We start from the raw sequence: 71,399 nt of genomic DNA on the forward strand, positions 1-71,399 counted from the left end.
TTGCTTCTTGTTACAGTCCTGGAGAAGTCCCACTAAAGACCACCATCCACGTATGCAAATCAGCATGTGCGTGTGGGGTTGCTCACCTGTAAAAAATGGTGACTAACCTGAGAGGGATGTGAAGGCTTCTTTTAGGCACAGCTACAGGGAGTTCCTAGGGCAGTTAGGTAATTTTATCTATGATTGGCTGGCAATTATGTTAGTATACTCCTAATTGGCTAGGGCTAGCAAGGGCTGGCTAAGGCTGTAGTTTTTCCATTTGGGGGCAGGCCTGGACAAGTTCTAGGCTGTATTCTTCCTTGGCTGCCGTAGAGCTGTCGGGGGCGGCTGGCTCAGGCCTAGAATACCTTGAGCTGCTGTTGGGGTCTTAAAGATTGATTGTCCTTTGTTCATGGCTTCCTCAGAAACAGCCTGCTCAGTTGCAAGAAGCAGGAACTGGGGCCTATATTTTAACTAACTTATTTGGAGCCTGTCATGATATTTTCCTGGCTTTCTCACTTCTCTCCAGGTCTCCGGGCGACCCCTCTCTTCTTCCTCCCAGTGTTGTTCCAGGCTGGTTCTCCCGTTTAACCTCTTCATGCCTACCTATTGATCATTTAGCTCTTTATTGAAGCAATGAGAACAACATGTCTTCACAGTGTACAAAAAGATTATTCCACAGCACAGGAGAGGGTGAAGGAGAAAGGGGATGAAGGGAGGGGAGCAGAGAAAAATAGTTGATTTTCTTTAACAGTTTAATTTGTTAACATTGCGTATGTGTGTCTTTCCAATTTTGATCTTCAAGGAGGTAAAGAAGCACCGAAGAGCCCTGCTGAGGATCCTAGTGCGCCACATTGTCAGGATCTCAGAGCGAGAGGACACAGCGGATGCTGAAACACAGAAGAGCAGATGCTGATGTGGCTGACTTGTCTGTGCTCACAGAGACAGCACAAAGCAATTCCAGCATATACAGGTTAGGAGGAGAGAACTGCTCACCCATCTCCATTTCCCAGCTCTACTCTTGGTACTGTCCTTTCTCTTACGGACACTGAAAGTATCTGTAATCGAGGCCAGCAGAGAATTGTCAATCATGAGCTCTGAATGTAGCAACGAGAACCAGACAGTGCGGGAACAGACAACCCTGGGCAGTCACATTTCACCCTGTGAGCTCTCGCCACTCTTGAGGTGGCCACTCACTGGTCTGGTGGGAACTGAAGTAGTAACTCTGTTTTCTAATTGTAAAAGGCCGTGTGAAGACAATCATTGGATTGCATTTTGAATTGAAATGTCAGTCTTTTTGTTGTTGGTGGTTTTCTCATCAACTGAGGTGCTATGCTCTTAATAATTTCCAAATTCTAGTCATCGAGAAGAAGAGCAATGTACATTGTGCCTTATATGTTAGCAAGTTCCCTAGAGAACAAAGCATCCTAAATCTACCATTCTAAAGCATTCATAGCAGGGAAGTTTGCTCATCTATTCTCCCCTTTATTTGATCTTTTAAGCAAAAACTTATTCCTGAGTAGTTCTCACACTTGAGGTCTTGCAGTTGATGCTGGCGTTGGAGATAGAAATGTGACATCCAAGAATTCACCTGACAATTGAATTACCATTTACTGTCACAAGTCATCATGAGGGTGGCAGACAGCCGAGTGGGAGCGTGGACTTTTCCTAACACTTTGACTGAAAGTCACATGTATGTCACCACACCCAGGAACATCTTACGTACACACACACAAGTATGCATGCACACACACACACATATGCACACACACACTTACCCCATTCACACAAATACTGACCAGTTTTCCTCTCGCAACAATTTGAATGCTTTGTTGACTTTTTCAAAAGGCAGCTTATGGGTTATAAGAGCATCTATGTTGATTTTCTTTTGTACGCAGTCCGTTACTAGTTTAGGGATGTTGTCTCTGGTTTTATACCCTGTAGAAGGAAAAGACAAAAGTAATAGGATGTGAAAAATATCAGAGCTCCCATGAGACTTTCCATTTCTAAAATTATCAAAGCCGTTCATTCATTGGTCCTTTTCCTAAATGTCAAAGCCAACAGTTTGTTGCTAGCAGAATCCAGTCACTGAGAGAACAGTAATTTCCAGAGCTATAGAAGAGCCCTGCCATCTTTGTTCTCAAGGTTATTACCATAACCCATGTGCCTAAAGCTCTCCGTTGTCTTCAGGATGCGAATAGTTTCCTACAGCACCTGCTGGCTGATTGACCTGGGTTGACAGACTCCTTTCCTCTGAGGCTCTAACATCGGCTGGAAGGTGAAGGTGGCAGGAAGTGGCTAGTGTCATGGACACAAAGGCCAGTCATGGGGTGAGGGACTCCGAGTATGACTGTGCTGAGTCTCTTATTTCTGTCTTCCCTTTCACAGAGGAAGAGGAAAATTCTAGCACAGTCTCATTGAAGTCCACACACCCAAGGACATAAGGACTCCCTAGAAGGCCTCACCTCCTAAAGGGCCACAGAACCTCTCAGTAGCACCATTCTGGGGACCTCTAACTTACAGACTTGGTGGACATTCAGCATCTGTACCACAGAAACAATACGATATCTGACTATTGCATTATTAATTCACGTGCAGGGTTTTCACTAACCTGGAACCTGTCAGAATAACAATGAACAAAGGGCAGCCTCTGCAGCAGATTCTTTAATCCATATTAAAATAATTCCTCTTTTTAAGGAATTAGTTTTATGAATTAGTGAGATAACTGGCTATTAGTACCCGGCATGCCTCTCCAGCATGCCCTTATGCCTTTGCACATGCACACACTCTTGGTGTCATAAATAGATTAGGATAAATAGACAGCACAGTAAGAAGGTACACATGGTGTCTGGGAATAAGACACTTTCAAATTTCAACTTTGGGATTGGAGTCGCTGGTAAAAATCAAGGCCAAAAATTGAGGTCTGGAGATCTGTGAGCCAGGCACAAGACTGGTCAATCAGATACCTGGAGCCAAACACGTTCAGGTTTCCAGCAGTTGTGTGGAATCCTAGGGTCCTTCTAAAAGCCTGGAAGAGCCTCTAAGGCAGCATAGTGCCTGACAGGAAACAGACCACAAAACTTCAGGATGTCAGGCTCATGACAGGAAGGTGGCAAAGCCTCTTGTCTGGGGACAGAAGAGAGACTGGAACTAGTGACCCAGTGTTCGCTCAGCAGGCAATTCTTCCTCCGCTGTTTACTTCCCAGCTTCTGTCTTACTGAGTGGGTACTATTCTTGCTGCAGACCGTATAGTCCTTTGTGCTGAGCCAGAAGGCTGTATCTGATAGCCCTTAGCAGTCACACAGATGAGGTCATCTTGGCTATCCAAAGCTCATTGCTTCCTATTTGATGCGAATTTCAGTTTCTTATTCCTCCTGCTCTGATAAAACTATCCTGATACGAGCTAGAGAGATGACTCATTGACCGAGCACTTGCTTCTCTTCTAGATGACCTGGGTTCAATTCCCAGCACCTACATGGCCATTTACATCTACCTTTAACTCCAGCCCCAAGGGAGCTGATACCCTCTTCTAACCTTCAAGGGCACCAAGCACACAAGAGATACATAAACATACATGCAGGTTACATGCAGGTAAAATACACATAAAAAATATATTGACAAAAGCAAAACAAACCTCTTTTTTTGTGAAAGGTAACCACACACACACACACACACACACACACACACACACACACACACACAGACAACAACAGAAAATGGAGAAAGATAGATGGTTAGCTATAAAGCAAAAGCCGAATCGATTCTATTTAGTAATCCCCAGCATTCAGTTACTTCTTAAATAGTGCAGAGAGTGCAGCCCACACTTCCATTTTCTGATACATTGTCTTCTACTTCTTCCCATTTTCCTCCACTATCCCCTCCGAGGAGCATGCAGAGGATTCTGGGAAGAGAAAGGAAACGGAAAGGCCTACCTCCCATAATAGAAGATTTCAAGGTTCTCCCTGGCAGAAGTACCATTGGGTCAAAGGAAAGCTGTGAACCTGTTGGAGCGACTCCCATAATCACACACACTCCGTAGCTCATGTTGCAGGACTTCAACGCTGAGACCTAAATGCAGACACAGAATGGTTACTATCTCAGCAACTCTGCTGCGGTAACTTGTAACTTGTAACAGGCCTGGTAGAAATGAAGGTCTTCTAAAGAAGCCTTTGACCCTCAATTGGATCAGTAGACTACTAAAACAAACAACCTCAAAGAAATGGGCATTGTCCCATGAACCACAGGCTAGGAGAGGAAAAGGGCACCAGACAGCTTGGGCATTTGTATCCTGGGGATGAGACTGAGGTGCAGACAGGACTGACCAAGGGTGGGTAGGAACAAACCTTGGTCTGGACTGCTCAGATGCGTGTATCTGTTTCAACTTTGCTCTCACTTCACGACTTGGGGGCTTCACTGGGTCCTTCCCAATGTGGCCACATTGATTAAATAATCTTCTTCTTCTTCTTCTTCTTCTTCTTCTTCTTCTTCTTCTTCTTCTTCTTCTTCTTCTTCTTCTTCTTCTTCTTCTTCTTCTTTTTACTTTTGAGTTTTAATTTGGGTTTTGGGTCTTTAAATTGGCTTATCGAGAGTGGGTGGCTAGGCCACCTTGCGGCACAGGTTGTATTCTTCAAGTCTGATAACAATGCTAACGTGTGCTTTCAGGGATTATGTGGGAGACGTACTATGGTCAAATAGCATGCTTAATATGATGCCTAGAGTAAGTTGTTTAAATTCATTAAGATTAATATCTTCCGTCTTTAAGATGAAGATATTATTAATTAGCTGGGAAGGCTGATCTACAAATGAAATAGGGTAGAATAGGCTACTAGCTTATAACAGTGCAAGGCACGCCAGTGTGCTCAAAAAGGCTAGGTAAAAACTCACTGCCCCTCATCAGGACTGGACATACAGAGCAAAGCTTAGTATGCTGGAGGCTCTTGGTTCAATTTGCAACACCGATTTCAAATAAAATAAATGGCAGTAAACTCCTGACTTTAATAAGTTAGTGTGTTCACGAAACGTGCTCAAGACACATACCATGGTTTCAATGAGCCCGATGGCCTCAAAGGCAAAGTCAACACCCACACCTGTCATTTCCATCACCACGTCCTGGACAGGCTTCTGGAGCTTCCTAGGGTTGAGACAATCAGTGACGCCCAAGGCTCTTGCCCGGCGAAACTTCTGCTCATTGATGTCAACCCCGATGATTCTAGAAGCACCAGAAGCTTTGCAGGCCATGACAATGGCAGAGCCGATCCCTCCAAGTCCAAAAACCAGGCAGGTGGAGCCAGGGGTGACCTGCAGATTCAGAGGTGGTCTTGTGTTAGTAGGAAATGAAGAGGAGGCGGGGGAGGCCTCTTTGGTTTTGTCTATGACGGAAGGAGCCTTCCGGCCATGTGGCTCCTCATTTACCCGGTAGACAGTCACTGAAAACAGCTCAACTGCGTCCTTACCTGTGCTGTATTAAACACAGCTCCAAAGCCTGTTGGCATCTCACAGCTCAGGACACAGACTTTATCCATGGGAGCAGCATCATCGATCTTGGCCACGGCAATTTCATCCACCACAGTATACTCCGTGAAGGTGCTGGTCCCATAAAGATGATAGAGTTTCTTCCCTCTGCAGGTAAATCTGCTGGTTCCATCCAACATTAATCCCGTCGGAGAGAGAATACTACTCCCCAGACCGAGCAACAAAGAAGAGAAAAGACATTTTCAGGACTGAGTCAACCTTTCTCCCGAGGAAAGCAAATGGGGTGAGAAGACAGAATGGGAACTAACTTCTCTTTCTCACAGAGGTTTCCCTTCGGGTGCAGGCAGTAGCTGCATTCTCTACACTCTGGAAGAGGAAACATTAAAACTTTATCTCCTGAGGAAAAAGAAAAGAGAAAGTTAGACCAGCTCAGGGGAGACCTGAAATACAGTCAATACCATTGGGAACTGCTTAGAGCAGATGTCATCATTTTGTTGCAGAGGAGCGGAGGTGTGGTATTTGAAGTTAATTATCATTCCACTCTGGGGTAAAAATTCAATTTTAATATCAATAGACCTGCAAGATTAAAAAAAAGAATTCAGGTATTTGCCACTCGTGGTATTGAGGTTCAAAGACAAGAGGTAGCTACATCCAAGAGTGAAATCAGTCTTTGTGGTATACAAGGCTTGTCTGTTTGGCTCAGTGTTCCAGGAGAAAAGTAGAATCTGTGCTTACTGATATTTATTGGAAGAATGAATCATATATGAGCTAAATTAGAATCACTACTCATTACGAGGTGTTGTATTATGCTAGAGCTTGAGGGAAGGCGGCCTGTGCCCTTCATTTTATTCTGTCATTAAGCAGCTAAATTAATCAAAGGAATTGACCTTTTTCAGGGCATTGCTTCATAGGTGATTGAGATCAGTCTGTGCCCTGCCCTGAGCTACTCCATATCACACAAAACAATGGTTTTCAGAGCGATTGCCCCGAAAAATGACTTTACATGGAGCTTTTGACTCCTTTTGAGAAAGGAGGGAACTAACTGCTCCTAGGACACCATCCAGAGATCTCAGCCCTCATAAAGCCTCTGTTTATTGGCTTTTCTTTCAGTTTTCCAGCTTTCCTCTTAGGTCCCTTGCAATGCCTTGCCTCTGTAACCTACACATATAACCATTCTGTAGTTCCTACCCTCAACATAGCCACAGATGTATCTACTGTGTACTGTGTGCCATGTGGCCAGAGTTAATATTCGTAATTAGGATGGGAATGGAGCAACTCACAGGTGCCTCAGCCAGGGCTTGCTATCAAGGCGGTCATGAATGTCTGGCAAGTTCCTGCCAACCAAACTGCTGTGCCATGTGAACTTACTGTTAGTATATTCTGACATCATGGGAAGGTACAGATATGTTCACCCATATTCCTGGCATAGCATGCTCACAAAATACGTAAAAGAAAACAAAAAATAATCTTTGACAAACTTTTTGTTAGAATAATGTGATGTTATATATATTATCATGTTTGAAACATGAAGAGCTGTAGTGTGGGGAAAGGAAATACAAAGTCTAGGAGAAATTCTTACACATGATACTACTCTGTACAATTGAAAAGATTCGTGCAGACACACACGTGTGTGTGTATAGGAAAGGGCTCATGTTTTATGTTTACCAATGTTGTGATAAGTGTATCTATTGTAATTTTTAGTTTAATTTTGGGTAGACTGGTGTGAGATAATATCCATAAAGATGGATGGGTAAGAATTCTTTTGGGCTCTTGTAGTCAAAAATAAAATTGGAAGAATATGAATATTCTATTTTTCCATGAGGGAATTGAACACAGTCTTGTGCAGGATAGGTAAGTAGGTAAGTGTCACACCCCTGAACTCCATCTTCACCTGGGGCTCTGAATCCCAGGTTGCCTATATCTGTAGCTGATGTCTGGATGCAGATTAATGGTTTTGTCGACATACGGTGCATTTTGAGGTCTTTATGCTACCTCGGGGGGGGGGGAGAAGAGTCAGAGTGGGAATTCGGACAGGAATTGGTGCCTCTAGGTGGAGACAGGCCCTTGTCCCTCTAGAGCTAATACACAGAGTACAGCTGGGACCTGGCTAGGCAGTACCCACAAGAAACTGCGTTCATCTGAAGGTGTGTACCCTTCCTTTCTGGAACACCTGAAACCTAACACCATCTCTACCATACCCACCATGAGTTTGGGGTCTGCTTGCTCTTCTGAGACCAGTCTGGAAAGACATAGTTATTTCTTCGTTTTCTCTCAGATGTTGGCTGTATCCTAAGGATGCTCTCACACCCTGTAGTCAATGCTTAGGGATTCCCTACTCCTTTTTCTAAAGCTACTCTCCTCGACCTGTGGCTGTATGTGCCCAGGGGGAGGGGGCTGACCCCCATGCTGCCTCAGTTCAAGCAGAGTGACTTTCTTCCTTCTCTTCTCCACTTCCTCCCCCCTTCCAGCTTGCCTGCCCTGGGGCTCCCTTTTAAGCTCCAATAAACTGTGTTCATGCTTCTGTTGGAGTCCGTTCTCTGTCCTAAAGCTTATTTGTGATTTTTCTTAAAGTCTTTCTTAGTAAAACTAAGAACATCAAGAGAGGACCTTGATTTCCCAGTTACCATTTGATATCATATGATAGCTCTGCTGGGACTTCATGTGAATTCTGATAACACCTTTCCTGTCTCTTAATTTCTTCCTTCCTTCCTTCCTTCCTTCCTTCCTTCCTTCCTTCCTTCCTTCCTTCCTTCCTCTTTCCTTTCTTCTTCCCTCCTTCTCTCTCTCTCTTTCTGAGATTTATTTATTTATTATGTATACAGGGTTCTACCTGAGTATATGCCTGCAGGCCAAAAGAAGGCACCAGATCTCATTACAGATGGTTGCGAGCCACCATGTGGTTGCTGGGAATTGAACTCAGGATCTCTGGAAGACCAGCCAATGCGCTTAACCTCCGAGCCATCTCTCCAGTTCTGCCTCTTACTTCTTCAAGTGACATAAAAGCTAAACCTCCTCCTGCATCCCTGGATAACATCAATATCACGTCTAGTTACCTACCTGGCTTTACGGTTGTTACGCCTTGTCCAATACTCTCCACAAGCCCAGCTCCCTCATGGCCCAGGATGGCAGGAAGTGGCACTTTGTCTTTCCCTTCCAGGATGTGGTTATCGGTACCACAGACTCCAGAGGATATAATCTGAAAAGATGATTAAATACATTGAGATAAAATGCCTAGTGGCAGAAAGAGAAAGTCACCGTGTACACACGAATATGTGGATCCTGGCATCGAATCTTTAATTTGTATGTTTAACTTGGAGTACTTGTAGGGCCAGGTGTGCTGGTTTGGTTTTTGTCATCTAAACCAAACCTACTATAACTGGGGAAAGAGAAAGTTAATTGAAAAAAATTCTTCCAACAGATTGGCCTGTAGTAAAGTCTGTGGGGTATTGTCTTAATTAATAATTGAGGTGGATGGGTCCTTGCCATCCTGGGCTGGTGGCCCTGGGTTGTATAAGAAAGCAGGCTGAGCAAGCCAGGAGTGAGCAATCCAGTAAGCAGCGCTTCTCCATGGCTTCTGCTTCAAGTTCCTGCCTCCAGGTTCCTGCCTTGATCTTCCTCAGGGATGGCGTGTGATCTGAGAGGAGTAAAATGAAATAAATCCTTTCCTTCCCAAGTTGCATTTGCTCACTGTTGTCCGTTATTTTGTCTGTGTTCTGACACACAAAGCTTGCCTGGCCATCAGAGGGAGGAGCTAGCCACTTGTTAACCCTAGAGACGCCACTTGTTAACCCTAGAGGCCCGGTTGTGGTGTCACACACCTTTAATCCTGACACTTGGGGAAGAAAGCAGGAAGATCAGGACACCCTGGGCTACAGGGGATTGAGTCGAGCATTGGTGGTGCACTAGGGAGGTGGAGATGGAGCTTGCTCCCCATTTGGGCTGAGAGTTTGTAGAGGTCAGAAGTCTCTAGGGGCTGCTGCCCTGCTTCTCTGATCTTTGAGCTTTCACCCTCATATCTGACTCCGGGTTTTGATGGATAAGACTAAGGAGGATCATGCTTCAGGTCATTGTGCCTTATCACAGCAATAGAATCCTAACTAATACACCAGGAAAACTAAAAGAAGCCCCTCGTGGGAGAGGGAAGAAAGTGTTGTAAAGGAGAAGGGAGAGCAGGATGTAGGTGAAAAGGAAACGGGATTAATGAATGCAATGCCTGCGTTACTCTCTATGGTACAGTTCACTCCACTGTACCGTTTGCGAGCCAGGCAAGGGCCTGGAGATTAAAGGAACACACAAGAGATGTGGGTCACTCGTGAGGAGATAATGCCAAATGCTGTTTATTCAAGCTTAGGAAAAACCTTATATACCTAGCTGCTGCACAATGGAATTCCCCCCAGGTAGGTGGGAAATTATCAGGCCCAAGATGGAGTAAACAAAGGCCCTATAGCTAACCACCAGGGGACAGAAGGAGCACAGGAACAACCAGGATGTTTAACTGGAAATTGCAATAAGATGTCTGGCCAGAAACTCCTCAAGATGAACAGTGGGAGGAGGGGTAGACCCATCGGCCCTAGAAGTGAGGAGGGAGGTTTAAGTGTAGAGGGAGATGGGAAGGTAGGGCAGAGTAGGGGTGGGACAGGAATAATTAACACTAGGCTATTTTAAAAAGCTATGTGGAAACCTACTATTTTATAAACTTCCTAAATGTGTGTCTGTGTGTGCATTTTCCCCTAGAAGTCATAGGTTGCCAGATATTATTGCTAAAGGGACAGTGCCAGTGCCAGGTCTGGGGATATCTCCCCCTTGAATTATCTGCCGTCAGTGACTGGGAGACCCCCTCAAGCCAGTGCTGACTGGGCTGCTTTCTCTGTGCTCATTTGTTTTCATGGTCCTGAAGGTTCTCCTGTGTGCTACTGGGAGAGAAAGGCCATCAACGATTTTATCTGCGAACTCTTCAAGTGACAATAATGACCAGTCTGGTAGGATGCACCCATGGGTGCAGGGGTGGCATTAATGCTACGGGGGTCACCAACCACTTTCTCACTGCATTTCCAGTCCACTCCACAGGAAGAAACACAGGCCTGGTATGTAAATCTGGCCCAAACCCCACAGTTGCAAGTTCATAGGCTCTAGAAGCAATCCTATTCCTATTGTTTTATTGCTAAAAGGACAGAGTATCAGCCCGCCCTCTAAAGACATACATGTTCACTCCTCAATTAGTGCATCTCTCAGACCTTCAGAGAAGCTCCTTTGTGCTGCGGATGACAGCTAATGCAGAAACTCACAGCTAGTTCAAGTGCAGAGAGTATGTACGGCACTCTCTGCCGTCAGTGGGACATCTTCGTCACACACCTCCCCAAGGCCGGGGCCATATTGTGGAAGAGGGGTTGGAAAGATAGTAAGAGCCAGAGGTTGAGGAAGACCAGGGAGAAACAGTGTCCTCTGGACATGACAGGACGGATGCACCGTGAACTCACAGTGGCTTGTCACCTGCACAAGATGAAGCCACTTAGCATCCCAGGAGAGACGGGTTCACAAGCTCACACTTAGCTGAGGAACTATTGACAGTTGGTGGCTGCTACGTGAGCCAGTTTTCTTTAGGGGGATGGGCCTGGGTCAGACAACCGTGCTCCAGTGGGTGGCCCCACACCGTTCATATGTGAGCAGCATGAACTGGTGCTACGAGCCACAAACATTGTACAATAAAAGTACAGCTGACAGATAACTAGACAAACCTACAAGTGTGCACTTTATGGGGAACCTGATTTGCAAAGCTTTGGGAACACCCATCGTTTGGATAGTTACTGTCAATTCTGTCAAAATCTTGTGAAGTTATGGCTTTCCCCCTTCCGTAAAGGGATTCATCCCAGAATATCCCAGCAGTGGATAAATCATCCTTTAAACCCGACTTATCCTGCACTGGCAACTGGATGACCTCTCCCACACCTTGGGGCCCTGGTGTGGAAGCATTTACTCAGTCAAACCTTTGTTCTCATAGTCAAATCTTCATAAAGCCAGTCCCCCATAATTATCCTTATTGACAGGACTTATTGCCAAGAAAGGAGCCCTAGGCAGGAGTCACTGAACAGAGAGACAGTATGTCTGTTCTTACTGATTGATAAACAGGTCTGGGTAGCCCTGAGTTCTTTAACAGCCAATTCAGGAGAGTATGACCTACTGGTCTTTGTTCTACCCCAACAAACTATTAATATTCTCTACTTACCTTCACCTTTCATTTGACACAAAGTCTTAATCTAGGTCATTAGTTGTTTGAACCTTTACCCCTAAAATGTACAGGACAAAAGCTTAGCTCGCTAAACCAGCCCCAGAAACTGAACTCAGTGAGCTGTTAAAGAAGAAAAAGGACGTGAAGAAGGGAGAGGACAGGGATGTGGGGAGGGGTGAATATGATCAAAACATATTGCATGCATGCATGAGGCTCTCGAAGAATTAATGCAATTATTGTATTAAAATACCTGGTCATAAAATTATTGGGTCTTGTAGAGAAAAATAGGTTACAACTTCAAGTGACATTATTGTACCCACAGAACACAACACGTAGTTTCTCTTGTCTTCATAATTTTGCCCCGACTGCCTTAACTTGGCAAACATCACTAAATTCTTTCTGGCACTTTGCTACAAACTGCGGGATGTGGTCAAGCATACAGCAGGAACTTTAGGGCATGTCTTGTTACATGAACTCACAGGGAGGGAAACCTGGGTGACATTTTGATGTTCCTCCTGAATTCCACACCAAGCAGTAAAACAGCCTAAACCCCAAGCCTTTCTGTGCCAGCTTTCCCATCCCCAGCCCGCGAGCTGTTTTATGATACCAGCTAACACGCAAAAGGGACCCGGAAAGGCCTTTGAAGCCATCCCCAAAAGTTCTTCTGCACTATACAGTTTTCTTGTTTTTTCCTCTTTGCAACAGTTTTCTTTCTCTAACTGTTCCAATTCAAAAGGTCACTTAGTTGTCCTCTGGGGCACAGAGATGCCACAGCTGGTTGGAGCTGGTGGCCAGTCAGATCAGTTTCAGACTGCATATTTCCCCTGGAACATGTTGACAGAGCTAACAAGTTTTATCTAGACATTCTCTTGATTTTTGTTATTTTTTCTGGCCCGCAGAAATTGATCCTTGGAACATTCCAAATTCTTTGTAAAATCGCTCTTTCGCTTTGGCAATCTGCTCACTTTGATGTTATTTTCTTCATTCCTCTGGACTTTTCCAGGATGGAAGATGTTTATCTCTGTGTTTTCTTGGTCTGTTTATTAAGGCCATTGACCCAAGAAGTTACCTGGCAGTCCTATCCCTCTCTGTCCTCTTGTTTACTTGCTGCTCCTAGTTGCCCCACAATCCCGTCTCTCTCTGCCCTTTTGCTTGTTTGCTTGCTGTTTTCAAATACCCTCTCTCGTTGGTCTTGAGGGAAATCAGTATAGTCTGGTCCACAGCTTTAGATTTGCAGAGATTCAATGATGTCAGCGTGAAGTATTAATTGCATCTTTGCCTAGTTTTCTGTGTTGAGTTTGCTGCTGCTTGCTCACAGAGTTTCCAGGCCTCTCTTAAATGCTTATCACCAAGATCTTGGGTATGGTTTGGGTGTGGTCTGCTTCATGAGAGGTTCACATGCTAGACTCTCGCTCCCCAGCACAGCAAGTATTGAAAATCAGTAATGTCTTCGATGCATGGGTCAAGAGTACTACCCTCATGAATGGCTTAATGTCTTTCTCAGGGGACTAGATGGAGAGGCTTGTGAGAAGATTCATCAGTTAAGAATGCTTTCTGCTCCTGCAGAGGACCTGAGTTTGTTCTTAGCACCAAAGCTGGGCAGCTCACAACTGTCTGTCTTTCCAGCTTCAGTGTATTTGTGGCTTCTATGGGGCACCAGCACACAAGTACACACAGACACACAGACACACACACACACACACACACTTTTAAAATGAAATACATCTCTAAAATGGATTAGGTCTCATGGGATGTGTTAGGTCTAGCAGTCCCCAGCATAATAGTACATGGAGGGAGGTAGTCAACTTCAGATGAAGCCATGAATTCACAGCTTCTGTCTTTATGAAGAGAGAGACCAGGAGCTTCTTCTTTTCCATGTCCTCTCTTTCTCACAGAAAGGTACAGTAAGAAGTTGAGCATCTGTCTGTCTGTCTATCTATCTATCTATCTATCTATCTATCTATCTATCTATCTATCTACCTACCTACCTACCTACCTACCTACCTACCTACCTACCTACCTATCTATCTATCTATCTATCTATCTATCTATCTATCTATCTATCTATCTATCTATCTATCTACCTATCTATCTCTCTATCTATCTATCTAAGCCAGTATGAGAGCTTTTATCAGAACCAGGCATGCTGAGTCCTTCATCTAGACGACTTCCTGTGTTGAGTTTGCTGCTGCTTGCTCACAGACTCTGGAACTGTGAGAAAACAAATCTTCTCTAAAACACATGCATGATGGGATCCTGTGATGATGGCCGGAGCAGACCCAGGTGAGGTGGTCCTGTCTAGAGCAAACTTTTCCCACGGTTGAGAATGGCAGAAGAAGGTGGGTGATTAATCTCTAGTACTCTAGATCTGTCATACCTGGAGTGGAGAACCTTCCAGGGAACCAATGTGGGAGGGGGGCCTGGGCCTCATAGTCACTCCCACTGCAGCAGAACAACTGCTTTTGTTTGAGTCTCTTGTCTCCTGATGTAACAGAATATCACCGACTATGTCATTCTGACCCTACCAGTTTATTTGGCTCACAACTGTGGAATCTGGTGAATCTAAGACTATGGTCTCTCATCCAACAAGGGCCCACTGTCTGTTACAACACGGCAAACAGCAGGTGTGTGTGTGTGTGTGTGTGTGTGTGTGTGTGTGTGTGTGTGTGAGAGAGAGAGAGAGAGAGAGAGAGAGAGAGAGAGAGAGATAGGGAGGTAGGTGGGTGCAGAATCATGCTTTTATTAGGAACCTGTAAGAAATGTCTTCCTATAGGATCAGCTTTAATCTGTTCATGATGGCAAAGGCCTCACGATCCACACACTTACCTCTTAGAGACATTGTCCTGGAATCTTTATAATGGCAACCACACTTTATCACAAGTTTGAGAGGACACCTACAGCCACTGAATAGTTATATATCAGAATAGCTCTGTAACTGTCGAAAAGTGAGCTTTAGGAACCAACAGTTGCATTGATTTTCACCAATCTTACTTTGTGTGTATGAGTTATGTGTGCGTGAATGAGCTTTCCTGTGTGTGTGTTTCCTGGCTGTATGAGAGAAAGAGAACTTTCTGTGTATGTGTGTGTGTGTGTGCGTGCGTGCGCGCCCACACATGCGTGCGCGCCCACACATGCACCAGAGGTTGAAGTTCAGATGTCTGTCCTCATTTGCTCCTCTGTGTTTTGAGACAAGGTTCCCCACTGAAATAGAGGCTCATCGCTTTGGCTTCACTGGTTGACCAGAGAAGGCCGGGGTATTCTCCTGTCTCTAACTCCCAGTTACAAATGTATGCTTCTTGCCTGGCTTTTACGTGACTTCACTGATCCCTCCCCAGTCTGATTTTCAAATCCAAAAACCATTGGTATTTTAAATGTATTTATATGTCTTAGGTTGGTGACATTTTAGCAAAATGCAACAACCTCATTATTGCTATCTGTATAAATCACAGGAAGTCTTAACTCTCTTTAATATAGAATACCATTTGTTTCCTAAATTAAAAGAAAATCATTGTAAGCACACACGTACATGCGTCCATATCTACTCAATGCATCACCGTTTATATTTACCTTAATTCGGACTTCACCGGCCTTTGGTGGATCAACTTCAACCTCCTCAATGGAAAGGGGAGCATTGGTTGTCCAGGCAACAGCTGCCCGGCACTTGATGACCTAGGATACATGCAAAAAGGAAGTGATGACTTGTGTTACTACTAATGAACAAGAAACAGGTAAGACAAGGAGTCAATTTCCCATCTACTTCCCTGAGCAGCCATCCTGTTTGTCTCCTTTAGAGGTGAAAACAGTCTACTTATGTATTGGAAACAATCTCTTGTATCTTCTTATGTCTGATTAAAATAAAAACTTAAATAAGATGTTATAATGTGAGTGAGTTCACGTGTGTGTGTGTGTGTGTGTGTGTGTGTATTTACATATACATGCATATTATACCTTCTTTTACCTCCAGAGCGCTGATTGGAATTCTTAGCTGATTTCTCTGTATTTAAAATGCCACAAAGTACCAATGTTGGTTTATGAAGCTCAGTTCTGCTCTCTGAGCTTACTTTTCTGCCTTGTATTTTCTACCACTGCTTACTTACCTGGAGATTAGACTCTATCACACAGAGAACCTGGTAAGAAGAGACCAGCAGCACCTTGGAAGTAACATGGGAAACACTGCCCCTCCTACTTTTCTAGCCCAAGTTCATCCTAGTGAAATAGAGCGTAGAACATTTAACTTGCCATTATAAATGACTTCCTCTGTCTTATAACATTGATTCCCTTTAGTTTGCAAATCTCCATATAGTTCAGTCTTTGCTTTTCTCTACTGATTTTCCTTTATTAATAGATACTTTGGAGATAAGTATTTAAACATTATACTCTTTACAAACTTTTCAGGATTGATTAAGTTGCTTATCTTTTTAAACACAAAAATAAGGGGAAAATGGGAACACAGCCCCCCTCCACTATCACTAATTATGCAATTCCCAGAACTTTGGAAACTCATAAGGGACAGAATATGTGCAGTGCCATGGATGAGCCTTGCCCTGGGAAAGCCACCTCCGTGATCACAATATCTCCCATTGGGGCTAAGTTTCTAAGCTGTTTCTTTAAATGATAACAGTTCTTATTTTATTATGATTTTCATAGATATTCTTCTAAAACTGACTTGCAAATTACCAGGAGTTCTTCCTTTATGCAAAGCATGCTCTCAACAAAGCCTTTATTAACAAAGCATATCTGCTACCAATTATGACCATCCAGGAGAATGCATTCCAAGAGCTAACTCTGACTTACACTGCTGGGTGTTTTCATGGCGAGGCTGGCTTGCTCCATCTTTGCTTCTGGCAGGTTCAGAGCTGAGGTCCTCTCTGTCTCTAGTGCTCACCTTCTGAACTGAGCACTGATGTCTTCTTACGCTCCAGAGTGACTCAGACACTGTGCATTAACCTGAGAGGGAGGGGAAGGGAAAGAAAGAAATGAAAAATCAAAAGATGGAAAAAGGAAGGCAGGCATGAAGCCAGAAAGGAAAGATGGATAAAGTATAAACAGGAGAGGAAAGTAAAGTATGGTTTTAGATGGAAAACGAAAAAAAAAGATGAAGGAAAATCATCAGCTATTCTGAACTGAATTTTGTGCTGAATGTTTGCTGTCGTGCCTTCTGATCCCGATACAACTGCTGTCTATTTGTTCTTAATCATGCCTTTCTGTGCAGAGACTGAACTTCCTAAAGAATTATAGGATTAGTTTGAACACTGTTTCCTGTTTCAGATGTTTTGAGTCTGGGCGTGGCAGGGTGGAATTGTGAGGAGAGATGCAGAAAACTGTGAGGAAAGAGAAGAACTCAGAAAGAGAAGGACAGATTGGTGAAGGATGCTCGGGAAGGGGCAAGCGTAAGAGGAGGAATGCAATCAAACAGGTTGTAGTAGACCCGCCTGCCTTTACCTGCCGAGTGCTGGGAGTAGGGGCTGTGCTACCAAGCCTGGCAGATTTTAACACTTTGAAAGGAAAATACATCAACCACTAATGCAAATCAGAAAACAAGAACCATCAAAAACACACACATTAGGTTTTCATTGGCACAAATGTGTGTGTGTGATAAATCTTTCCTAAACATGCATGTACTCACCCCAGACAGGGAACGGAGAGCAGACTGGAGGAATGGCTGCTCCAGAGTCCAACTTGTTGAACTACCGAGTTTTTATATGGGTTACTAGCTGGAGTGAATGAAGCATGATTAATACAATCCCAGAGGCAGAATTGGGGTTCAACCTGAAGGTCAGAAAAGCAAAGCAGTCAGTCACTGGCTCTTACCTCTGCCTCAATCCAAAATGGTGATCCTGCCTCCAGGAATCTCAGAATGAGACTGTGTGTGAGAGCTGTCTCTTCCCATTTTATAATCCGCTCTAGGGCTGGAATTAAGGGCGTGCACCACTACCACTGGATTCTATGGCAAACTAGTATGGCTACTGGGATTAAAGGTGTGTGCCACCACTGCCTGGTCTGTTAGGCTGGCCATTGTGACTGTTTTACTTTTCTGATCCTCGAGAAAGCTTTATTTATTAAAATACAAATGAAATGCCACTACAAGTGGGGTGTTATTTGCACCAACAAGGATGACTCAGAAGTAGCATCATCACCAAGCTGCATACCTGGAGCTTTCTTTGCACGGTTTGCACTGGAGCGGAACTGTCCCGGAGACTGCTCTATAGCTTGCTGGTCAGTTTCTCTTGAGCAGTTACTTATGACTTCCACAGTCCTGGGGAACCTCCAAGCTTCAATTTTCCCAGACTTGTGACACTCGCTCGCTACCTCACGAGTTTCGGCAGCCTTTCCTCTGGCTCCTGGAGCAAGCGAGTGTTTCAGTTCAGAAGAAGCTGCTCTACTACAGAGACCTCTCACGTTAATGCCTGTAATGACGCCTGACTTCACTTTTGATATCTGCAGCGGCTTTCAAGACCCTGCGCATCCCTGTTCCTTTCATGTCTTCCATGTGACTAAATGGATGACGAATCTTCCGCAGTCTCCATTAGTGTTGTTGGCCACGCCTCCCCTTGATCTTTGAAATCATGTATGTACCTTCTTGACAGTGTGTCTGACTCTCCCCAGCAAGCCCCATTTTGTCAGTAATCTTTTTTCTACCCTCCTGGCACATGTATGGCCTCACCCGTCCACATTTGAACCAATTTTATGTGAAAATTGCAGCCAGTCTATAAGAGTGATGGCCACTGGTACCTCTAAGCACGGGTTTCAGCAATGATCAGCACAGCTGAGGCCTTATTTTGCCTGGATAATTGGCCCTACTGATTGCTCATGAACTTGTATTTTGAACTGTTGCCCTTTGGCTAATGTCTGTGGGCTGTGTTGCCACCTGTAGGCGAGCCTGCGTTTGGAGCTAGGCTGCTTATTGCTTCATCTGCTGAATATTATGAAGTCTCTTTTACAGATTCTGGAAGCAAGACACTCAACACAGTATGACTACAAAGATGTGGTGGCTACAATAAGAAATGCCTCTTCTAGGCTCATGAATTTGAACACTTGATTCACAGTTGTTGTTGGCATTTGGGAGAGTTATGGAACCTTCAGGAGGGTGACTCTTCTGGAAAAAATACACTACAAGGATTTTTGTTTGTTTTGCTTTATAATATCACTCTGCTTCTTGTTCTACATCTTTCTCTGTATCTCTGTGTCTCTACCTGTATCTGTGTCTCTGTGTCTGTCTGTGCCTGCCTCTGTCTCCATCTCTCACTGCTTCCTGAATGCATCTGTCACCCTGTCCTGCCTTCCTCGGCACGATGGACTCTCCCTCTGGAACCATGTGCTAAAATGGCCCCTTCTCTTCCTTAATGGCTTCTGGTTATGCTGTTCTATAACAGCAACAGAAGCATATTGATCACAGGCGAGTGTGGAGCAAGCCACAGTTCAGAGTAGTTTTACGGAGGAAACAACTCTGGAGGGCACGGGTAGCAAGCTCAGAAGACCGATGCTTTGTTGAATACGGCATCAGTTACTTTACTCTTCATCGTGACAGGAACATTTGACAGACTGAAAAGGGAGGAGGATTTCGTCCCATCTCTCCCTCTCATCGTGAGGAGGGGCTGAGGGCTGAGATGGCTCTGTCTGTGGTGGGCAAGGCTGTCATTCAGCATGATCACATCTCAGCAAGTAGGGGGCCGAGACACAAGCTGAAGTATAATGTAAGACAGGAGGTCCCTTACTTTGGAGAGCAATCATTGTCACAGGGAGGATGCAACCAGATGATGGTCTGATTGGAGGCTCTGGGAAAGAGCTTACTTGTGAACAGAGGCTCCTCTCCCTCACACAAAATACATTAATAATTCAAAAATGTTGCATGGTCGTATTGGAAATCCAAAAATCTACTAGACAATTACTATCCATTAGAAAAACAGAAAGGGCACCAACTGGGGCTGCACCTCAGTGACCTCAGCTGATTCTAAATTAACTTTAACATCTGCTAACTTGTTAATCCTACTGTTCAAGTTACAGCTTAACATGGAGTCTTGGTATGTTTAAATGTGGTACCTTACACATGGGGGTGCCGCTAAACTTAACCTTTAAGCAATTACACTGTAGTGCAAGTTACCAAACGTGTAACAGAGGAGAGGGTGGTATTCCTTGCTTTAGTTGTCAATATAGTTGGCTTGCATAAATTCCGAAGAGTTACGGCCCGAAACTATCTCATCTAACAATAAGTTAAAGATTGGGCACCCACAACTCCTCTTATGTCTAATTAAAATAATAAACATAGCACAATTAGAATTAAAACAATTCATTCAAGGATTGTGACCCGTTGTACAAAAGCCCCTTGGGGAAGCAATAGTTAGGTGCACTGTTTCTCCTTCATTTTCTGACTTGGGCTTCTTGGTCCTCACAGTGTAGAAACTGTGAGAGCTGACATAGTAAGACATACGGGCATTTTCTCTTGGCTTCTAGCTCCTAATATGCCCCCCACTATTATCTTTTGAATGATGAGCATGATATACATAGAGTGCCTTAATCCCTGAATATTCAAGGGTTTTGGAGAATTTTTGTTCTACTCAGGCAACCTGATGGGACTTCTGATAGTTTCAGCTGGACGATGGACAATTGATCACCAGAAATCATGCCATGAGTAGGGACTCTCAGTTTCGCTTACCATCTTACCTGGGTGCTGGGAGGATGCACTTCAGTTTGACTCTCTCCTGTTCCCAGGAGATATCTGGACCTTGCCCTACTTCCTTTCATTTAGTTATCTATTATCATATTTTTAATATCCTTTAAAATTAACCTGAAGTGGCCCTCTGAGTTCTGTAACCTAGCACAGCAAAAGATCAGACCTGAGGAAAAGTCATTGGAACAGCTTATTTGCTGCCCTCAGATGGTGCATGAGAATTATCTGTATTCTGTCAATCATATTTTAATAAAACGCTGATTGGCCAGGCAGACAGTATAGGCGGGAAAGCCAGACAGGAAGTAGAGATGGAGCAAAGAGACTGGGAGTATTCTGGCAAGCAGGAAGCTCCCTCCGCAGTTCTGCCCAGACCACCAGAGAGGAAAGATGTAAGCTACACCGCTGGAAAAGGTACTGAGCCATGTGGCTAAAGTAGATAAGGATAATGGGGTAACATAAGTTATAAGAGCTAATAAGAAGCCTGACCTAATGGGCCAATCAGTTTATAACCTAATGTAGACTCTGTGATTTTCTTTGGGACTTGCTGGTTGTGGGGTACCCAGGCGGGACAGAAACCCCAACAAGCCGGCCCTCATGTTACACTCAGAGAGATGAGTAATCTATCATCCACTGGCTTTGATTGACATCCAATGTGGGAGGCAGTTTCATGGAACTGCGCAGTGGGCTCTGTGCTTGTCTTGAGGTAGTTTGTGTCAGAACTGAATTAAACTGTAAGAGACCAAGCTGGAGTCCATGCAGAGCTGGAGAATTGCTCAATATAGAAAACTGACATGTTGAATGTGAGAAAAAACCCATGCTTGTTATTAGAGATCAATATCTAAAATCAAATACCTAAATAATCAATATGATGAACAGATGAATTATCCCAAAAAATCTCAAGAGAAAAGTTATACAAATGGCCAATTAATACATAAATAAATATTCACTAATTTTAGTCATCAAGGAATGAAAATCAAAATTACATTGAGATACATTTACATCTAACCTCAGTCAGAGTGACTATCATTTGAGAAAACAAACCACAAACCAATTGCTGCAAGAATACCCTGACTATAGATTCCTTACACTGAGGGCGGGAATGTAGATCAGTGTGGTCACTATGGAAATCAGTATGAAGGGGCTTCAAAAAGCTAAAAAAAGAATTATCTTGTGATTTGGCTCTCCTGTTACTGGATATATTCTCAAAGGACTCTAAGTAAGTACACCACAGAGATGTTTGCACATCCATGTTTACTGAGGTACTGTGCACCGTACTGCAGATATAGAGCCAGTCAAGATAGCTGGATAAAGAAAGTATAGTATCTATCTATCTATCTATCTATCTATCTATCTATCTATCTATCTATCTATCTATCATCTATCTATCAATCATCTATCTATCTATCTATCTATCTATCTATCTATCTATCTATCTATCATCTATCTTTTACCATTATCATCTATTTACCTATTACCTATTATCTACCATTTGTTATCTACCATCTATATCTATCTATCTATCTATCATCTACTATTATGCCATTAAGAAGAATGAAATTGTGTCATTTGCCCCAAAATACATAGAGTTGGAGGTCATGTTAAGAGAAATAATCCAGACTCTGCAAGACAATTGTTGCGTGGGCTTTCTTATTACAGAATCTTGGCCAAAAGAAAGAGTGTTGAAAGCAGGAGGAAGACTGAAGAGGAAGATGACCAGTAGGAGTAGGAAGGGAGTCAGGGGAGGGTAATGGGAATGAGTCATATTAAAACACATTATAAACAAGTCTGACAAGGTCACAATGAAAACCATAATTTTGTATAATTAACCAAAACTAATAAGAAGCAACATTGGACTAAACTCTAGTCTAATAAACTTGACTCTGGTACACATTCCATACCCCATTTCCCTAGATAGTTCATTATCTTTGTGTAACACTTTTGGAGTTATTTTTTTTTCTTGTATAAGAAACATGTTTACTTGAAAGAACAGTTCTCAACTTCTGATGGAAAAATAAAAACACCTAGGACATCCAAAACAATCTTAAATAATGAAAGAACTTCTGGAGGTATCATTAGCCCTGATTTCACGGTGTACTATAGAACTATAGTAGTAAAAACTTCATGGTATTGGCTTAAAAACCAACACCTTGATTAATAGGAATGAATCGAAGACCCAGACATAAATCTACACAGCTATGGAACCTGGGTTTTGGTAAAGAAGCCAGAAAAACACACCAGAGAAAAGAAAGCATCTTCAACCAATGGTGTTGGTCAAATTGGACATCAGCATGTAGAAGAATACAAGTAGATTCATACTTATCACCCTGCACAAAATTCAAGTTCAAGTGGATCAGAAAATGTACCAGCATAAAACCAGACACATTGAATCTGATGGAAGAGTAAAGTGGGGAATAACCTGTAATGCCCTGGTCCAGGAAAAGACTTTCTGAGCAGACACTAAGATCAGTAATATGTGGGACTTCGTGAAACTGAAAAGCTTCTGTAAGGTTAAGAACACCATCAATCAGACAAAGCAGCCACCTATGGAATAGGAAAAAATATTTTTACCAACCCTACATCTGATAGAGGGCTAATATCCAAAATATGTAAAGAAACTAATATTTTAAAATCCAACAATCCAATGAAAAAATGAGGTTATAGATCTAAACAGAATTCTCAATAAAGGAATCCTAGATGGCTGAGACACATTTAAAGAAATGTTCAACATCCTTAGCCATCTTTGAAATTCAGATCAAAACTACTTTGAGATTCCATCTTACATCTGTCAGAATGGCTAAGATCAATTACACAAGTGACCGTTCATGCTGGCAAGGATGTGGAGCACGGGGACCACTCCTCCACTGCTGGTGGGTGTGTAAACTTGTACAGCCACTATGGAAATCAGTGTGGTGGCTACTCATAAAGTTGGGAATCAATCTATCCCAAGAACCAACTATACCACTCTTGGGCATATACCCATAGGACACTTCATCCTGCTCAGAGACACTTGCTCAAACATGTTCATTGCTAGTCTATGCATAATAGCCAGAATGTGGGAAAAAACCCTAGATGTCCCTCAACAGAATAAAGAAAATGTGGTACAGTTTCACAATGGAGTATTACTCAACTGTTAAAAAAATAACATCATGAAATTTGCAGGCAAATGGATGAGATGGAAAAAAAGTATCCCGGAGTGAGGTAACCCAGACCTAGATTTTATGAGTGGACTGGAATTGAGTGGGGACAGAATCAGAAGGGATCAGGTAGGAGCGGATAGAATAGAAAGAGGGAGTGTGGAAGAGATGGCTGGAATTGGGGACCATGTGCGGGTCAGTGTGGAAACCTAGTGCAGTGCAAACTTCCTGGGGTCTATGAGGGTGACCCTGCTGAGGACTCCTGGTCATGGGGGTATGGAGTCTGACCTGACCATTTCTTGTAGCCAAGGGTTCCTAGAGGTGAGGCTGGGTTGCATTCAGCTAAGTTGTTGGGAGTGTGTAGAAAGGGGAGACCTGGAAGTGTCCTGTGGAGATTCCCAAACAACCCAGGCTGATGCTAGGGCAAAGGGTTGCTCTGTGAAGACTGACGTGGGGCCCCATTGTCGAGATCAGCATCCACACAGCTCATTGAGAATGTGTCCAAGTTGAGCTGGTGCCTGCAAGAAGCCTTCACCCCTATGTTCAATCTCTTTTGTTGGGGAAGGTACTCTGCACTCTGCAGGCTATCAAAAGAAAAACATGGACAGCAACCCAGCTCCCCCTGCCCAAAAGAATGCTCGACCTACAATCTGTGCCGTGTGCAAGATGTGTTAGGGCAGTGGTGGCACAGAACTTATTGGGGTGGCCAAGCAATGTCTGATTTAACTTGAAGTCCACTCCACAAGATGAGCCCATGCACACACTTCCTGGATGGTCAGGAACCAGAGACTGGATAACCCAGAGACACAGAGTAGAACCAAACATGACTGGTCAAAAAAAAATCAATGAAATGATTCCTAACAATATTCTTCTCTACTCATAGCTCAGTTTGTTGAAGACTGCAACACATTGGGCTGCCATATGTTGAGGACCAGCCTCAGCAAAATCACCTCTTATCAGGGTAGGGGTGGAAAAATAAAGACAGAAACCACAAGTCAGTATTGGGAGGGAGTTTCAGGGATTCCTCAGATCCTGAAATCACCCACATTTAATTTTCCACAGCTTTTATATCAAACGTAAACTGGGGGGAAAGGTAGCAAAGGCTTCATTAACATGATAGGGCGAGACTTCCCATCATCAGCATTCTGTTGCCTAGGTAACTAGGTAGCAGGATGACTCAAGTCACGTGTACTCACATACACTTGGTTGTAACATGAGGGGCTGGCTTTTTGGGGTTTCTGTCCTGCCCAGTACCCCACAACCGGCAAGCTCCAAAGAAAATCACACTCAGAACTCCAGAAGATTATAAACTGAATGGCCCATTAGCTCAGTCTTCTTATTAACTAATTCTTACATCTTATGGTAACCCATAATTCTTGCCTGTGTTAGCCATGTGACTCAGTACCTTTTCCAGCGGTCAGCTCACATGTTGCTTCTTTGGTGGTCTGGGCAGGAGTGGAGAGGAAGCTTCCTGCTTCCCAGAATACTCCTGTTCTCTTTGCTCCACCTATACTTCCTGTCTGGTTGACCCGCCTACACTTCCTGCCTGACCAATCACTGTTTATTTAAAATATGATTGACAGATTGCAGACAATTCTCCCGCACCACTTGGTCAAGTAGGCAGAAAACAGCCCCTCTCCAGGTGACCCCAATGTTATAGTGGAAGGAACAGAAGTACATCGACATATCCTGACCACCTGTCAAGACAGCGACGAGCTTTCTTAACTTCAAAATGGGGCCAGGCAGCCACCTCCTGAGCTAGAAGGTATGATTAAGCCTTGTTATTCCCCAAACTCTCTGGCTGTCAGATAAGGTGGGAAATGGGCCTGCATTTCTCAGCCAGTCGTCATCAGAGAACCTTCCTCTGGCAATGGATGGGAGCTGATGCAGAGACTCATAGACAGACAAAATGTTTCTCACTTCACAAAATAATAATGAGGGAGTGTGGAAGAGGGGTTCAATGCGAGGCACTGTTAGGACATTGCCAGTCTGCTGTTCGCAAGTGATTCTGAGGCGGTTCCTCCTAATGGAGTGGCTAGTTGGGAGCCACTTGTTTCTCCCACATTATACAGTTACATTAGATACAAAATTATGCATTAGAGAATATCTTTTAACTAAATAAAAAGAATTCACACTCTTTTTCCCTGTTTAAAAGAATGTAAATTATTCTAATATAGTGCTAAATATGGAATTTGTATTGTAATATATAAAATATGATTTAAAAGAAATTTTAAATCCCTTCCAGCAAGAGAAAATAGAAGTTTATATTTGTGTATCTTTGAGATGTAAGAAAGACCCTAGTCAAAGCAATATATAATATAGATATGAAATTTACATATACTATATATGTGTTCATGTATGTGTTTACGTGTGTATCAGAGGTGAAACTTGCTGCTCAGACTCTCTTCTTTCCCTGTTTCAGAGCTAATGCCCGTGATGGCAGCTGAGACCATCTTAAAATGTGATGGCCTTAAGTAGCCTGTTGACTAGGGCAGGGTTTCTTTCCCAATGTTGTGTAACCTCTTTGATCTTATCTCTGGGGGTGGCTCTCAATCATCACCCTACATCTATTGGTTCCTATTAGGGTGTTGTAATACCAAGCTCCTATTCTAAAGGCGCCTGTACTCTTGGAAAATTATGGGGTTCTCAGTAAATTATCCACTTGTATATCTTCTAACTTCCTCTCCTACCCCACTTCTCGTAGGGTAATGAATAGGCAAGACCAAATATAGGTTCTTTCATCCTTTGACCAAACCTCTCACTGCCCAGCCTGGATGGGGCAGGGTGGGTTACAGGATTCCCACCCTTTTCTCATGGTCATACATATTCTAGTTCTTGGGGTCTAGTTCTTGGGGCTGAGTTTCCATGGAGCCTGACAAGAACCTGAGGGCCTCTGGGGAGCAGAAGATGGCCTCTAATTCATGTCCAGAGGCCTTCAGAGGACCTAGTGTGTGGGTCACCCCCCAAGATCATCATGCTGCAGGAGTCTCTGGAGAGCTGAGCACAGCTTACAGGAGGATGAGATACGCGGGTGCTGCTTCTTTAGGAATTATGTCCCGTGATAACTTTCCCAAGACTGGGAAACAAGTCCCTGCAATGGGTATCTCTGAGACTATTTCCTAGAATATCACCTATCTATAGCTATCTCCTCTCTCTCTCTCTCTCTCTCTCTCTCTCTCTCTCTCTCTCTCTCTCTCTCTCTCTCTCTATCACCTTAGAAGGCTTCTCTCATGAAGCCCTAAAAATGTCCTGTACCAACAGCTCTGGTCTTTCCCCAGACACCTGAACAGGTGAAAAGAACAAATGTTCAGGTTCTTTTATTTTTCTTGAGCCTTGTGTTGGAAGGAATGTCTTGCTAACTGGCAGACTCAATCTATGTCCTCAGAAATGGAATGTCTACTATATGAGCAGAAAGGACACAGCAACCAAAAACAAACAGTGGGGTGGCCTCCAGCAAAGCCAAGGCAGAGTTCTGAGAGTGGGGAGAGCTGAGTGATCTCCACAACAGGGAAGCGCCTGAAGGGAGGCATTGGATGGTAGAGCCAGGAGCTGGGACTGCCCTGGACTTGCAGCTGTGGGGCCACTGTTGAAGCCGAGTCATCTAGATCACCGTGTGACACTTGGTTCTTCTGGCTGACGCCTGGACACTTGACCTCTGAACAGCAGTGAGAACCCAGAGAGCCCCTTCCTATTTAGTGCCCAAGTCTGTCACCCTCATGAGCATCATTGGGGAAAGCGGGAGGTAAAGGAAGAAAGGAAAAAAGGAAGAGAGGGAGGAGCTGCCAAGGAAGGCAGGCACATTAGAAGAAAGAGCAAAAAGGAATGCGTTCCTTGCCCCTTCAAAGTTGGGAGTCTTTCCTGGGACCTGCTGCAGCATGTGGGTAGGTGTGAGATTTTACGGTGAGCTTTTTGATGCAAGACTGTTTTCCCCGCATCTGGTTCATTACCTGATCTCAGCGCAGGACAGGATTATCTGGTCACTGGAATTTCCAAAAGTCATTCCCCTAATAGCCTGACCTTGTTCACAATGGGCATCCCAGGAAGAGCAGAAAGCTTTAGAGACTGGAAACATAAATCCTAACCTTCTCTCTGGTTCACCAACTGACGGGGGCAGCTATTGGGGCTCCGTGGGCACTTCGAAGAGGTTTTATGGTCTTGTGTCCTAGAACAAGGAGCTGAGCAGAGACCTGTGGATAGAAGCAGAAATGGGAACTTATAAAGAAAGCATACATTTGCAGAGGAGGAAGGGGTCAGAGCAAAAAGTAACACCCTGCTGTACAAATGGAAGGGTTTTTGTTCACATGCCCAAGCATTATGGCTTATTTGCATAACTTGGCTTTTGTCTGCTTGTTCTAACTGTGACATCTTGTAACTCATTCCTCATTAACAGTTTAAATCTCCACCCAGGTCCATACTCTGGAGCTCCTATGCTTCTGCTACAGTGGCTCCAATGGCTCCAGCCAAGTCTAGTTGCTGTTAGCTGGAGATTTCTTTGTGCTTGGTTTAAGGCATTTCTTATGGGCTAGTGTTAAGTTGGGAGTGTTGCCCTAGTCCCTGGCATCCATCCCAGAAACCCCTGGCCTGGGAGTTGGATTGGTCTGGACTCCAAATCCCAGCATGTCAGGTCCTAACCCCTCCCCAGGGGAGGGTCAGGACCACTCCCACAGGGTATTTAAGTGGGCTCACAGAGAAAGAACACGTGGTCCTGGGTTTTGCAGGTGCTCATTGGCTTTCTCCCTCCCCTGTCATGCTCTTGGCCGCCTGAGAACACTGCATTTAATAAAACATGGGCATTTTAATTTGGTTTAATCTGTTTTGATTGGATTTTTGTGATTTTTTCCCCCCTAACAGTCAGTTTTGCAGTCTTTGTGTGTAAGGCTTTCTGAACCTCACTCTCTGCCCCAAGTGAGAAGCAAAAGATCTGTGGGCTAGTCACTTAATTTATAGATTTGTTAACTCTTTGTGTGTATAATTATCACCCAGTGAGAGCTGAATTTGAGATCATTATGGGGCATTTGAAAGGCAAGCAGGATATTCACTGAAGTGGCGTGACTGTAGGCTTTTGGTTGGGAACTTATTCCTTTGACCAAGGCTGATGACAGGGACAGACTGACAAGAAGGCAACACTTCCAGTGCAAATATTTGGAAAACAAAACAAAACAAAAGCAAAGAGAGACCTGTATACTGAAAAACGATAAAGAATTCGGGTTATCCTACAACACTCTATTTTGAGTCAGAAGACATTAGAAATTTATGTAAAAACACATATGTTAGCATCTTGGTTGCATTACCCAAAACATACTTTAGCGAATTAAGTTCCTTTCCCCTTTACAATGTCCTCCATTAATTAGTTCTGAAATTCAGCGGACACGAAAGGCACTCCTACAGAGAAGTATGGCTTGAGATAGCCCAGCAGCCCAAGGGAGCCTTTGTACTATTATCCAGCTTGAATGCTGATCTCTTATTCCTGGTAATTCTGTTAATATATCATCTGCTTTCCAAGATCTGTAAGATCTGTGACAGACAGCACCATGCCACTGGTGGGCGGCTCTGCAGGTGAGCTGTGCTGTCGTGGTGGAAGGGGGTCTCTCATGACCACAACAGTTCATCTTTGGGCCTTGTGGACTGAACTGCTGCTTTAACTTCGTCTCCTCTTAGTTGCACTTAGTCTACACTCAGAAGGACTGTGAACTTCTGGCTCCATCTCTGTGGGCTCTATTAGTAACCCTCTAATTCCTGAATATCTACAAGAAATCCTTCAGCCAGTAAAAGGGGACCACAGGAACCACTCTGCATCCCAGACTCCTCTGGAATTTGTTGTTTCCCCCATCACCTCTCCAGGAGTTCAAGATTCCTGCCTGCCCCCCTTTATCTGACCGTTCTACAAATAAAGCCATAGAAATAGCCTTGCCCAACAACACCCCTCTGACTTGTAGAAATAACATTGATTTTTCACCCCAATTTCCTAGTAGTGGTTAGAGTTGTGTCTTCTGGGGGTGGGAGGAAATGAAATGCTGAGAACAGGAGATCACTAGCAATTGGCCAGGCAGATTTAGAGTAAAGGCATTTCCGAAGAGTGCACCGTTTTCTTTCTTGGCTACAACTCAAAAACGTTCTCGGGTATGTCAGCATCCTCCTGGTCCTTGAAAGAGGCCAGATATGTTTCAGCCAAAATGTCTCTGGTTTTGCCATGGCCAGAGGCTGGGGTTTCAGAAAGGGCTTGTCTGTTTGTTCCACATCTCTTCCTCCACCCCCAAGGAAGCACTGTTTCCTGGAAACCATACTGAGGCTATGGCTGAAATGGGGGGCACCTGGGCACCTTGAATCAGCTTCTCTCCCCCTCTTCCATCCTTCATTCAGAAAAGCCTTACTAACTTCCAAGGCGGCGGCCCTCAATGGCATCCCACTCCCGGGACCCTCCTGTGCGTACAGGTCCCGCTTTCTTCTTTCTCTTTAGCTTTCTGTAATAAAAATAGCTTCTCTCTCTCTCTCTCTCTCTCTCTCTCTCTCTCTCTCTCTCTCTCTCTCTCTCTCTCTCTTTCTCTCAAACTTACCTTCTGTGGTCCATGAGTTTCATTCTTTGAATTCAAGAGACAAGAATCTAAAAGCTGCCAGCTTGGGGAGGCCTGAGCTTCTAGGGCCTTAGGCCCCCAAACAAAGCACAGGAACTGAGAAAGGCTCCCTTGCTCTCAAAGACACCCCTATGTTCTCAGGTGTATCTCCCAGATCTGGATCTTAAAATACTTCAGAAGTTGAGCTCCACCCAACCAAAGCTTCTAAGGAGTGGCAGCACAAGTCAGTAAAGACACACGATTCACACCGAGTTCTTCTCTAGCTGCCTGCTCATTGGTTTGCCCAACCCCCAACAATGTGTGAGTCTTTTTCATTGTCCCCAAATTTTATTCTCTTCAGATACTTTTCTTTAGTCACTCACCTGTCTCGTTTGTTGATGCTTTGCACCTCTAACCAACTGAGTCTCATAAACAACTGTATGTTCTCTTTGTAATACCACTCACCGTCTTAGAGTCAGTCTTTGACGGCGTCTATCTGGATGATCTGAGAAGTACTGCCAAGGGGTTAGTCTGATAGGTGCTGACTGAAATGAGTCAGCACTGCTGTAACATTTCCAATCAAGGTATTTTAAAAACACCTCAGTTTCTCCTTATGATGAGCATAATCTTACTATAATATAATCACAGTTAATCATCTCAGTGCGAAGATTCCTAGATTTGTTTGTTTACTTCTCTACACCAAAAAGACACAATAGGCATGTGCATTTGTGAACTAGCTTAGGGTTGTGGTTCGTTTTAAAGCTTAGTAATATAGTTCATCATTTGAAAAAGTTGTCTCACATACCATGATTTAAGGAAAAACATTATCCCATCAATAACAATAACTGGGCAACTTGGTTGTTTCTAATTTTAAGTGATACAATTTATTTATATAAGTGTCCAAAGAAAGAGGTCCATAAGACCATCGTGCCCAGCTGCTTATCTCTCTAGTCTCACCCAGAGCCAGAGCGCTTGTTCTCGGCATGCTACAGTAAGTTTGAATATGCTGTCATTGTCACACAGCATTTGCATGGCTTCTTCCACTCCGAGAGAACGCTCTGAGTCCTCGCTCACTGCCAGACCAGTTTCTACTCTGCTGAGATCTCATGGAGACTTTAGACTAGGTCACGGTATGACGGCATGTTCCACGAGCATCTTGACATCCCCAGCTCATTGTGACTGCATCCTGTCTTGTTTTTCCTACACGTTGACATTTATGGAGTGCCATTTGTTTTATGTTTTGATAACCTGATGATATGAGAAATCTTCTTGTTACTTTATTTAGCATTCCCTTTCATTTTCTTTTTTCTTTTCTTTTTTTCTTTTTTTGGTTTTTCGAGACAGGGTTTCTCTGTGTAGCTTTGGAGCCTGTCCTGGAACTAGCTCTTGTAGACCAGGCTGGCCTCGAACTCACAGAGATCTGCCTGCCTCTGCCTCCCGAGTGCTGGGATTAAAGATGTGTGCCAACACTGCCCGGCTTCCCTTTTCTTTTCTAAAACAATTACTTTTGTGTATATGTGTTTGAGCACTCAGTATGTGTGTGCTTGCTTCTGCCACAGCATGTGGAGGGGTGGAGCCAATTTGGTTGACTCAGATTCTTTTCCCATCTTTACATGGGTCCCAGAGACAGAACTCATGTTGCTAGACTTTCCCAGCAATCACCTTTGCCCACTAAGTCATCTCACTAGATCATTATTTAGTATTTTTTATTTGGCAAGATACATGTTTCTGAACTAGTTAATTTTCTACTGGGAAATTTATCATATATTTATTAATTTATAAACATTCTTTACATATTAAGGCATTCATCTATTACCATTTTTATAGAATTCATAATATCTTCCATACATATTTGTTTTATATCACCAACATTTTCCCCACTATTATTCAATCAGATTTTGTCACCAGTTTTTAAAAAATTGATTAGAAAAATCTAAGCCCAGATACAAAATTAGGAACATTTTAGTACTTTTAAGACTAATTTTTAAAATTTAGAAACAAAAAAAAACAATGCAATTTAAACAGTGTTTTGAAAACTTAAGAGTGCAGTAGCATGCATAATCCCCTTTCTCTATGAAGTGGTGGATTCCAGTTAAAAGCTAGCAGGATCAGAACAGAGTGAAGGCGAACATAGAGACAGCTTTCATGGACTTATGGCAGTGATCAGTTGGGTTGAGGTCATGATCAATACTATCATGAATCAAATGCAATCACTTCTCCTTTTAAGGTCACTGTGTGAGCTGCACACCAGTTCTTCCAACTTATTTTATTATCAGTATGGCCAAGAGGCCCTCATTTCACGATGCACAGCCACATTGTCTTCCTGCCACTGATGCACCATCTCTTCCGGCAGCTCGGGGATAATCAGAGTTGAAACATGAAAGGAAGGAAAGCCATTCGGGATGCTCTTGCACTTTTAGCATTGAGATCTCAGAAGAGTAGAACACAGCGAACGCTGAAACATAAAAAAAAAAATGTGATTACGATATGCCTCGGAAGCACTGACGACGGCACAGTGATTGTGCGTGGTACCCTAAGGATGCTCAATGCCCAACTGTCCCCACCTGCATTTCTTCTTTGCTCTAATTCACCTAAATAACAATCGGCGTCTGAATGGGGTCTGATTGGAATCCAGTGTCATACAGAAAGGAAAGGCATCCTCTACAAGCGTAGTTCCCTGTGGCTGCACAACCATAAAAGACCCCAGGACCTCAGGGGCAGCTTCTCAGCAACATCCTGCTGCTGTAGCATCCTGACTAACATCTGGACCAGAAAGAAAAAGATGACTTTCTCTGGGTCCTCTCCTCCTGCAGTTTGTCCACTGCCTGCTAGATGCCTTCCCCCACATACAATCAGCATTTAAAACTGTCAGATGAGTTTTCCTGGAGCTTTGTTCTTGACTTAAATGGACTGACATACACGGGGAAATTTTTACCAGAAAGAAGAGGGCAAAAATGTGAAGGTTTTCATATAAAAATCATTTAGCAAATGAAGTGTGCAGGCAGAGTCAGGGAATGAATACGAATTGGAGACTTGCTTCAAAGTGAACCAAGAAAAGCACATTTATAGACGTTTCTTTGCTGTTTGTTTCAAGCTTTACACTGAATCTCCAACCCTTGTAGCAGTCCTGAAGACAAGAAGCAGGGCAGCTGTCTCCAAATCCAAGCCTTTGCTCCAGGAGGGAGAAAGGCAGGAGGTAAACAAACTTCTCAGTCTGGGAAAGCAGAAGCTTGCAAGATTAATAGTCACTCTCCAGGGCCATGGACGCGGTAAACCACTCAAGAGGCGATTCTAAACAGTCCAGCTGCAGAGAGGTCCCTGGCGTCTGTTGAGCCGCTTGTCTGTAAGTAGTGCAGAGAGCGCCAAGGGCACAGCCTTCGTGAATCATCACCCATGCTCGGGGCGAGGGGTGGGGGTGGGGTGAAGCAGTTTCTTTAGAGTCATCTCTGTTCCTGTGAATACCCCTTCACACCTGCTAGTAACCCCAATAAGAACTCAGTGGCTAGCCGAGTTGGACTCTGGTGTAATCGTTACTTTGGCCTATTGTGGGTCCCCTTTCTGGGGTGAGTAGGTCGAGAGGACCAAGCTGATGCCATAAGAGGCTGCTTGGCCTTCTCTCAGAGATCAGGCCTCAGTTTCAGTTTCCTACGACTGAGCAAGCAGCGTCTGGGGAAGAGCCACCAAGGACAATCAATCTCCAGCACCCTGACAGCAAGGACGAGGAGGCCTCGTACATGCTGTACCAGGCCTGAGCCAGCCCCCACAGTCAGTACACGCTAGGCCAGCCAGCTTTCACAGCTGCTCAAAGACAAAGCCAGGGACTTGTCAAGGCTCGCCCTCAAAGGGAAAACCGTAGCCCTGACAAGCCCCGGACTAGCCCTGGCCAATTAGAATGCACTAATATGATTGCCACTTACTTGAGCCAATCATTTTCAAAATGACCTGCTTTAGGCCCTCCCCTTGACTGTGCTTAAAAGGAGCCCATTTGTCCCTCTGGGGGGCGTCTTCCTCATCCTTGCCTTTGTGTGGGACGGCAGGTCCCAGCATGCTAGAATAATAAACGCTCTTGCTGATAGTATACATGAATGGTGGTCTTCCGTGGGACTTCTCCAGGACATAGGTGCATAGGTGCGTGCGTGCGTGCGTGCGTGCGTGCGTGTGTGTGTGTGTGTGTGTGTGTGTGTGTGTGTGTGATAGAAGTCCCCAGGAAATTGATCACACACAGCAACAGTCCACCAACTCCCGAGCATTTCAAGAACATGTGAACAAATTAATGCTTGCGGAGTAAATGGTGCAGTCCTAAAGTCTTGCTAACACGTGGGTTCCATTATTCAGAAAAGATGTACGAGGTGTTGGCATTCAAGCATTTATACCGGCCTGCCCTCGGTAACCTAGCAGACAAGTCAGCAGCAGCCGCCAAGATGTGACCCCGTGACCACTGCAGCCAGCGAGTAGAAAGCAGGCTCCCCATGTGCATATACTCACTAGAGCCCCTTAGAAAAAGCAAGCCCTTCTCACCCCCCCCCCCCCACCTCTTCCTTCCACTCTCGCTGACAGGCCAACTCTGCACCCCACCCTCCAATAAACTTCCCACGTGAACTCTTTTGTATGGTGTGGCTTTGTGGTGTGCTTTGGCTCCAATCCGCCAAGGTTACCTTCCACTGTTAAACTATTACACAAGGATTTTTGTCCTTGGCAGGGGTCTAAACACGTTCCTTGAACTTCTTGCAAGGTTGCTGACTCCAGAAATTCAACTCAATTGTTTTAGAAATTTTCTCTAACCAAATATTGGACAAATATTGCCCAATGTGAGTCTGTGTTGTGCTGAATTCTTCACTATCTTTCTCAAATGGATGGAGTAGACTTTTCCCAAAGAGAGGCTGCAGGTAAAGCTTTTCCTATGTTGATGACATCAGGAAGATGTGCATAAAAGATACCAAAGGTCCATGGAGCCCTCCCGGCGCCTTTAACAAAACCACTTAGAAACACCCAAGTCGTCATTTCCTCCGTGAGTTATCAGAATACAGGAGAGCATCAAGCAAAAACTCACGTTTTTCCTTTATAATACAGTTTCATGGCTTTGTGGAGTTCTTTAAAAGGCAGCTGATGAGTCACTAGTGGATCTATGTTAATCTTGTTTTGGAGATAGTCAGTTACTAGCTGGGGAATACAGTCTTTGGTCTTATAATCTGCAAAACAAAATGGCTATTAATAATCTGACCGGAGACCAACCAGGCTGGTGGGATGGCTCATTTGCTGTAGGGACCTGACATCCTGAATTAGATCTCTGGGCCCCAGAAGGTAAGTCATCAGTTCTGATAAGCCACCCTCTGAGCTCCTCATGGGTGGCCTGGCACGTACATACACATGCATTCGCATACACAGTCACACAACCCAACACACAAATAATAGTAAAATAAATGTAGTAAAAGTAAGATTAGCCAATCAAAAGAGTAAAAAAAAAATCAAGTAAGTCATGAGAGATGGGTAAGATACTCTCCGAAAAATTATCATTGAAAAATAAAGGAGAAATCATTTGTACCTGAGAAGCTACTGACAGCTGCTGCTAATGTGGTTTTTATAGAGAGTTCTGTTACCTGGTCATCCTTTAAATAAAATCTCGGTCAATATTACTGAGTTGAAAAACAATCTCTTCACCTTATCAAGCCCTATTCTGGGGTTACCATTCCCAAACAACTTCCTCTCACATCCGTGGGTGTCTTCTCTATCTACATACATAGATGTGCTGTGGAAACTGTCATCGTCCACATGTATGGAGATGGCATGTAAGCCCTATGTATCTCCATGCATGGGTATGGCATGGGACCCTCTGTATCCACATGCATGAAGATGGCACGGGAACCCTCTGTATCCACATGCATAGAGATAGCATGTACTCTCTCCCCTAGATGAATGGATAGAAATGGGAGTGTTAATTTTTTAAGTCTGCTAGCCAATATTGCTCAAAAATAAGGATTTTTCTGGGAAGACAGAAACATAAGGTCAAAATGCCAGTTTACTGACATTTAAGACACTAAAAGGCATTTCTAGTAGCACAATAAATTGAATCCATCGATGCAGAACCAAAGTTAAGTAAATTACTCTAATTGCAACAAAAATCTTTTTCATCAGAGAAAATTATAATCCTCAATGGCTCCATTATTTTATTTAACTAATTAAAATTCATTTGGTGGTTGGGAATATGGCTTGGTTGGTCAAGTACTTTCCATGAGTTCAGGTCCCTAGCACCCAGGGTAAACAGTCAGGAATGGTAGTTTGCACATGTAATCGTAGCTCTAGGAAAGTGGAGGCAGGAGGATTCCTGGAACTCACTGGCCAGTTAGTTTTACCCAGCTGCTGAGCCCCAGCTGTAGTGAGGAGCTCTGTGCCAGAAAGTGAGCAGGACAGAGGAAGTACCTGATATCAAACACCCCCCCCCACACATGTACATACATGAACCCGTACACACATAGGAATACATACACATGCATACATGATAATACACCTTCCCCCAGATTAAAAAAAAAAGGCAATTTGAAGAACGCTACTCTCATTTCAGGAGGAGTCCTTGGACACATTACTCTAGATGTCTGGTCCCCTCAGAGGAGGACCTAAGCGATCACATCCTTCCACCTACCTCCCAGACACACGCCCTTTAGGGTTTTTCCAGACACAATTGAGACTGCCTGAAGGCACAGCTGTGCGTTCACTGGAGCCACCCCGATGATCAGACAGACCCCGTAGCTGCTGTTGCAGGAGTTCCACGCAGCGAGCTGAGAAGGACAGCGACAGTCACAAGCACGCCCATGCAGTAATACCAACTCCCCACAAGGCGAAGGGATCCTGATACCCTTGAGCTTTGGACTTCTCTTGGGTAGATGCAACTTCAAATTCAACCTCGACACCAGGGCCATGTTTGCATCTCCTCAGAGAGCCAGCCACCTACGTGACTCAGGCAGACACTTTAACCTCCGTGCTGGCTCAGTTTCCTTGTAGGGTGGTTCTGAGTACAGACCGATTTATCATCCTTAAAACCCCCTGATCACAACACCGACCTGCGAGAATAAACGGTGTGTTCACTAAAACTATCACAGCCGTAAGGGCCACACATTCTATATGTCTAACTTTTCACTTGCTACACTTTACTGCCCAGTCGATCTGTACTAGAACAAATCAGAACAGAACATAGTAAACATAGATGTAGCCGGGGGAAACTTCATTTAAAAAAAAATGAATTTTTCCAGGGGTTCATAAGCACACATTTTCTTATCTCTTTTGCCTTCTTTCCTTTTCCTTTCTTTCCTTTCCCCTCAGATTTTTACCTTATTGGCCTCCTTTCTGTCACCTTCATCTTTACACTAACATCCTTTGGCCTCTGACCAAGGAGCTAGACACACATTTCCATGTAATGTGTTTATACATCCCTTTCTCTAAACTGTATGACCCAGAAGGCTGCCAGCTAGGTCATTAATCCCTGTAGCCATAGAGGCTGACACATGGAAGTCTAGGTGATTGGAAGCCCCTGGCCTGGGAGTTGCCTTGGGCCGGACTCTACTTCTGGACTCCAGTTCCCAGTCTGCCAAGCGCTGACCCCACAGGATATTTAAGCTCGTGCCAAAAAGAGAAACACATGGTTTGGGGTTTGCGTGCATGCATGTGTGCGTGCATGTGCGAGTGTGTGCGTGCGTGTGCGAGTATGTGTGTGTGTTTTCTGTGTCTTTTCCTTGTCATGTTCTCCCAGCCACTCGGGAGCATGCCGCTAATTAACGCAGGCATTTAATTTGGCTTAACCTGGCCTGATTGGATTTCTTTTTGCCGGCAGATAGATTTTTCCTAATGATAGAAGTTTGACAAACAGTTTCTCAAGTTCTGTTAGAAGCCACAGATAAATATATGTGATTCTGATAGTTTTCTTATTTAGATATAAATAACTAGAATTGAGAAAAGTGAATTACTGAGCTCATGGCTCTTTGCATATCTCAGTGCTGTGTACTGTAACTTTAGCTCTCTGTTATATATTGTTTTTATTTCATAAACTAAGACTGTAGAGTGAATTTATATTCCATTTTTTACTGGGGGCACACAGGCCTAAACATATTTCCAGAAGAGCATATTTCCAGATTATGCCTCTGAGGCAGCCCGCTCTCACTGTGCCCCGTAAACACACCATGGTTTCAATCTTTCCGATGGCCTCGAAGGCAAAGTTAGCACCCACACCCGTCATTTCCATCACCACGTCCTGGACAGGCTTCTCGAGCTTCGTAGGGTTGAGACAATCAGTGACACCCAAGGCTTTTGCCCGGGAAAATTTCTCCTCATTGATGTCAACCCCGATGATTCTAGAAGCACCGGAAGCTTTGCAGCCCATGACAATGGCTGAGCCGACCCCTCCGAGTCCAAACACCACGCAGGTGGAGCCAGGGGTGACCTGCAGATTCACACATTGTGCCGTTATTAGTTTTCAAAGCTGGGCACAGGAGCTAAGAAAATAAACCAGGAAGTAAAAAACAAACAAACGAAACTAGTTTGTGTTGTGGGAGTAACTTCCGCTGCCTCTACCAATAGTCGCTAAAATACGAGCCCACAGTACAGCGGGGAGCGACTTCCCCCCCTGGGGGACTGGGGCGTGGTATGTTTCTCTTTTAAAAAGAGAAACAGATCCGGATCAGGCCCTCTTTGCTCCTGGCTCCTGCTCCCGGCTCCTGCGACTTGGCTCCCTTCCTGACGGTTTATGGTGTATGTAAGTTTTACCCCCCAAAATAAATAACCCCTTAAAACATAACTGGTGTGGGATTGATTCGCCGATAAGTTTGCTTTTGGAAGCTGTGTGTACACCACTTGGATCATATGGACAGATTCCATCTAGTTTTGATCCCCTCCCTCTCCATGACATGGATAACACACAAATGTTAGTGAGGTGCAGTCAAACCACGGAACTCGACCATCCCCTGGGTAGAGAGAAGGTTGCTGGGGGACCAACTGCCGGGGTTGCCTGGGAGAGTAAAGAAAAACAACTTGCCAGGCATTATCAGCTTTATCCTGCAGGTTGGCATAGGAGGTGGGTGGGGACCAGAACAGCTGGGAGTTAGCCTGGGGACTTTGAACAGTCCCTGGCGGGCTGTTTGGGTTAATCAGGGACTCGATACACTTTGCTGTTGGGGGTGGGGAGGGGCAGTGATTGATTTCCGGATGACAGAAACCCGGACCAAGAGGTTCCTGAGGAATACCAAGTTTGGGTTTCTGTTTACCAGATCCAAACCCGGTAAGAATCCAGGCTGGGTTAGGCCTAGGCGGTCATCTCAGGACACAGTCGGCAGCAATGCCATTTCGGGCCCGCTTTGCGAACGAACAACAAATCCCTTGCTCACCTTGGCTGAGTTAACAGCAGCCCCATAGCCTGTAGGGACGCCACAGCTTATGAGACAAACTTTATCCAACGGAGCCGCAGCATCAATTTTTACCACAGCAAACTCGGGCACAACAGTGTATTCGGTGAATGTGCTCGTGCGGAAGGAATGATAAATCGTCTGTCCTCGGCAGGAAAACCTAGAGGTCCCGTCTATCATCACCCCGGAACACGGGAGAATACTGTCCCACAGTAATGGAGACGGACACCCACGAACAGGCACAGACATTAGGAGTTAAAAAGAGAGACGAGGTCACCATTGGGCACAATACAATGTGAGCAATTGGATAAAAGGCAAGAAACAAATCTACTAACTCTTGCTTGTCACAGAAGTTTCCTTGGACGTGCAAGCAGGCGTCACATTCTCCACACTGTGGAACAATGAGTGTGAGGACTTTATCTCCTGTAAGGGGGGGGGAGATAAATCAACAAACCTGGAATTACTCATGTAATAAAAATACAATAAAATCTTTTCGGCTCTCTTGAAAACACGCCCTGGACAGATGGCAGCAGCCAGTGTGACACTTTCAAAGCACAAGTCTTTTTTTTACCTGACTTCAAATCTCATCTTTCCTGTCCTGAGATGATCGCTTGGGCCTAACCCAGCCTGGACTCTTACTAGGTTTGTGTCTGGTAAACAGAAACCTAAACTTGGTGTTCCTCAGAAACCTCTTGGTCTGGGTTTCACCATTTGGGTAAAGATGAGACATTGCCTGCCAGGTAGAGAGTTGTAGGACCACCTTTCCCTACTTAGAAAAAAGAACAATAGAACCAGGAAGGGACCTTGAAGTCATCTAGTTAATTCTTTTGTTTTTCATTTTTAAAAATGTAATCCCTTGTGGGCAGTGGCAGCACGGGCTTTAATCCCAGCACTTGGGAGGCAGAGATAGGTTGTGAGTTTGGGGCCAGCCTGGTCTACAGAGCTAGTTCTAGGACTGCCAAAGCTACACACAAAAGCCTGTTTATGGTAGCCCAACAATGTCAACACTCTCTGGATTCTGCATGGCTCACTCTCACACTAACACTCTGCAGGCCTCTGGCACTGGTTTACTGCTGATCAATCTAAGACATGTCAACTTCAGAGAAAAATGTTCTTTCTCCTCCACGTTCTTTCTGGAACAATTACTACAGAAGAGCTCTGGAGAGAATCTTGAGGACGTTTCGGTCTTGGCTCAGCTCTTGCCCCGAGGTTTAGAGTGACAGACAGGGTGGGGCTTGGGAGAAGGTTGACCTATGCAGTCATCACAGACTCCTGAAGACTGGGTCAGGTCTACACTGTTATCTCTGTAGTGGCCTCTACAAATACTTATCGTATAGGGAAATTCCTTAAGACAGCATTTAAAAACAGCTTTAAACATCTTACCTTTACTGACTGTAAAATTTTCCAGATATTAGATCTTAGATCCAGAAGAAGTTCTAACTATCCGTTTCCTTCAAGTGCTCATTATCATTTCCCACAAGATTCCCCATAGAATCTTTCCAGCTAAAGAGGAGGTAGGCTGTAAACTCTCTTATTTATACGACATTCTGGGAGGTGCATATTCAACTCCTTACTTCTGTGCCTCTTACTTGGTTCACAGCAGGCATCTCATAATTGCTGTACACATGAGTACGCTCATGATGGCCACGGATGGCCTTGCTATGTACTTTCTCGAGTGCCTTTATGCAGCTGGTCCCAAACTATGGGGTTTCTAAATTACCAGAATCTAGGGGCGATTGCTCATCCCCTGTGATCGTCTCAGGCATGCTAAGAATAATGATGTCAAGATCCTTCAGGATGCAACTGGGGACAATTCATTGGAAGGTAACTATCATCCTGTCTGTCATGGCCTTTTAAGCAGCACATTCTGGTTTGTTAAAACATTCATTCCCTTGCCAAAGACTCCAACTTTGGAATGGGCACCATGTTTGAATCAAAACATAAGTGGTTCTAAAGCCTGAGGACCTTTCACCCAGTTTGGAGGTTCTCTGCTCCTACATCAACCCTTATCTGGCTGCCTCAGGAGCTGTTCTCCACACCCTTTATGTGAGAGAAAGGAGGTGGCTGTGGTGTGGCCCTTTGGATTACTGGCTTCATTCGATAACGTGACATGTCATCAACGAGAAGAATCTAGAGAGTCAAACCCAACTTGTTTTTCTGCTGAATAAGCTAACAGTGTAGCCGGAGTCCTGGTGTGCTGCTCCCAAAGAATATTGTTTCCCATTTCCTACCTGGTTTCACAGAGCACACCCCATCGCCAACAGACTCCACAATTCCTGCTCCCTCGTGACCCGGAATTAAAGGAAATTTCATCGAGAGGTCTCCTTTCAGCACATGGTCATCGGTACCGCAGATCCCTGTAGATGCCATCTACATAGAAATTAAGGGACCCAAAGACAACTGATTTATGATTTTTTTCCCTCCCTCTTTTAGACTGAGTGTTCGGTTGTGTTTTGTTTGATACGAATGATCTCGCTTGATACCTAAAGCAACACTCTTGTGTTAGAACAACAGCCTGCCCCTTAAAGAGAGATCCCTTTGGAAAGGCCAGACCCCACCACTGCCCCTCCCTGCGCTTCCTGCTGTGACAGAGGAAAGAGTCAGTCGCCCCTTGACAGCTCTGTGCAGAGAACATGGGCCTCCGTTTCTGTCATGTCCACCATGGTGAATCAAATCACGTGCTATAAAACTTCCCATCAGCCCCCTCACCCAAAGTTAGGCGTTTCCTTTGTTCTGGGGATTGGTGCAGAGCTGTCTCAGGGGCCTTGGTTTGGGGAGTACTCCACACTGCCCTCTAGAGGCATCTCAGGGCTCCCTGGCAGCCCCTCAATGGTTGCTCTCTGTCTTTTCCATCAGTTTCCATATATACACGGCATCGTTTCTGTCTAACGTTACCCCTCCCCCACCGCCCCGCGACCTTCAGGCCTGATCATGGTCTCAAGCTCTTTCTCCCAATAAGCTGCATCTCTGGACTGCCCGCTGTTGTCTTATTATTGCTTTTAAAATTATATCTAATGAGAGGAACACAGAAGGTCTCCCTACCAATTTAGGAATGGTCGGGAAGGGAGGCCCAGGGACTGGAATGACTTATCCAATGTCACATAGCTTCATGTTCACACCTCATAATAAACTTGTCTTTTGAAACCTAGTCCATATGACCTATGAAATGAGGAGTTCTGGAACAAAATGGTTTTGTTTTTATCTTTGGAAATATTAACAATAGCATCACTATCAGGAGACACAAAATTTCAGGTTCAATATTGTGAAGTGCAATGCTTTGGGTAAATCAATTTTCAAAATTTTAAACTTGCAAGTTGGAATTTTTCTTTAAGGCTGTGCATGGTGGCGCACCCCTTTACTGTCAGTGCTTGGGAGACAGAGGCAGTTGGATCTCTGTGAGTTGGAGGTCAGCCTGGTCTACAGAGTGAGTTCCAAGATAGCCAGAGCATCTTTAGCATTAGAGAGGCAAAGGCAGGCAGATCTCTATAAGCTCAATGCCAGCCTTGTCCACATAGAGAGTTCCAGGCCAGATAGGGCTACATAGTGGAATCTTGTCTGTCTCCAGAGAAAGACAGACAGACAGACAGACAGACAGACAGACAGACAGACAGACACACACACACACACACACACGGGGGAGGGGAGAGGGAGAAAGAGAAAAGCAATAATACTGTAAAATAAGATTAAGCTAAATAAACTAATATTGCAAGATTTAACTGTTATTGGAAAGCATAAAAACTTAGATAATTATTTAAGATTTCTTGCCTGTGATTGGTCCAACCCTTCTACATTAAACCTGCCAAATGAGTTATCACATACACAAAGGCCTATGGATTCTGAATCCCAGGAGAGTGCAGAAAAGCAGTCTGTGTGTTTCCATCATCTGTGGCAGAAGAAGCGGCAAGAACACCAGAAAGAGCCACATCTGAATGGAGCAAGTGGGTCCTCACTGTGTTACAATGGCTTCCTGATGCTACCAAAGGCTAGACATGCTTTTTTATATACGGAAGTTCCAGGCTCTTATTCCTTTGTTGTGTATAGCAAATGAGAATATGGGATTATCTGTAGCCATGGTTCATCGAATAAGCTAGGAGGGCAGGGACTCATCCACCACAGTGGGCATATCCAATCTCCGACTTTGATTTTATCAAGGGCTCAATGTGATGATGCTGATTTCTAGCCACGCAGTCAGCGGCTGAGCGGAGTTGTCTGCAGGTCTGACCTAGGGTATAGTCTTTATGAGTACGGAGCATAGCAGCCCAAGAGCGGTGACCAACTCGGAAGTGTTGTAGATGGTGGTGCAACACAAAATCAGCAGTGACAGCTCTCTGGGTGTGTGAGAAGGAAGGGAACATTGTTTCCAGAGAGTATTTGGCCAGAACAATGATTGAGCCCTGTCCATGGCTACGCTTCTGCCACTTTTCCGTTTGTTCTCAAACTCTCAGCACATCATTGTCAGGAGCGTTTATCAGGAGCTGTTGCAGGCCGGGACACAATTACAGCTTCCTCTGAAAACTGCGGCTTTCTTCTGTAATTTCACTTGTGCAATAACAGCCATGAATTTCCCTATTGCTGTGCGTTGTCATGTCATGTGTGCATGTAATCTTACAATTGCATCTCAGTCGTATGGTCACACATATCCGTGGATGGTCAAATGGATGAGTTTACATTTAGCTATATAGTTTTGATATATAGAATATATACTGGAACTTGCTTCATAACTAGGTCCAGTGTCCCATGATGACTACAGAACCTGAAAGCCTGCTTACTAACTACACACAATTAGCTCATTTGCACCTCAGAAAAAAATTCAACAAGACTCAAGGCATTTTCTAAAATGAAAACTTTGCAGCTCACACAAGGTCAGAGTCACAGATGTCCAACCAAGGCTACTAAGATAAAACATGCCAATTCTCCACTTGCCAGTTCACCAACAATGGATCTGAGTCTCAACATTGTCATTGATTCCTGTGCAACCCCTTGTCTGGTTGAGGGTTTGCTCCTATGGCCTTGGACCTTTGTGTTGCCATGGTGAGCAGCTCAGCTCTTTATACTTCAAGTCTCTTTAGGAGAAGAGTTTTTAGAAGAAGAAGATGAAGATGAAGAAGACGGAGGAGGAGAAGGAGGAGGGGAAGGAGAAGAAGGAGAAGGAGGAGGAGGAGGAGGAGGAGAAGGAGGAGGAGGAGAAGAAGAAGAAGAAGAAGAAGAAGAAGAAGAAGAAGAAGAAGAAGAAGAAGAAGAAGAAGAAGAAGAAGAAGAAGAAGAAGAAGAAGAGCAGCTGAAATGAAGCACAGCCTGTGTGCTCCTGGGAAGCATTCACCTTTGGAACCCTGGGTAGGGGCTGGAGCCAGCCTCATAGGACACCTCATAGGACACACATCCTTGGACACCTTGTCTATAACTTACTGAGTGTGAGTTCCTGGTTTTTCTGTTTTGCCTTTCATTCCTCATCTGTCTTTTTCTAATTCTTCCTTTTCTGTCAACATTATTTTTTTTTTAGAATTTTAAAATCCCTACTTTTAGTTTTAATTATGTGTGTGCATGTGTATCCATCTAGGGCTATGTGCGTGTGAACGTAGCTGCCTGCAAAGGCAGAGAGACAGAGTGAAATCCCTTGGAACTGGAGTTACAGGCAGTTATGAGCCACTAACCTTGAGTGTTGAGAATAGAACCTGGGTCCTCTGGAAAAGCAGCCCGTGCTCCTAACTGCTGAGCCATCTCTTCAGCCCCTACATTTATTTTCTGAAGTGTAGTAGTATTTTCTTTCATCTTCAAAAGTAAAGGCTGGCCAGCTTAAACTTACCTTAATGCGAACTTCTCCAGATTTTGGAGGCTCAACCTGCACTTCTTCAATTTTAAGAGGAGACTTTTCTTCCCAGGCAATGGCTGCGCGGCATGTGATTGTCTAATGCGCACAAAATAAAATGACATTTACCAATAAATTCCTTTTTTTTCTGATTACATTTGCTGTTATTTGTAAAAGTATAAAAATCATAGGGAAAAAGCCAAAAATAAATAAATATAAACAAGTCACCTGCATCCCAAGCATAAACCTCCAAGAATTTAGCAAACTTTCTTACAACGTTTCAAAATATATTTTACTTATAAAATCTTAATAATTTTAAAATAGTTAAAATCATTCCATATGAAGAATTCTTTCTTCTCTCTTCTCCTTGCTCTTCTTCCTCTCTGCTTCTGAGACATTCACTGTCCAGTGAACTGTTACCATTCACATATTTATAAGCATTTCTCTTGACTTTGAAGAACTTCATTGTCATAGTTTGAAATGACCACTATATATGGGCATATCTTAATTTTCTTAATAATTACCTAGCTATAGGAGTGTTCCATTGTTTCTCCTCTTACAAAGTGTATTATGAACACATTTGTTCAAATTTTTTTCTTGGTTGGTGTGTTTCCTTAAGTGAAAATTTCTCGGGAAAGAGAGTCATTGTTCGTGCTAAATTCATTTCCAAATCTCTTTACAGAAAGACTTAATCACTTGACCCACTCTCCAGAACAATAAATTGCCTTTGCTATCATATATTCCATTATACTTCACATTGGCTGTATCATTAACAAAATATTGCCCAGGCAGAAGAAACCCACTGTCTTCATTGGTATGTTTTCAGAGTAGCAGTATGGGTATCTGCCATGATCTGGTAGCTGTGGAAGGGCTTTCTCATGTATTTACAGACCTATCGGCATCTTATTTCTTTTGCTAAATGCAAATGAGTTCTTTAAACATCCAAGAGTAACTTGTCGTCTGTCAGCTCGTCTTGCAAATTTTTCCTCTGCTGTTTATATCATATCAATTTTGTATGAAATGATGCATATGTTTTGTGATGTTTGTTGATGAAAGTCTTTTCCTTTGTAATTTATTCCATTTCCAGAGTCTGAAAATTCTCTGTATAGTAACAACTGTTTCTCATCCTCTCTTTGAAACTTTTCCAGTTCGCTTCTCCAACACTTAACTCCTATTTAACTGAAGATTATTTCTTTGTGTAGTGTGAAGCTAGCATCGAAATGAGTTGTCTCAGGGAGGCCTGGTGTGCACTGTGGTTGCACAACAAATTATTTTCCCAGGCTTCTCTTTAGAGGCTGTTTCTGTTGACTTGAGTATCTTTCTGTGTATTCTTGCAACAGTTCCTTCCTCAATGAGTGGACTAGCTTAACTTAGCCCCCGGTGATACTAGTCTGTATAACTTGAAATGTGTTCCATTTGAAGGTATGATTTCTGCATTGGTTATTGTAAATAGAGAAAAATCTATTGAAAGGAATTTAGTCTGCACTGGAAGAGCTGATACAGATTTTAATCTTATAAAGAAAAAGGACATGGGTCACAATGGATAGAAAACACTACTTTTGTCTATGAACAACCTAATTAGAATAAATTTGCTTTCCACTCAAAACTTTTGGCAAAAAATAGCTTTTAGGGAAAAATTCCATATTTCAAAAGCAATATACAGAGAGCGCAAAACACCAAGGTACTTAGACAAATGCTCACTCTCTTAGGGAGGAAGCTTGCAGAGCTTAACATCCAGCTCTCACCACTGCTAATGATGTAGAGTAAGTTCTTCCTTTGATGCTCTGTGCTTGCACTGTGTGTTCACAGTCTGGGGCACAGCCTGATGTTCCATGTAACAGAATGGGCAATAGACCACTTAAGACTCACTAATACATTAGAGCCTCAGCTCTCTAATACGCCACAGATGCTGTTTCCATCCACACTCTTTACCATGCCGCTATTAACCTGCTTGTAAGAACATGCGGTTTTCACTGGGTTTAATTTCCAGTCCGAGGGACCTCCGTAGCACAGCACATAGCTTTCCAGCCTCACATATGTCCAGATGAAATGACAGACAAATTTCAAAGCTTTTGCTACAGTATTAGCAAATTATCCTATGTCAACTTGTCAGAAATTCATTCTCCAGACAGTGCTGGAAGACTTTCCACATTTTGAGATCCTTTGGGGGCTATTGTCATTCAAATTTGTTCATAATCTGATCAGAGAACACAAATTCTAAATTTCAAATTTCTTTGAAACATGCACCTTTTCGACGGCAGTGAAGGGGCTATGGGGGCGTCATGGAGAAACCCACTCACCTTTCCTGCAGTGTCCATGGTGGCTTCTCCGGTTTCGCTGGTGTCCTTTGGGTATATCGGAGTAACGTTTGATTGTGCAGGTCCGCAGCCTGGGCCAAGTATTTATAGGGTTCATGATGCGGAAAGTTATTAAAAAGTAATTACACTCTTAACATGGGGACTACCAGAAGGGCGATGGGTTGAAAATATGTGTAAACAAAGGACTGAAAGGAATACGAAAGACCAGGAAAGGATAATCTCCAGGGAGGAGGTTGATAACCAAGATGCTGACTGGGAGGTAATAGCATGAGGAAGAGGTGGGGTGGGGTGAAAGACTATGAGGTACTGCAGAAAAACAGGTAGTGAAGAACAAGCCAGGCAGCACCTGCTCATTAGTCAACAGCACGCTGGAGGAGCAATTATTATAGATGCCATTGCTAAGTAAGCAATAAAGGCAGGCTTAAGACTGGGGTGCCCGCAGCCAGAGGAATGAGAAAGTACAAGTACTCACATAAATGACAATTTAAAACCTGAGGAATGCACTGTGAAACTGAGGGATGCTAAAGATGCTCAAGATGAAGCATCAGGGAAGAGCCTCACACAAGTAAGAGAAGGGCTGCAGAGACAGAACTTACCTAAGAGCGAGGGATGGGTGGGTATTCAGGATAGGGGCCTGTCAGTCAGGGTAAAGTGAAATAAATAGGTCATGCTGATGATGGGGAAGAAGAAGATGTTCAAAGTTTATGATTCTGACCTGACTCTGTAGGCGTTTCTGCCTTGGCTGAATGAGGGAACACAAGTTAAAAGATCAGGAAGTGGTACCCTAACTGCTGGCAAGCTCCGGCTGCTGGCTCTGTCTGCCTCTAATTCACATCTGTCCAGCACATATAGGGACCTACTGTGATGAGCCCCACGGAGTCATTTGCCTGCTGAGGGCCTATCAACCTCATGGTGCGGAGCTGCTGGGGGGCATTTGCTGGGAACAGAAGTAAGATGGAGGTCTGCAGTCACAGGTCTCTAAGTATGGAGCTGTGTAGCACGCGTTTTAGTAGGTCTTAATAATAAAAGTCCAGAGTCAAGTCAGATATTGGGGAAAATGCTGAGAGATTAGATAGGCAAAGGAGCAAACCCACGACGACCTTACCTCTCAGCTTCCAAGTCGAAAAGAGTTCCTCTTTCCTTGGACCTTCTCATTTCTTCTCTCCAACCAGTCCTATCACTTCCTGTCTGTCTGTACGGACCTCCAGACCTCTATGATTAGTTAGTGGCTAGCTTTGCCCTCTAATCTTCAGGCAAGCTTTATTTGTGCAAACAAGGTGTTACCCCAGAGCTACGTCAATCTTTATCCCCTAGTCATATGTTTATGTTTCACTTGTGCGCCTTTGTGTTTTCTAATACTTCAGAAAGACCCTCAGGTCACCCGGGGGCCTGCCTTTTTCTCCTGGATTAGAACTGGGATTAGGAGAGAGAGACCTTGTTCACCCGCCATGAACCCTGACCAAAAGAATGCTCTCAGGCAGGCATTCTGATGACCGTGTTTAAGCAGGGAAGCATCACCTTACGTACTCAGGGATAGCTCAGGAAGGGAGATCCAGGGATGTGTGACTGACAGCTGTTTATTAAATGGCCTTGTGCTACAGTGTTTCCATTCTCATATTTTCTACATCCATGTTTCCATTCTGTGAATGTACACAATGCTTCTGTTCAGCAAAGTTTCATGTGATGGGCAGCATCCTAGTAAGAAAAGCCATGCCTTGAGGCACCATCCAGTTGTGAACTTTCCACCCTACAGAGTCTTCTGATAGCACCTGGAACACTAAGAAAAAAATTTTCAGATCCCTGTGAATTGTAGGTGGAGTTTTCCTGTCTTGCAAGCCGCTCCCAAATAACCACATAGGGCTTAATATTAATTATAAATTCTCGGCCAATAGCTCAGACTTATTACTAACTAACTCTTACATTTATGTTAACCCATACTTTTTATCTATATTTTGCCACCTTGCTTCTCTCTGAGTTTCTCATGACTCCTTTAAGGTACCTTTCTTTTCCCCAGTAGCCTTAGTTTGGTTGTTCCACCTCTACTTCCAGCCTGGCTACCAGCCAATTAGCTTCTTATTACACCAATCTGAGTGACAAATCTTCACAGTGCACAAAAGGATTGTTCCACAGCAGTGAATTATTCCATACAGTGTAGTTAACAAAGAGTTGTGAGTCACCATGTGGGTGCTAGAATGAAAAACCAGGTCCTCTGGAAAAGTAACCAGCACTCTTAACCACCAAGCCATCTCTCCAGCTCCACCTGGAAAAATTTCAAGCACTTCTCTCTCTCCCATATTCCCTTCCCTCCCTCCCTCCCTCCCTCCCTCCCTCCCTCCCTCCCTCCCTCCCTCCCTCCCTCCCTTTCTCCCTCCCTCTCTTCCTTCCTTCCTTCCTCCTTCCTTTCTTCCTAAGAGATGATGCCAAATGTGGGGGTGCTCACAGTGGACTCCTGACAGCTCGCACCCACACCACTTACTCTGCTTCATGTTTGATGGATGCCAGTGAGCCCTGCCATTTCTGGGGACTCAATTTGTCCCAGTTGCTCCCAGGTTATAAAAACCTAGCAGTCGTAAGTTTATGGAAATGGTTAAATGTTTAGAAAAAGTAAACATTGAAAGCTGGGAGCTGAGCCTGAAATCTGTTCACCTTTGACAGGACTTCCCCTTCTCTGACGTGAGGCAGTGAGGTAGACAGGAATGCAATGCCAGTACTAACAGACCTGGGTCCAGATCTTACCTTCGTCTTCTACATACTGAGACTTAAGAATGACAGCCGCTCAACGCCTCAGATTTCCTGTCAGTAAGGAATGATGTTGTATCAGCCTCACAGGTTTCCGCACAAACACGAAGCCAATGAGCAGACGCAGGTGCTAAGACCCCTGCCTTGGACACAGCAGGTCTCCGTGACGTGCTCACTATTACGATCAACACTGTGTCTCTCAGAACCTTCATTTCATTTTCCCACAGTTCTGACTCGCTTTTCCCCGGTGATAGGAAATATGGCCATGAGAAAAAACTCTTGATCCTTAAATTTAACTACTACATCCAGAGAGTTCTCAGTTCTCTCCTCTTAAGCTCGCAAGTGCAAGGAAGGCAGTCTTTTCTCTGCAAGAACCAGGTGCTCTTCTTGCCCGGGTGAAGTCTGGGTAAGAATTTGACAGCCATTGTGGCATGAATGTGGGTACCCTGAGAAGGTGACAATGGGTAGGGGAAGCTCTAGGGAAGATGATCCCACTGTCAGTTCTCACTCACTAAAGACAAGACACACCTAAGCATTGCTTCCGAATTCTACCTTTTCCTTATAGATACAATTAGGTGAGATCATACCGCATGACAGTGTACCTCTGAATGAGATCATGCCAGATGACTGCCTTTCACATCAATACAAATGGTGTCCTCTTAAGAAGACAATGTGTCGAGATGGTAAGGGCCATGTGTGGAGATATGTTTGTAGAGGCAACTTTTGTGTAATTCTTGGAAAGTACTATAGCGTTTAATTGAGATGAGGCAAAATAATCACTGGCTTACAGAAACAAGTGTTTTATGTGAAAAGAATAAAACTGCATGTTGTAAAATATCATAAAATACTGAGGTTAAGTTGGATTTCAAGCTATTACAATTTTTATTCAAAGATGTGCGTTTCTGGTTTTCTAATGCAGTCTTAGAAGCTGTTACTGCCCACAGACCTACAGCACGCCAGTCAGGATAGCCCTAGTTTCCCTGCGTGTTGATAAAACCTACAATGTGTGTTTATAGAATCTAAATTCGTCTGCAGTTTAGCTAACGTTCAATTATTATAATAAAATTCTGGCAATGAGCTTGTTTAGAGAGAAAAGAGGTTTGTTTTTGCCATGATCTAGATTGGAAAGTCCTAGGCAGTATGCTACAGGCTTGTCTCATCCTATCCGCTGAGAAGAGGCAGATGTGTATTTGACATCTGTGTTTCTCCTTCTCCAAGAGCCACCAGGATTCAGTCATGGGAACTCCACCCTACTGACCTGAGATCTCACCTCCAGATGTTGTGACTGGATTATGTTTCTACCCAGACTGTCAATACCGTGAAATTTGGGGACTGAACGGGTTCATCGCTGGAGGACAGGCTGTGTTCAAACCATTGTGCTTCTGGCTCCAGCCTTTGCTCCAACGAAACCAAAATGTGCCCTGTCCCCATATTTTCTAGTTTCTCCGCTTCTTCATATTTTCCTGACCAACTGGAGGTGTTTCCACTCCCCCTGAGTCTGTCACCCTCCTTCAGCTCACTCCCCCAATGGCTCAAGACTCATATTTGGTTTTGTTTCCAAAGTTTACCTGAACCCTGCATGCACAGCCTGTCTTTGATGGAGACATTGTCCTCTGGGTTAGATTTGAGTCAAGAAACACAGAACTCAAAACTGAAGAGCGCCGTGTTCATCCTCCTTCCTTTTCTTCTTCTTTCTCTTTTGAACTAGGTTTTATTCTCTCCTGTGGGAACTTTAATAAGGGTTACTTTTACTAGTTAATTTGACTTAGATGCCTTAAGCTTTGTGTACCAGACTTTTCCTTTTAGGTTAGCAACCAGCTCCCCCAAATTTTTTATTATTTATTTTTATTTTTTATAAAATTTTATTATTAGTTTTGAGTGCTTGACCTACTTTGGGCTCATTTCTGGCTAGCTCTTTTAACTTTAATTAGCCCGTTTTCTTTATCTACCCTGGGCCTCAGGTGTTTTTTTAACCTTTTCTTTCTGTATAGTTTACTTTCGCTACTTCTTGCGTCTGATTGGCGTCTTGCCCTAGGCGTGTCCCTCATTATCTCCTCCTTCTTGTTCTTCTAGGTTTCTCCTCTTATTTATTCTCTCTGCCTGGAACCCCACCTAATCTTTCTCCAGCCTGGCTATTGGCCATTCAGCTTTTTATTAGATCAATCAGGTGCCTTAGGCAGGCAAGGTGAAACAAATGCAACACGTCTTTGCATAATTAAACCCACATCCTTACATGTTAAATAAATGCAGCATAAACCCACGTGACCGCCTCTATCTAGTTAAACATGCCACAGCCGTTCTGAGCGTCAGTGATGCGCTCATTCACGTCACATCCCACGTCATTGTCACAAAGCTTCTGCCAGACAAGACATTTTCACAGCAGGCTTGACACACACTCAGTATACCAAGAAGTAGCAGAAGAAATTGATTTTTTATGTCAATTTATTTGTAATGCAACTCTCAAGAGTTCTTTCTATTGAGTTTTGAAAGTAATAAAAATAAACTTAGGCCTTCTAGACACAAAGACTGAGTGAGTGCTCCCATGAGGATGATCCACAAACCCAAGATACAGTCCAACTTCACCTGGACTCTGCCTTCCAAAGTTTTTTTCCTTTGTTTACCCAAAGGTGTCTTTCAATGTCACATTGATGTTGCAGAGAAGCTACAGCACCAACAGCAATGCCCACCAGGTGTTCCTGTGTGCTAACCCTGGATGTTTCAGTGGATAGAAGAATTTGATCCTCGGGCCAACTCCGTGGGTCGTGGTTATCGTGGAGGTGTGAGATGAAAGGCCAGTGGTGTCTGCTGCACCTGAGAGACAGGGTCTACCGAGCTCTGACGCCACCTGCTCTCTTTACCCACACGATTCATTATCCGATTCCTTCCCTTTTGAGTTCTCAAGTGAAATCTTTTCAGTCAAGGTCTGAGGCATTGGGTTCTAAATCCTCACATAAACCATTTGCCAATTTGTACTGTCAAGACCTCCAAGAACACTCCTTATAGATTTTAACCATTCATATAAAGATGACTTCATAACTGGATACTCTTAAAACAAAACATATGTTAATCCAGTCACATTTTGCTTGGACTAAAACCTCTAAAATTATTTTCACAGGTTTACACACCGCATATTTTGAAACATTTCTGCCCCAAGTCTTTGTCTTTCCCAACGTAAACAGAAACAGTCAGCCATTCTGTAACTCTGTGTTTCTTTATGTATTGTTTACATTCTAGAAAATCTGAAGTTTACATGTGATGCCTGCCCTCTCAGCATCCCTGCAGATTACACGGCAGTAAGATAAGCCAGTCTGAAGCATGTACCCTGGAGCCCTTAGACCACAACAGCACATATTAGTCAGCATCACGTCTCCTTGCATGATGACTCAGTCATTGAAACGTTGGCATTATTTACAACAGCCATCTCCGTCACATCTTGATTATATTAGATTAAATATTTCGCGTAATAAAAGGCTTCATTTCCTTCTTTCTTGGCTTCATGTTCTTTTTTTATGTCATTCGGGTCAGGGTTGTCTTCTTCTGTTTGCACTGAACGCCAACTTTGCATCCACACCGTGAATGTCAAGGGCAGCTGGACAGATCACCCTCAGGCAGATGGGTTTTGTGGCTCTTCTCCACAGCAGCGAAGCTGACAGCCCATTAGTCATAGCAAAAGTGCTCACACCCTGGCATCTTGCTGCATATAGTGTCAGCCACGAACTAAGCACTCCTGTGCCTGGCATCAAGCTGGGTCCAGAGGTGGCACCAGTGAGAGCAAAGTGGCCTCTGCCCCTGAGAGGTCGTCAGGCACCCTGGGTAATTATGACATAGTCTTGGGATCAGACAGATTGGCTTCCTAACTAGCTGTGGGAACAAAGGTTTCTAATTTATCTGCTCCTCACTTTAGTTCCTTTACCTGTGCGATGGTGGGTGGCTAAAAGAACCACTTCAAGGAGCTGTCTGTCCTGCAAGAGTTTGAATGTCGTTGTCATAGAAACATAGCTTCCATCTCAAAGGGAAGATGAGAGCTTATTCTAGAGCCAAATAGGAGTGACCTAGAACCAGTAACATGGAGCTAGGTTACCCTGGGTTGCAGGTTCCTGGGTGAAGGACTTCTGAGAGGTTTTGCCGTAGCAGAACAAAGTAAGTCACAAATCAAGGTAACTTGGAACTCCATTGGTGGGCTGTTCTCTGCAGCAGGTCACAGCCAGGCCTCAGGTGCCATTTGCAGCATTCTTCGCCTTCCCTTGGTAAGAACTAGGACTTCATTAGCCCGTTCCAATTCCAAAGTTGGTTTTTAAAATCTGTTTGTGATGATGTTAGGGCTGACACACATGGTTAAGGAATGGCTATTTGGCTGACTAGAGAGCCTCACAATACACTGTGAATTAGGCTTTGAAACTGCAACCCTCCAACCCTGTCCACCACACTCACCGATGTTAAGTCAGCCCATCAGCCTTGGCACGCACAGCGTCTTTCCAGGATTTAGCCTGCTTTGCCATCACTGGAAGGTGGCAGAAATACTAACAGGGAGGACCTAGGGACAGTTTGGGGCTGCTGGTGCTGTGTGGCACCTCTGGGGTATTGTGGGATCCCAGGTTTAGCCTTCAGTGAGTGCTGAATGGTTTCAGCCTTGCTATGTTGTGCCACCATAGGCTCAACCAATGGAGTCTATTAATTTTGGTGGAAAACATCCAAAGCCATTGGCCGAAATCAATATCAATCCTTGCTCTATCAATTGCCTGGAGATTTGTTTCCGTGAGGGATGCTAACAGGTGAGTAGGTGTGGCCCACCCCAGAGAACTCTCAATACAGTTTAGTTACAGTCACTATCCTTAAAATGAAGCTGGGGCCAGGGAGATGGCTTCAGTAGTGAAGTTCTTACTGTGTAAGCATGAGGACCCAAGTTTGTTCCCGTACCCAACCCAGGTTTTTAAAAGGCCAAGCATGATAGCTTGTACTTGTGATCCCCGTGCTGGGAAGGAGACAGCAGCCAGCCAGCCAACTTTCCCTGATGAGTTCCAGGCCATTGAGAGATCCTACCTCAGAAAACAGGATGGACAGCCCCAAAAGAACTGATGTAAAAGAAACCGCAAGCTATAGAACTGATGCTCTGAAGGATATACTAATGGTTTTATTCAGCCTTTAGGTCACACAAAGTAAAATGTAGCTACGAGAGCCCTGCCTCCTAGATACTCCAGAGGTAAGCAATGACCTAGCCAGGTGTGTTAGAGAGAAGCAACTTTTAGGATGGCAGGATGCTACCTACTGTTAGTTCACCAACACCTACCTCCCATGAGACTCCATTCCCATAACAAAAAGAAAGAGCGCTGAGTCCAACCTGCTCTTGTGTCCATCCCTATAGCAAACAGCATACCTCCAAGAGGCAGCTCAAGGTGTCAGCACAGGGTCACAGTCACTATTAAGTCCCAGTCTGCCATTAAGGACCCTGTTCTCTTATCAGGAAAAGTGTAATTCTGCCAGGCGGGCAAGATGACTGGAAAAGAACACCACTGCTGTACTTAAGAAACAATTCTGGCAATCTCTTTGCTATGTCAATCTCCCATCTGCCCAAGGAGCCAGACATGCTGTCTCCCACGTCTGTTTAAATGGTTCAAAGTATAACCTGGGGCCAGGGCATCAAAGGGATTTAAGGATGACAGCGTTTGTGAAATGCATAACCCTAAGGTGTATGTAAGTTCGTAAGATCTTCTAGTCATGGCTGCCTCCTCCTGGATTACTAGCTAGAGTTTGTAGGGACTATGAGACCAGCTCCAGGCCCTATCCAGAAGCTTCTCAGGAGTGAAGAAGGTCAAAAGAATTTCTATAATAACCCCACACAGACAGGCTCTTCATTTCACCTGCTCTTTATTGTTCTGACTCTAAGAATCCTGTCCTCCTCCTAACTCCTCCATGCTCCTCTTCTATTCTAAAAACTCTTCTCCTAAGGAGCCTTGAATCATAAGGAGCTGAGCTGCTCACCATGGCATCACAAAGGTCCAAGGCCATAGGAGCAAAGCCTCGACCAGACAGGGAGGGCATACAGTGCTGATGACAACGTTGAGACTCAGATCCATTGCTAGTGAACTGTCAAGTGAAGAATTGGCAAGGTTTTTCTTAGTAGCCTCGGTTGGACATCTGTGACTTTGATCTTGTGTAAGATGTAAAGTTTTCTTTTTACAAAACGCCTTGAGTCTAGTTGAACTTGTTCTGAGGTGAAAATGAGATAATCGTGTGTAGTTAGCAAGGCAGGCTTTTAGGTGTCTGTACTCCTCGTGGGACAATAGATCTAGCTATGATGCATGTCCCAGTATATATTCTATATATCAAAACTAAATAGATCTATTTGGCCATCCACGGATATGTGTGCCCATAAGACTGAGATACAATCATAAGATTACATGCACACATTGTATGAAAATGCACGGTAATTGGGAGATTCATGGCTGTTATTGGACAAGTGACATTACAGAAGACAGCAACAGTTTTGAGAGTAAGCTGTAATTGCGTCATGGCCAGCAATAGCTCCTGATAAACACTCCTGACATCTCTTTTATCTGTTTAAAAAGAAAAGCAGATAAGTCAGTCTTATGGCAGCATTTTTTTATCTGCTGGCCGAGTAAATCCAGGACAGCCTTGTTCTCCATCTCTCTGAGAGCTGTGACTCAACAACATCAGTCATGCTGTAACTCTTGTCTTTGGGCATCTGTGAATGCCTCAGATGAGGTCCCTTTGCCTGGACCCTAACACTGACCAACTGTCTGTCGAGGAAGAGAATTGCAGGAGGGCAGACTTCTAAGTTTATACAAAGACCAGGTTGAGAGAGCAAGGACATTGACTGTGGTTGTTTTCTCGCCAGAATCACGTACTACTGTGTGTGTGTGTGTGTGTGTGTGTGTGTGTGTGGTTATCCAATATACCAATGCATAGGAAGGATTATCCTTGGTAGCCGGTTAACACACTGTAGTGCTGTGGGAGGAATTCCCAAGCTTGTATGAAGAGCTCTTCATACAAGCAGTCTGCAATGGGGACAGCTTACCACATTCAGAGGGTGGTATTCCTTATCGTCTTGCAGATAAGGTTAATGAGATAGCATCTCTGGTGAGGAGACTCCTCATCCCTTGCTAAATGAGGCACATCCCACATGAGAAAAGCATCTCTGATGAGTTAATCCCTGAAGGATATGCTGAGCTCTCGTGGCATAATCTTGTGATCAGTAGCAACTCCCTTCTTTCATTTAATAAAAACAGTGTGTGGATTTCTCTCTGGGCAATATGCAAAGCAGATCCTAGGCATTTGAGGATGACCAAGATAAAAAAGATAAGAGCAAGACGATCAACACCCCTATAATTCCCAAATTAATAAGAAGGTTCCACAAGGAATTATTGCTAACAAAATTCTTAGCTGAGCTGACAATATAATTAGCCATGTCCTCTGACAGAAGGAAGTTGGAGTCTGGAGTGGCTGAGAGCACTAATCTGAGAACGTAAGGCACCTGTATTTATAGCTACATGGCAACTATTCTGCCGCGCCAACACAGCAACTGCCGCTCTTCTGAGCGAGGGACGTCGGGATTAACACGCAACACACCTTCAGGTTCTGCAGACAAGCCTTTATTTTGCTTTCTCACACAGTATATATAGCCCTCAGCAGGGGAGGCCAAGACAGCAAAAGCAGGAAGCTCATCACCCTAACTCAGTGGCTTAGGGGTCAACATCCTTAGAAACATTGTTGAAAACAACAGATTGTTCCTGTTTTTGTTCCTGTTTTCAACCAACTGCAAGAGTGCAAAACAGATCAAGTGGGGGTGCAAAGGCCTGTCCTCTAGGGACCCAACACTATTCCAGATGCCTCTCAGGTGAGTCTGCACCTGATCCCAGGACATTTCTGAGGCATTAAAAGTAGAGCTGTGACATAGATCACTTAAAATCAGTATGACATGCTATTGTCAAGCATACCTTAATATTCTGGATCCGATTGCCCAAAAAGAATGGCTTCTTCTCGAACATTTGTTCTATTACTCCTTTATCAATTCTTTCCTGAGTGACCAGAGACATAGGGATCAAACATTCGTAGACAAGGTGTTAACATGGTTAGCAGTGTGTATTTGCTGAACCAGAGCTGTAGTAAGGGCGGCTACAGAACTCACAAATATGGGAGCAGTAATACCAATGGGAAACTCAACAGTGAATCTCTTAGGATGTAGGAGAGAGCTGGCAGCTCTAGGGCAAATAATCTCTTCTTCTAGGGAAGAGAGATTAACAGGTAGCATTACATGCGGAGGTTGACGAAGAAGGATGAAGGCTTTGGGATGAGTAGAGGGGCAAGGCAGTTAGTCAGATAATAGCTGCTATCATAAATTGATCCATTTAATGATGTTTAAAGCTCCTGTCTCCCCTGTATATAAGATGGTGAATGGGGACATAGCACAAGCCTGGATGTCAATTGAGTTATGATTGCGCTGTGCAGGTAGTTGAAGATTAACGTGATCATTGGCAGCCAACAAACTGTATGAACGAGTCTGAGATGTGACGGACTAAGGGGTAGGGCCACATAAGTGGGACTGACCCAGCCAAATGTCGTTTATTGATTTACAATGCCATCTAAGAAGGTGGAAGACTAAGCATAGATTTTAGCCAAGTTTTAGGGACGAAAGGAGACTCCTGCTTCAGGGAAGACACCAGGCATCCGTTGGGAAAGTTCAGGAGTTGGTTGTGTGCTCTCAGAATCCCCCTTCAGAGGCCATGCTCACGGTCACCCCGGGGAGAGAGCTGTGATGGTGTGAGCCTTCTTTTTTCTGCCATTGATGGCGATTTTGGGTACATCTGATCGGCAGTGGGCTGGCCAAAGGGTCAATCTGCCCATCTGGAATCCACAATGGTGATTCAGTGTTCTGTGAAAACATACAAGCCTCTCCTCTACTTGATGTTATTAAAACATCTGGACCTTTCCAGTGTCCGTGAGGAGATCCTTCTATTTCATCAATGGTTTGGGAGTAACTTTATGGAGTTGTGTCTGAGGAAGGAACTTACATTGTCCTCAGAGGTGTTTATATAGTTTATTACCTAGAGAGCATGGTTTAGAAAGTAATGGGCTATGGATATCTAAAATCTCCATTTTGTTATTTGGATACTTGGGTGTGTTAAAGATGATGCGCTCTCTCCACAGTAGCTTGAGCCCAGGGATTATAACAAATGCCTGTGGCGTGGGAAATACTAAAAGTTAAGCATCATTCTTTAAAAGTTTTAGAAGTATACATGTCTATTTTTACGATTTAAGTCTGTTGTCTTTGTAGAATTAGAACTTTATGTTTTATTTCTGTTAAATTTAGCTTTAAAGATAAAAGTTGGAAGTCATTGCAATATGGAAAGGAAAGCGCTTAACCAGAAATACCACACATAAGGAGATTGGTAGTTTTATGAACTCTTATAGTGCGTCATGAGATAAACAAGGCACAGTAAAGAGACCAAAACAGCTGGCTGATGAGCAACAAAAGGAGGGAAAGTATTTTCTGAGCTGGTGGAAAAAGAGAAAGAACCTGTCAACTCAGACATTTAAACCAGTCGAAAAGCAACCACAAAAACAAACCAGACATTTTGCAGCCATTTTTTTTTTATCTATACTTGGAAAGTAGTTGAGCATTTACAAAGAAGACAAAGAGTTGAAGAAATAGGTCCTTAGTGTCAGGACAAGAGACTTTTAGAGTCAAATGAGGTCTGTAGGAAACCAGGCTGGCGAGACAAACAGCAGTGGCGTGCCTGCTTGAGTCTGGTGAGCTGGAGGTGGGAGGGGAGGGGAGAGGACACAGGCTGAAGTGAAGGTGGAGGGTGCACAGCTAGAGGGAGAGAGGGGGAAGACGTTTATTTATTGAAGTCTCTGAGCTCCACTGGAAGATTATTAATGGGAACTTTTTGAGGTGGCCGCGATTTTGTGAATAAGCAAAATGCTCCAGTGTGGTACATTTTACCCAGAAAGAGAAAAAGAGAGAGACAGATTTTTAAAGTAGCAATGAGGAAAGAACAACTCATGAAATACCCCCAAGTGTTGGGATAAAAGTGAAAGTGGGGGAATCTTTTAAATTTTTTTAATCAGACTGAGGTCCTGGCCAGAGCCCCAGTAGCCGCTGTAGGCCTGTCTGTGAAGCAGCTTGCTTGCTTTGTTAGGTAAAGGAACAGCAGTTGCATCAGGGCTGAAGCCTTTGGGAAGTTAACTCTTTCATGAATCATTTTCATGAAAGCTCTGGCTACAGAGCAATCGGAGTGTAAGCGGCTGTGAGAACATAGCAAATCCCATTCGTTTATATTGATAGTCTCAGGAGGTCAAAGCAAAGAAAGCTGCTTGAAGCAGGCAAGGGGTCTGAGCTGTCAGCCCTGCAAGGCTGGGGAGCCTGGCGAACTTCACTGACTCTTGTTTACTGCATTTTAAGGCTGTCTTGTACAGTTAGTTTAACTTACAAAGAGCACCAGTTAGGATTGTAGTGTTGCTCTCCTGGCCTGTCATGATCTGTCTTTGACTTAGTGGCCCCTCTTTTCTATCTTTATGTGTGTCAGTGGCCGTTTGTTTGGAATTATGATGTTTTATCCTTTAAGTTAGTTTCATTTTTAGAGGTTAATTATTTTATGTCTGGTTTATTAGTATTCTCCTTTGAGCTGCTTATTTTGGGACCTGTTATTATAGGCTAACCATTCTCCCTAGATTTTGGGCTAGGTGACAGACGATAGGGGTGTTCTCTCATCTGGCCTGTGTGTAGGGTCCAGACTGTTAGCCACTTCTTTCCTAAGTCATTCCAAATGGTGAAAGCCGTAGAAGGCATGTCCATCCCTTTATTTTTTTTGTGTGTGCACCAATCTTTATTATTTTTCCCTATAGTATTTCATAAATGTACATGTAGGATTCCCCAGTCAGTAGACAGGCACTTACATCTTGTATTAATGAGAAGAAGTCATTAAGTTGGCTAAAATTGACTTGAATCGCTCTTTTTTTTTTGCTTCAGTTATCGTGATTTTTTTTCTTTTTTTATTAAATTATAAAAGTTTCCATTTCAGCCCCTCCTCCCAACACCCTCCCACTCCCCCCACTCCCTCTCCTCCTCCCTCTCCATCCCCTAGAGCAGTCAGGGTTTCCTGCCCTGTGGGAAGTTCAAGTTCCTCCCCCCTCCCTCCAGGTCCAGGGAAGGTGAGAGTCCAAACAGACTGGAGCGCCAAAATCCAGTATATGCAGAGGAAGCAAGTCCCAGTGTCATTGTCAATGGCTTTTCAAAAAGGCTCCGGGCCAGCCACATTCAGAGAATCTGGTTGGATCATGTCCTCGTTCAGTCCCAGTCCAACAGGCCTTGGTGAACTCTCATTATATCAGTCCCCTTGTATCAGTGGGTGCTCGCATCCCTCGCAGTCCTGATTACTTTTTTTATTTTCTTCATCCTTCTGCTCCTCATTTGGACCGTGGAGTGCTCAGTTCAGTGTTCCAATATGGGTCTCCCTCTGTATCGCCATCCAACGTCGGATGAAGGTTTCCTCTGCCCTTGCCTTCTTTGCTCACGTTCTCTTTCCTTCTGCCTCTCATTTGGACCTAGGGAGCTAGGTCCAGTGTTCCAACGTGGTTCTCTGCCTCCATCTCCATCCTTCGCCATATGAGGGTTCTATGGTGACATGCAAAATATTCATCAGTATGGTTGTGGGCCAAGGCCGGTTTAGGCACCCTCTTCTCTGTCCAGAGAACCATCTGGGGATCTCTCCTTGGACCGGGGATCCCCTTTATAATCAAGTCTCTTGTAAACCCTAAAATGATTCCCTTAGTTGAGGTATATACTTGCCTGATCCCATACCCATCCTTCCTCCCTCCCCCCCATCCCAGTCCCCTGATCTTTCCCCAATCCTCCCCTACTCCCTTCTCTCTACCCCTCTCCCTTTCCGATAACCCTCCCACTCCCCCCTGCACCCGAGGTTACCTGGGACTCTTGTCTATTTCCTACCTCCTGGCGGATAGCTAAATAATCTTCATCAGGTTCATCTTCGTATTTAGCTTCTCTAGGATCACGAATAATAGGCTCAAAGACCTTTAATTATGGTTAGAATCCACTTATGAGTGAATACATACCGTGTTCCTCTTTTTGGGTCTGGCTTACCTCACTCAGTAAAGCGTTTTCTATGTCCATCCATTTGCATGCAAAATTCAAGATGTCATTGGTTTTTACCGCTGAGTAAAACTCTAATGTGTATATGTTCCACACCTTTTTTAACCATTCTTCTATTGAGGGGCACCTAGGCTGTTTCCAGGTTCTGGCTATTACAAATAGTGCTGCTATGAACATAGTAGAACAAATGCTTTTGTAGTATGTTAGGGAATCTCGAGGGTATATTCCCAAGAGTGGAATTGCTGGGTCCTGAGGGAGGTTGACTCCCAGTTTCCTGAGAAACTGCCACACTGATTTCCACAGTGGCTGCACAAGTTTGCATTCCCACCAACAATGGATGAGTGTTCCCCTCATTCCACATCCTCTCCAGCATAGGCTATCATTGGTGTTTTTGAGTTTGGTTATTCTGACAGGTGTAAGATGATATCTCAAAGTTGTTTTGATTTGCATTTCCCTGATCGCTAAGGAGGTTGAGCATGACCTTAAGTGCTTTTTAGCCATTCGAAGTTCATCTGTTGTGAATTCTCTGTTCAGTTCAGTACCCCATTTTTTAATTGGGTTAATTAGAGTTTTAGTGTTTAGTTTCTTGAGTTCTTTGTATATTTTGGAGATCAGACCTTTATCTGTTGAAGGGTTTGTGAAGATCTTTTCCCAGTCAGAAGGTAGCCTTTTTGTCTTACTGACAGTGTCCTTTGCTTTACAGAAGCTTCTCAGTTTCAGTAGGTCCCATTTATTTATTGTTTCTCTTATTGTCTGCGCTCCTGGGGTTCTGCTTAGGAAGCGGTCTCCTGTGCCTATATCTTGTAGACTCCTTCCCACTTTCTCTTCTATCAGGTTCAAAGTGGACGGATTAATGTTGATGTCTTTTATCCATTTGGACCTGAGTTTTGTGCATGGTGATAGATATGTATCTATTTTCATTCTTCTACAGGTTGACATCCAGTTATGCCAGCACCATTTGTTAAAGATGCTATCTTTCTTCCATTGTATAGCTTTAGCTCCCTTGTCAAAAATCAGGTGTTCATAAGTTTGTGGGTTAATACCCGGGTCTTCTATTCGATTCCATAGGTTGACTTCTCTGTTGTTATGCCAATACCAAGCTGTTTTCAATACTGTTGCTCTGTAATAGAGTTTGAAGTCAGGGATGGTAATGCCTCCAGAGGTTCCTTTATTGTATAAGATTGTTTTGGCTATCCTGGGTTTTTTGTTTTGCCATATAAACTTGATTATTGTTCTCTCAAGGTCTGTGAAGAAGTTTGATGGGATTTTGATGGGAATTGCATTGAATCTATAGATTGCTTTTGGTAGAATTGCCATTTTTACTATGTTGATTCTCCCAATCCAAGAGCAGGGAAGGTCTTTCCATTTTCTGGTATCCTCCTCAATTTCTTTCTTCAAAGACTTAAAGTTCTTGTCAAATAGGTCTTTCACTTCCTTGGTTAGAGTTACCCCAAGATATTTTATGCTATTTGTGGCTATCATGAAAGGTGATGTTTCTCTGATTTCCCTCTCTGCTTCTTTATCCTTTGTGTATAGGAGGGCTACCGATTTTTTGGAGTTGATCTTGTATCCTGCCACATTACTAAAGGTGTTTATCAACTGTAGGAGTTCTTTGGTAGAGTTTTTGGGGTCGCTGATGTACACTATCATATCGTCTGCAAATAACGAAAGTTTAACTTCATCTTTTCCAATTCGAATCCCCTTGATCCCCTTATGTTGTCTTATTGATATCGCTAGAACTTCAAGCACTATATTGAAGAGGAATGGTGAGAGTGGACAGCCTTGTCGTGTTCCTGATTTTAGTGGAAAGGCTTTGAGTTTCTCTCCATTCAATTTGATGTTAGCTGACGGCTTGCTGTATATTGCTTTTATTATATTTAGGTATGATCCTTGTATCCCTAGTCTCTCCAACACCTTTATCATAAATGGGTGTTCAATTTTGTCAAATGCTTTTTCAGCATCCAATGCAATGATCATATGGTTTTTATCTTTCAGTTTATTTATATGATGGATTACATTGATAGATTTGTGTATGTTGAACCAACCCTGCATCTCTGGGATGAAGCCCACTTGATCATAATGGATAATTTTTCTAATGTATTCTTGGATTCGGTTTGCCAGTATTTTATTGAGTATTTTTGCGTCAATGTTCATGAGTGATATTGGTCTGTAATTCTCTTTCCTGGTTGTGTCTTTGTGTGGTTTTGGTATCAGGGTAACTGTAGCTTCATAAAAAGAGTTTGGCAGTGATTCTTCTGTTTCTATATTGTGAAATACATTAAGGAGTATAGTTATTAGCTCTTCCTGGAAGTTCCGGTAGAATTCTGCATTGAAACCATCTGGTCCTGCGCTTTTTTTGGTAGGGAGATTTTTAATAACAGCTTCTAATTCTTCACGACTGACAGGTCTATTTAGGTTGTTCACCTGTTCTTGGTTCAACTTTGGTATATGGTACTTATCTAAAAAAATGTCCATTTCTTTTACATTTTCCAACTTTGTGGCATATAAATTTTCGTAGTAAGATCTAATGATTCTCTGAATTTCCTCTGTGTCTGTGGTTATGTCCCCCTTTTCATTTCTGATCTTATTAATTTGCATGTTCTCTCTCTGCCGTTTGATTAATTTGGATAGGGGTTTGTCGATCTTGTTTATTTTCTCCAAGAACCAGCTTTTTGATTCATTGATTCTTTGGATTGTTTTCTGTGTTTCTATTTTGTTGATTTCAGCCCTCAGTTTGATTATTTCCAGTCTTCTACTCCTCCTGGGTGAATCAGCTTCTTTTTTTTCTAGAGCTTTCAAGTGTGCTGTTAAGTCTCCAATGTGTGCTTTTTCCGTTTTCTTTAATTGGGCACTTAGTGCTATGAACTTTCCTCTTAGCACTGCTTTCATAGTGTCCCATAGGTTTGAGTATGTTGTGTCTTTGTTTTCATTAAATTCAAGGAAGACTTTAATTTCTTTCTTAATTTCGTCCTTGACCCAGGGGTGATTCAGTAGTTGACTGTTCAACTTCCATGAATTTGTTGGCTTCCTGGGGGTAGCACTGTTCTTGAATTCTAACTTTAATCCATGGTGGTCTGACAAGACACAGGTGGTTACTAATATTTTTTTGTATCTGTGGAAGTTTGCTTTGTTACCCAGTATGTGGTCAATTTTCGAGAAGGTTCCATGAGCTGCAGAGAAGAAGGTATATTCTTTCCTATTTGGGTGGAATGTTCTATAGATGTCTGCTAAGTCCATTTGATTCAATACCTCCAATAATTCTCTTAATTCTCTGTTAGGTTTCTGTCTGATTGACCTGTCCATTGGTGAGAGAGGTGTGTTGAAGTCTCCTACTATTAGTGTGTGTGGTTTGATGACTGCCTTGAGTTCTAGAAGTGTTTCTTTTACATAAGTAGGAGGCTTTATATTAGGGGCATAGATATTCAGGATTGAGACTTCCTCCTGATGAATTGTTCCTGTTATGAGTATAAACATCTCTATCTCTTCTGATTGATTTTAGTTTGAAGTCAATTTTGTTGGAGATTAGAATGGCCACACCTGCTTGTTTCTTAGGTCCGTTTGCTTGAAAAACCTTTTCCCAACCCTTTACTCTGAGTAAATGTCTGTCTTTGTGGTTGAGGTGTGTTTCTTGTAAACAGCAGAATGTTGGATCCTGTTTTCGTATCCAGTCTCTTAGTCTGTGCCTTTTTATAGGTGAATTGAGTCCATTAATATTAAGTGATATTAATGACCAGTGGTTTTTGACTCCGGTTATTATTATTTTTTGTTTGTTTGATTAATAGAGTTTGTACGTGTCCCTTCTTTGAGTTAAGCTCGTGAAGGGTCGCTAGATGTCTGAGTTATTGTAAGCAGTGCTGGCAATGTGGGACTCCTTGGGTTGCGATTTTCCTTCTATTACTTTCTGTAAGGCTGGGTTTGTGGCTGCGAATTGTTTAAATTTGTTCTTATCCTGGAATATTTTGTTTTCTCCATTGATAGTGAATGATAGCTTGGCTGGGTATATTAGTCTGGGCTTGCATCCATGGTCTCTTAGTTTCTGCAGTACCTCTATCCAGGACCTTCTGGCTTTCATGGTTTCCATAGAGAAGTCCGGTGTGAGTCTGATAGGTTTACCTTTATAAGTTACTTGCCCTTTTTCCTTTGCAGCTCTTAATATTCTTTCTTTAATCTGTATGTTTTGTGTTTTGATTATTATATGGCGAGGTGATGTTTTTTTTTGATCAAGCCTATTCGGTGTTCTGTATGCTTCTTGAACCTTCATAGGAATATCATTCTTTAGATTGGGAAAGTTTTCTTCTATAATTTTGTTGAATATATTTTCTGGTCCTTTGATCTGCAGTTCTTCTCCTTCTTCAATCCCTATTATTCTTAGATTTGGTTTTTTTATTGTGTTCCAGATTTCTTGAATGTTTTGTGATGAGAATTTGTTGGATTTGCTGTTTTCTTTGATCAGAGCATTTATTTTCTCTATGGTATCTTCAGACTCTGAGATTCGTTCTTCCATCTCTTGTATCCTATTGGTTATGCTTGATTCTGTAGTCTCTGTTCGTTTACCTAGATTTTCCATATCCAGCCGGCCCTCGTTTTTTGTTTTCTTCATTGACTCCATTTCAGTTTTCAATTCTTGAACTGTTTCCATTACCTGTTTGATTGTTTTTTCTTGGTTTCCCAGTATATCATTCATGGATTTACTCATTTCTTCGATGTTTTTTTTATATTTTTCATCCATTTCTTTACTCATTTCTTCAATCTTTTTGTTATACTTCTCATCCAGTTCTTTAAGGGAGTTATTCATATCCTGTTTAAGGGAGTCTATTGCTTTCATAATGGCATTTTTTTCCCGCTTCTTCTGAATTAAGAGGTTCAAGTCCTTCTATTGTAGGGTCATTGGGTTCTGGTGTTTTCATGTTGTTTTTTGATTGTTGGAGGAGTTCTTGCCTTGGCGTCTGCCCATCTCTTCCTTCAAATGCTCTCTACTGGATCTTCTAGTACCAGGTCAGGTTCCCTTGTTGGGCAGGGAATTCACTAACAGAAGGCCTACCTTTCCTCAGGCAGTCTATTGAAACACAGGCACTCCCTACTACCGGGTTGCACTCACAACCCAGGCCCAGCGAGCAAGGGAGCAGCTCTGGGGAGATCTTGTGTCTCCAGAGGAGAGGGGAGGAAGAGAGGAAGGTGTACCTGGATAAAGGCTGGGACGGGATTCAGAAGAGCTCCGCAGGGAGGTGTCGCCTCTGCCTGGTGACCAGATTGTTGAGGGGGACGGGGAAAGACTGAATTCCTCCTAGGGGAAGCCCTCTGGCCAGGAGAAAACTCACCCCTCCTCCAATGGAAGTCCGCTAGAAGTTCACTCTCTCTTGCTGGCCAGGAATGTGATTGAGCTGAGACAGGGCTTGCCTGTCCTCAGGCAGGCTCTCAAAGCACCGGAACTGCCCCTGCCGGACTGAGCCCACAGACCAGGCCCAGCGAGCAAGGGAGCAGCTCGAATCGCTCTCTTTTTAAGCACTTTTTTTTTTTAAAAAAATAAATTTTGTAAAGAGCTGTTCTTTGCTTACATGCTGTTAAACCCATTGTGAAAGAAAAAAAAATCACAGAAAGAGAGTGTTTGGGAGGGGGTTGGAAGTAAAAGATCAGTCATTGTCAACAAGCATTCGTGTCCCTCTACTACTGGCGAGGACTCTCTGAGAAGCTGACAATTTGGGAAGTGTCTCTGGGCCTGTCCAGAAGGGACTACTTAGGGTTGCCCTTGGGTGGCGGCAGGCAGGGGGCGGGGGCAGGGAAGGGACGCTACTCACCCAATTCCAGGCCATTCTGGACTGTCTTCGTGACTTGCAGCTTCGTTTTGGTGAGGTCCCCTGAGGTCCCCCTATTCAGAAATGTATCTCTGAGACACTTCCAGGAGGAACCATCTGATGTTCCTCTTGAAGGGAATTACCTCTTCCTCACAGATCATTCCCAGACTATTCTCCTTGATACCCTGGTGCAGGCGCCAGCTGTGGGGGCTATAAGAACAGCCCCAGCCCCTACCCAGGGTCCCAAAGGTGAATGTTTCTCAGGAGCGAAGAGGGCGGAAAGGATTCCTGTAATAACCCCACACAGACAGGCTCTTCATTTCACCTGCTCTTTATTGTTCTGACTCTAAGAATCCTGTCCTCCTCCTAACTCCTCCATGCTCCTCTTCTATTCTAAAAACTCTTCTCCTAAGGAGCCTTGAAGCATAAGGAGCTGAGCTGCTTACCATGGCAACACAAAGGTCCAAGGCCATAGGAGCAAAGCCTCGACCAGACAGGGAGGGCACACAGTGCAGATGACAATGTTGAGACTCAGATCCATTGCTAGTGGACTGGCAAGTGAAGAATTGGGCGAGCTTTTTCTTAGTAGCCTCGTTTGGACATCTGCGACTTTGATCTTGTGTAAGCTGTAAAGTTTTCTTTTTACAAAACGCCTCGAGTCTAGTTGAATTCTTTTCTGAGGTGGAAATGAGCTAATTGTGTGTAGTTAGTAAGCAGGCTTTTAGGTGTCTGTACTCCTCGTGGGACAATAGACCTAGTTATGAACCATGTCCTAATATATATTCTATATATCAAAACTACATAAGTAAATGAAAAGTCATCTCTTATCCACGGATATGTGTGCCCATAAGACTGAGATACAATCATAAGATTACATGCACACATTGTATGAAAATGCACGGTAATTGGGAGATTCATGGCTGTTATTGCACAAGTGACATTACAGAAGACAGCAACAGTTTTGAGAGTAAGCTGTAATTGCGTCATGGCCAGCAATAGCTCCTGATAAACGCTCCTGACAAAAGCTGGATGTCTGCTGTGTTCCAGGACCTTTTCCTTCATTAGTCTCGAAGTGTGAGCAGTATTTTCTCACTGGCAGGTTCCTTCTAGAACAGAATAGCATTTGAGGTTGTCCTCTGGCCTACACACACAGCGCCGCCCACGGCCACGCAAGCACGCACAGCCACATCCCTGGCCCAAATGCTGCTGGTGGCGTCAGAGAAAAGGCGCATTGGTACACGTGGCTATAGGTGTCAGCGCGTCTGGAAAGTGCTCAGGTGTGAGTACTTCGGGAGACACAAGGAGAGGTTCTTCTCAGTGCGTGACCCGGAGGAGGCAGAAGTCAACACTCTTAAAGATGAAATATTCCCTGTGTCTTCTGTTCGATGTCGTTGTGTGTGTATCGCTTTCAGAGAAAAGGAGTTCGGTTTTTCTTTTATTCATGCCTAGCAGTTTCAGAAAATGCGTAAGTGAGCAACTTCATTAGATGCAGACTGTTCAGTTAACGTAAAGGGCACATTTGGGAATGAGCGAGGAAGCGATTTGATGACTGTTTCTGAACTGTGCCAACTGATGTCAGTCATGTAGTCACTGATCATCACACCCGGGTGAAAAACCGCTCACCCAAGCAGACTGGCCGAGGGTCCTGCGAGTGCGGTTCCTTCCCCTTTGGCAGGTGTGAAGGTGTAAAGCCCTGGCATCGAGGGCTCATCAGGATCTGAGTCCGCCCTTCCCATTTGCTTTCCCCTTCCCGTTCTTCAGTATAGCACCTGAGTTTGTTAAATGCTTACCCCTCCCTTGTCCCCTGCCCCCACCTCTGAACAAGTCCATTTGTTGCTCAGTCCTTTGCTTTTCTTATTCTGGCTCCTCTTCTGCTCCCTGGTTTTGATGCCTCAGACAGGAACCGCTTAGGGTTTTTCGAGGATCCATTTCACAAGTCTTTCTTTCTCAAACCTTCTCATCCTCAACGTGCTGCCTCATCCAAAGTAATGGGGCCCACCTGTGATGGGTTGAAGCCTCTCTAACCTTACCTCCAAATCCTTGCTTTCCACATATCAGCTGACTGTCTCAGGTCTCTGTCATAGTAACAAAAATCGGATGCAATAATGATATCAATTGTCGTGTTCTTAACACAACGTCCTGTCCCGGGATTGACCTGACAGTAAGCGAAAGAAGAAATAGCACACATATCCACAGTCAGAAGAGCTGGCCTTGGGTGGCATGAGCTCTTTGATGGAGAACTGCAGTACCCCAGAAGCTCGGCATGTTTATTAAATACAGTTGAACCAGGAGGCAGGATCATTACTCACATACAAACAAGGAGGCTGGGTTAGCAGTCCGGGTAGGAGCAATTCGTGTAGGGGACTGCAATGAACATCCAGGGGGAGAAGGCTCTGGTGGACACCTGTGGCACACACGGCTAACACTCACAGATGGACCAGAGGAAGGCTTTGCCATCCCCCTGAGGCTCACCACAGGCAAAGGCTTTGCCATTTTCCCATGACTCTGAGGGTACGGTGCTTGATACGGCTGTGCTCAGGGCAAACAATACACAATGACCCAGGACTTCACTCATCCAGGGCTCCCCACAATAAAGAGAGCTATCAGCTCACTCCCCTCAGCGTGGACCAGGAGGTATTCTAAGGCTTTACATTTATTGTTTCATGAAACTATGAAATGAGTTCTGCTGTTCCCATTTGGCAGAAATTTTGATTTTTAAAATCTGTGTCTTTGCTAACTTTTAAGGTAGGTTTATTTATTTATTTATTTATTTATTTAAGTTTTGTAGTACATTTCCCTCAGAGTAAGTCAACCTTACTGCTGTTTGACCGCCTAGGATACAGTAGATATGCAGGCAACTGTTGTAATGGCTTCTGGAAATTTGCTAAAATTCAATGAAGATGACCACAAAACCAAAAAAAAAAAATTATGGGACACAATGAAAGCAGTGTCAAGAGGAAAGTTTATAGCACTAAATGCCTACATAAAGAAGCTGGAAAAATCCCACACTAGTGAGTTAACAGAACACCTGAAAACTCTAGAACAAAAAGAAGCAAACTCACCCAGGAGGACTAGATGGCAGGAAATAATCAAATTGCGAGCTGAAATCAACAAAATAGAAGCAAAGAAAACAATACAAGGAAACAAAGAGTTGGTTTTTTGAGAAAATCAATAAAATAGACAAACCTTTATCTAAAC

General features: G+C 43.8%; 2 protein-coding genes across 6 annotated transcripts; both read right to left on the reverse strand.

Moving 5' to 3' along the window:
* Positions 1–716: 716 nt before the first annotated feature.
* Positions 717–30,188, reverse strand: LOC125414828 (alcohol dehydrogenase 1-like). 5 transcript variants are annotated; one of them, XM_087897529.1, is made up of 13 exons: positions 30,034–30,187; positions 27,562–27,666; positions 17,827–18,051; positions 17,304–17,446; positions 16,472–16,624; positions 15,245–15,346; positions 8,509–8,647; positions 5,760–5,847; positions 5,433–5,652; positions 5,017–5,277; positions 3,912–4,047; positions 1,779–1,917; positions 717–869 (listed from the first exon to the last, which is right to left on the reverse strand). In XM_087897529.1, the coding sequence occupies exons 5-13, from the start codon at positions 16,508–16,510 to the stop codon at positions 845–847; spliced, it is 1,149 nt and encodes a 382-aa protein (XP_087753655.1). In that variant the 5' UTR covers positions 16,511–16,624; positions 17,304–17,446; positions 17,827–18,051; positions 27,562–27,666; positions 30,034–30,187; the 3' UTR covers positions 717–844. The 5 variants fall into 5 exon arrangements, with proteins under 5 accessions (XP_087753655.1, XP_085533771.2, XP_087753656.1 ...); XM_085677645.2 differs by lacking the exon at positions 17,827–18,051; XM_087897530.1 differs by lacking the exon at positions 17,304–17,446.
* Positions 30,189–31,719: 1,531 nt separating this feature from the next.
* LOC125414783 (alcohol dehydrogenase 1-like) lies at positions 31,720–47,655 on the reverse strand. The gene is made up of 9 exons (XM_048456938.3): positions 47,523–47,655; positions 45,220–45,321; positions 41,648–41,786; positions 39,752–39,839; positions 39,399–39,618; positions 38,198–38,458; positions 36,668–36,803; positions 35,081–35,219; positions 31,720–32,485 (listed from the first exon to the last, which is right to left on the reverse strand). Exons 1-9 carry the CDS (start codon positions 47,538–47,540, stop codon positions 32,461–32,463), a joined length of 1,128 nt encoding a protein of 375 aa, XP_048312895.3. The 5' UTR covers positions 47,541–47,655; the 3' UTR covers positions 31,720–32,460.
* Positions 47,656–71,399: the final 23,744 nt, after the last annotated feature.

This window comes from Myodes glareolus, chromosome 17 (assembly GCF_982192425.1).
Source record: "Myodes glareolus chromosome 17, mMyoGla1.1, whole genome shotgun sequence".
Taxonomy (NCBI): domain Eukaryota; kingdom Metazoa; phylum Chordata; class Mammalia; order Rodentia; family Cricetidae; genus Myodes; species Myodes glareolus.

Bases quoted from the DNA above. Each gene is read 5' to 3' on its own strand.
- LOC125414828 (XM_085677644.2), bottom strand. From the start codon at position 16,510: ATGGAGCAAGCCAGCCTCGCCATGAAAACACCCAGCAGT. The intron at 5,848-8,508 runs GTAGGTAACTAG...CTTTTTCCTCAG, and splicing joins CGTAACAACCGTAAAGCCAG to GAGATAAAGTTTTAATGTTT. The intron at 5,278-5,432 runs GTAAGGACGCAG...CTGAATCTGCAG, and splicing joins CTGTGTTTAATACAGCACAG to GTCACCCCTGGCTCCACCTG.
- LOC125414783 (XM_048456938.3), bottom strand. The intron at 41,787-45,219 runs GTAAGTTTAAGC...ATTTCTATGTAG, and splicing joins CTGGAGAAGTTCGCATTAAG to ATGGCATCTACAGGGATCTG. The intron at 36,804-38,197 runs GTGTGTTTACGG...TGTCCTTCTCAG, and splicing joins TCGGAAAGATTGAAACCATG to CTCGCTGCGTGGAACTCCTG.